At 46.7% G+C, this 71,338-nt stretch overlaps 1 protein-coding gene across 1 annotated transcript; it reads right to left on the bottom strand.

Moving 5' to 3' along the window:
* Positions 1-11,251: 11,251 nt before the first annotated feature.
* cfap65 (cilia and flagella associated protein 65) lies at positions 11,252-52,946 on the bottom strand. The gene is made up of 35 exons (XM_056579296.1): positions 52,932-52,946; positions 51,112-51,308; positions 50,482-50,584; positions 49,908-50,074; positions 49,252-49,460; positions 47,426-47,559; positions 35,926-36,151; positions 34,994-35,262; positions 34,631-34,831; positions 33,426-33,655; positions 29,863-30,019; positions 28,421-28,558; positions 26,933-27,184; positions 26,422-26,561; positions 25,560-25,644; positions 25,057-25,203; positions 24,479-24,647; positions 23,920-24,048; positions 22,235-22,448; positions 21,887-22,015; positions 21,526-21,616; positions 21,178-21,263; positions 20,928-20,994; positions 20,694-20,804; positions 20,001-20,192; positions 18,298-18,444; positions 16,341-16,484; positions 15,708-15,824; positions 15,243-15,374; positions 14,559-14,609; positions 14,095-14,315; positions 13,691-13,777; positions 12,998-13,330; positions 11,791-11,930; positions 11,252-11,286 (listed from the first exon to the last, which is right to left on the bottom strand). Exons 1-35 carry the CDS (start codon positions 52,944-52,946, stop codon positions 11,252-11,254), a joined length of 5,265 nt encoding a protein of 1,754 aa, XP_056435271.1.
* Between the last annotated feature and the right edge of the window lie 18,392 nt (positions 52,947-71,338).

The following is a 71,338-nucleotide window of genomic DNA, read 5'->3' as shown; positions in this document are numbered from 1 at the left end:
TCCTTCCGCTGGACTGACGAAGCGCAAGGCGCCTTCAACACCCTCAAGACTCGCTTCTCCACTGCTCCCATCCTCCAGATCCCTGAACCTGAGCGTCAGTTCATTGTGGAGGTGGACGCATCCGGCGAGGGGGTGGGGGCAGTTTTGTCTCTGCGCTCCTCCGTCGACCAGAAGATCCACCCCTGCGCCTTTTTCTCTCGCCGCCTAACTCCAACGGAGAGGAACTACGATGTTGGTAACAGGGAGCTTCTGGCGGTGAAACTTGGAGGAGTGGCGCTGCTGGCTAGAGGGAGCCAAGGTGCCATTCATTGTGTGGACTGATCACAGCAACCTGGAATATATTCGATCTGCCAAGAGACTGAATTCCAGACAGGCCCGCTGGTCACTGTTCTTTGACAGGTTCAACTTCACACTATCGACCCGGGTCTCGTAACATTAAACCAGATGCACTTTCCTGGCATTTTCCTGAGTGTCCTGATGAAACGGTTGAGCTCTCCACCATCATCCCGGCCTCCTGTCTCGTTGCCTCTGTCACTTGGGAGATAGAGGAGAGGGTGCGGGCTGCCACTGAGGACCAGCCTGGTCCTAGTTCCTGTCCCCCTGACCGGTTGTTTGTTCCAGCTCACCTCCGCTCCAGTAGAGGCATGCTTCCCGGCTCATCTGCATTCAGCGGACCCGAGAATTCCTGCAGCAGCGCTTCTGGTGGTCATCACTCGTGGAGGATGTCCAAGGCTATGTTAACGGCTGTCCTGTGTGGAACCAGAACAAGACCTCTCGTCGTCCACCAGCCGGCTTTCTGCACCCATTGCCTGTTCCTCATCGCCCATGGTCTCACATCTCCCTGGACTTTGTAACTGCCCTACCTACATCCAAAGGCCACACTGCCATCCTCACAGTTGTCGACCGTTTAAGCAAGATGGTCCACTTCATTCCCCTTTCCAAGCTTCCCTCTGCCAAAGAGACAGCTGAACTGGTTCTCCAGAACATCTTTCGTCTCCATGGACTGCCCACTGACATTGTCTCTGACCGGGGGCCCCAGTTCACATCTATGTTCTGGAAGGAGTTTTGCAGCCTAGTTGGGGCCTCCGTCAGTCTGTCTTCTGGGTTCCACCCCCAGTCCAATGGGCAGACTGAGAGAATGAACCAGGACCTGGAGACCACTCTTCGCTGCTTGATGAACCACAACCCTGCTTCCTGGTATGAACAACTGATCTGGGTAGAATATGCCCACAACACCCTCACCTGCTCTTCCACTGGACTTTCTCCCTTCCAGTGCGCCTATGGGTATCGGCCCCCATTATTTGCCAACCAAGAGAGGGAGGCGGCCTGCCCATCGGCACAAGCCTTCGTTCACCGTTGCCGGCGTACCTGGGACCGGGCACGTACTGCTCTCCTCAAGTCGGTTGACCGGTATGCTGCCGCCGCCAACAAGCACTGCACGCCTGCTCCTGCCTACCAGGTGGGCCAGAGGGTCTGGCTCTCCACCCGTGACCTGTCCCGAAAGGTGGAGAACCACAAGCTGGCTCCCAGGTTTGTTGGACCCTTTCCCATCGCTCGCATCATCAACCCAGAGGCAGTACGTCTTCGGCTTCCCCGGTCCATGAGGATCCACTCGACGTTCCACGTCTCCAGGATCAAGCCAGTCCAAGAGAGTCCTCTGGTTCCTCCCATGCCGCCTCCTCCGCCTCCTCAGCTCGTTGATGGCGGTCCTGTGTACGGTGTCAGGCACCTTCCTCGCCCTCGCTGCCGTGGATATGAGATGCAGTATCTTGTGGATTGGGAGGGGTACGGTCTGGAGGAGCGCTCCTGGGTGCCGGCTCGGTTCATTATGGACCCTCGGCTCATTTCGGACTTTCCCCGTCTGCATCCTGGCCAGCCTGCCCCGTCCTCACTTCCGCCTTCTGCGGGTCCATCTGCTGATGGACCTTCTGATCCTCTGGTTAGGGGTGGCATCGATGTGGCTGACTCTTCCTCTTCATCTTCCTCTTCTGCTGCGGAGGACATGGACTCTGCTGGCTCTGAGGAATTTTAGCCCTCCTCCGGGCCCCCTCCACCCTCCCAGTTGGGCTGGGACGTCTGGGGCCGTCCATTGGCGGGGGGGTTGCTGTCATGATCTGCTCCTGGCTTTCCATCCTACTGCCAGCTCTGTACTGTCATGATCCACTCTTGGCTTTCCATCCCACTCCCAGCCCTGCCAGTACTTTTCCGGATCACCTGCCTGCCACTCCCACCTCATCAGTGCAACCATCTTTACCTGTGTTCCCTCACCTTATTTAAACCCACTCCTTCCACTCAGTCTCTGCCAGATTGTCTTAGCAGCATGCAAAGCTCTCTAGTACTATTTCCCGGATTGCTTCCTTGGCTTCGACCCTGCTTGTCCCTGAGCCATCCTCGTCGTTCCTGCCCTGGTAACCTGAACAGCCTTCAGCCTTCTCCCTGACCCCTCTGCCTGCTCGCCCCTTGTCTGTCTCCAGTAAGATTGGATTCCCGTTTTGGACAATAAAACAGTTGAACTGTTCCAACGCTGGTCTCGGTCTGGGCTGTTCTTGGGTCTAACCTCACACCCCATTACACCATTACATGACAATCAACTAGTTCAAATGGATTTAAAGTCCATTTCAATTGCGTATTTATTTTCTTCAATTGTTTTCTATAAACTATTGAGCTTATAGAATACCGTTTTTGTAAGGATTTTTTTGTTGATAACTTTGTCATCTTTCTAAGTTGATATGTGATTGTTCATAAGCATTGTCATTGTTTCGAGTTGATATTTTCCGAGAATAAACACCATTAATTAAAATTCAAATAAACTGAGCTAAATTGTAGACGACATGACGATATGTTGCTGACAAAGTCCTCCATGAGACAGTGGGTTCAAGTCTCAAACCTCTGGTCGTTCTGGAGGACATGTGCTTGCTCTTTGTGTGTGTGTGTGTGTGTGTGTGTGTGTGTGTGTGTGTGTGTGTGTGTGTGTGTGTGTGTGTGTGTGTGTGTGTGTGTGTGTGTGTGTGTGTGTGTGTGTGTGCGTGCGTGCGTGCGGGTGTGTGTGTGTGTGTGTGTGTGTGTGTGTGTGTGTGTGTGTGTGTGTGTGTGTGTGAGTGTGTGTGTGTGTGTGTGTGTGTGTGTGTGTGTGTGTGTGTGTGTGTGTGTGTGTGTGTGTGTACCCTACTATGGCCAAACAAACACACACACACACACACACGCCGAACCATGGGGGTGTTTCCAAAGGGTTATCCCAATGGATGGATGCTGGTTGAACTGGACGGCACGGCCTTACCTGCCGAACCAGAGCTGCTGAGTTGGGCCCAAGGGATCACTAGCTAGATCACATCACCAAACAAATGTTAACACATTTTCCGTTGGCCCGATGCCAGTGGTCCGGGATTCTCCCCAGCCCCCATCCTGCGGCCCACAGTCAAGGTGTCATCTTGCTCCTGGGGACGGACTGTGTTTCTGTAACTCTCCTCTCCTGTGGCTTGTGTTTCACCGTGTAGCTGGTGTCGGAGGTGGCGAGGCGCGGGTTTGAGGGATGTGACGCCTTATCGTCAGCTCAGGATCGGCTGAGCTGAGTAGGGGCAGCAACTGGACATTTTTTCCAGAGCAATTAGAATGCCGGAGTGAGGCTGTGTGTGTACAGTAGGGCAGCTGGGGCCTCACACACTTACAAAGTTATGAAAATGGAGTTCTCACTCCTCCCCTAAATATAGCCCAGGGTGTATTGGTGGTGCATAAACATATGCTAGGACAACAACACTTTAGCTCCATCTGAGCTGCTCGCCCCTCGATCCCTCGCTCTCCTCCCCTCCCGTGTCCCATCGTCTTCTCATCAATGCATATTTTTTAACTGTATTTTTATGCTCTTCTCACATTCTGTCGTATTTATATTCTTGCGCTCTCACACTTTCCCATTTGCTAGGATTGGTGAGTGATGTAGTGTGTGTGTGTGTGTGTGTGTGTGTGTGTGTGTGTGTGTGTGTGTGTGTGTGTGTGTGTGTGTGTGTGTGTGTGTGTGTGTGTGTGCGTGTGTGTGCGTGTGTGTGTGTGTTAAGAAGGGCTGATTCTTCATACTTGGCCCAGGCTTTATGGACAATAAAGATCTGATTTCAAAGTCCAGCAGGGTGTAGGGCCTGGGTTTGGCTCAGCTCGGGCTGCCTGCTGGGTGGCTGGGCCGCCATGCAGACCCTGCTCCAGATGCTATCGGCCTATCGGCACACAATGCACTCAATAAGTTACAGCAGCCGCCCACAGCCAATGGGCTGCAGCCACCGCCGTCTGACTGCAGCTTATCCAGCAATGCAGTACTATATAGATACACACACACACACACACACACACACACACACACACACACACACACACAAACACATTATCTCTCGCTCACACACACACACACATTATCTCTCTCACACACACACACAGAGATAGACACACACACACACACATTATCTCTCTCACATACTCACACACAAACACACGCACACAACTTATCTCACACACACACGCACACACACAATTTCTCTCTCTCTCACTCATACACATACATATTCTCTATCTCTCAAATACATTCTCTCTCTCCCTTACACATTTTCCCTCTCTCTCTCACTCTCACACACACACACACACACACGCACACACACACACACACACACACACACACACACACACACACACACACACACACACACACACAAACAACAAACACACACACACAAACACACAGGCACACACCACACACTCAATCCCCCTTGAGTTTAAAAGATCAAATCACTCAAGAGATACACGAAACAAAGTAAGGAAGGTGATGAAGATGGTGATGAAGATAGCGATGACGATGGTGATGGGTCCAGCCAGTTGTGTTCTTCTGGGAAGCTCTGCGCTGGCCTGTGTGTGACACTGAAGGAAGATGGATCTGCAGGCCGCTGTGTGGTAATGACTCCAGGCCTGGGCGCTGCCTGTGTGTGATCCGGTAAGTCGGACCATATGATGACCGATGAGAGTCAGACCTGAGTATGGCTCTTTAGAGGAGGGAAGTCGTACATACATTTTTATATTGAAACATCAATCGGACTTGAACGATTTAAGAGGGATTTTTTTCCCGATTTAAAAAGCTGATAAGTGTGGAATCCAACGTTGAAGCAGTCAACGCACTCACCCCTGTACTGCCACACCCATCACACACACACATTCTCTCTCTCTCACACACCCATCACACACATGTTACACACACTCTTGTTCTTTCTTTCGTTCTCTCTCTCTCTCTCTCTCTCTCTCTCTCTCTCTCTCTCTCTCTCTCTCTCTCTCTCTCTCTCTCTCTCTCTCTCTCTCTCTCTCTCTCTCCTCTCTCCTCTCTCTCTCTCTCTCTCTCTCTCTCTCTCTCTCTCTCTCTCTCTCTCTCTCTCTCTCTCTCTCTCTCTCTCTTCATCTGGGTGTGATAATGATTCTCACTCAGTCTGCCAGAATCTACCTCCGATCTCTGAATGTGACCCTGTCTCTCGCTCAACTCTGTTTCTCTCTCTCTCTGGCATACACAGACACACACACACACACACAAATGCGTGCACGGACACACAAGCACACCGCTGCTTATGCCCTTTTTGTTTTCACTAAAAAGCGTCTAAAAGCCGGGGAAGGGTCTTGCCATGAAATGCATTCCCGTGCGATTATCATCGCCGATGATTAGAAATCCCATCAGACGTAATATTTTATATGCCGAGCTGAATTAAGTCCAAATCAAAAACACATGACGACCTCAACCTTAAAAAAAAAGAAACAAACCACAGTCATCCTTGGAATCCCAGGAGAGAGGGAATGTTTATGGAATATCTCCCTAACTGGCACAACGCAGAGAGAGAGGGAGGGAGGGAGAGGAAGAGAAAGAAAAATGAGGGAGCGCCATCGTAGTATAAAATACCGATAGCAGAGGCAGCCTCAGCGCAGGATTTGACACGTCCAGATACATAAGGTCTGTGGCGGGGGTGCAACAGAGCCCAGTGATGTCAAACTGTCCTGTTACAGCAGGTAATGAGCACAGACCTGAGGAATAACATGTAAAGGAAAAACATGTTAACTATTATAATAATCTACTGCTTAGTAAGCAGACTCCCTTATAAATCATACTGCTGCTTAGTAACCAGACCTCCTAAGTAAACAAACTACTGCTTAGTAACCATACCTCCTTAGGAGCCAAACTACTGCTTAGTGACCTTACCTCCTTAGTAACCAAACTACTGCTTAGTGACCTGACCTCCTTGGTAACAAAACTACTGCTTAGTAACCAGACCTCCTAAGTAACCAAACTACTGCTTAGTAACCATACCTCCTTGGTAACCAAACTACTGCTTAGTGACCTGACCTCCTTAGTAACCAAACTACTGCTTAATAACCAGACCTCCTTAGTAACCAGACCGCCTTAGAAACCAAACGTCTGCTTAGTAGCCAGACCTCCTTAGTAACCAAACTACTGCTTAGTAACCAGACCTCCTTAGTAACCAAACTTCTGCTTAGTAACCAGACCTCCTTAGTAAACAAACTTCTTCAGGAACCAGACGTTCTTAGTAACCAGACTTCCTCAGGAACATCTCAACCAGACTGTGACTATGACTCTATTTATCACACCTATTCTACGTGGTAAATGACATGTTGCAAACAAAACCATTACTTAGACATCTCATCATATGTCTTTAAGGCAAGATTTAAATTAGTCATTATTGCATACATTAATGAGAACAATTGTATTTTAAGTGCAAAACATGTATTTGTTTAATCTATAAAATGAATGCACTCGCTCACACAGACATACACACATACACACACACACAAACACGCGCGCACACACACACACACACACACACAGACACACACACACACACACACACACACACACACACACACACACACACACACACACACACACACACACACACACACACACACACACACACACACACACACACAATCACACACACAGACAGACACTCACACACACACACTCCCACGGTGGCCTGACTACGCGACATGTCTTCCAGCATTGGAGCTGGTGGTTAGAAGTTGTGCTGCGGACCGGGGCAGAGGGCGGCAGTGGAAACAGACCTCTAACATAACGGTTACTGAGCTGGAGATGGCCCTTGATGAACCCGGTGTAGCTGTGGTGACCCCAATCACTGCAGCAAACCATCCACTCAGCCATGTTCCTTCCATTGAATGGGTTCAAATGAATATGCATCATCCTGAACACAGACGTTTGAAGATGAGGAGGGTTTTAGAAGTAAAACTTTGATTTGGGCCCGACTGCAACCGACGACTTCATCAAGTTCATCGGGTGTCTCATCCAATAGCGTGTAGCGATAACATCTCAGCTCAAGCTTTTGATTATTAGATTAGATTCAGCCAAACTGTGGTGTGAGGGTTAGATTGAATATGGCCGTGTGAACGGATATCGTGGTGTGTATTTGTGTGTGTGTGTGTGGGTGAGAGAGGGCAGTGTGAGTGTGAGTGTGTGTGTGTTGGAGGTTTGGTGGAGGAACACCTGAGGAGCCTTCTATTCGTCACGTGTGAACAGGTCTCCTCTGTAACCTAAGCCCACATCATTCCAGTGTGTGTAGAGTTGACATTAAGCTGTTGCATTTGTCATTCAAAACAAAATAGGCTTTGACACTGAATATGAAAACATGGACATGAACACAGTGCGAGATGCCACGTCCAGTTACTGCACAACATGGGACGACATTATTCTGTAGCTCCATCCCCACGCACGCACGCACGCACGCACGCACGCACGCACGCACGCACGCACGCACGCACGCACGCACGCACGCACGCACGCACGCACGCACGCACGCACGCACGCACGCACGCACGCACGCACGCACGCACGCACGCACGCACGCACGCACGCACGCACGCACGCACGCACGCACGCACGCACGCACGCACGCACGCACGCACGCACGCACGCACGCACGCACGCACGCACGCACGCACGCACGCACGCACGCACGCACGCACGCACGCACGCACGCACGCACGCACGCACGCACGCACGCACGCACGCACGCACGCACGCACGCACGCACGCACGCACGCACGCACGCACGCACGCACGCACGCACGCACGCACGCACGCACGCACGCACGCACGCACGCACGCACGCACGCACGCACGCACGCACGCACGCACGCACGCACGCACGCACGCACGCACGCACGCACGCACGCACGCACGCACGCACGCACGCACGCACGCACGCACGCACGCACGCACGCACGCACGCACGCACGCACGCACGCACGCACGCACGCACGCACGCACGCACGCACGCACGCACGCACACACACACACACACACACACACACACACACAAACTCACTTCTGTATGCAGACGGCTTCATCAGTTACGGCGTAACAGTAACTTCATTAGAACAGATCTTATCGGATCTGCTCTCCATGCAGACCGCTCTGGGTATGGTCGAGTCCAGAGGGCTGCGGTGGGGCTGGAAGCCCAGCCGCCTTGCAGCTAGCGCACACACACACACACACACACACACATACACACGCACACACACACACACAAACACTTACACTTACAAACACACACACACACACACGCACACACACACACATACAGACTCACACACAGACACACTTACACACACACTTACACAGAAGTATGTAGGCTAGAACATAGACACACACACACACACACACATGTATAGCATACACAAACACACACACACACACAATCACAAAGTGGCCTTCACACGCACTTACACACACATAAATAAATTAATATGTACACACACACACACAAACAGAGATCCATATGCCCACACACTTACATATATATGCACCTATAAACAAACACATGTGCATGCGTGCACACACACATTTTATAAACGTTTTATTTAGGTCCCGTCCCGTTTGGCGAAACCGTATAGGATTCGTGTGGACGCCTGAAATGCAAACAATGACGTCATTAGCCCCCCACTAGCTCGGTGACATCAGAGTTGCGATGAATTTTTCTTTTTGTAGCATTAAATAGAGCCCCTTGATAAATTGAATTACTAACTGTAGATTAACAATTATTTCTGCTCAATTGAAAAGGTTGAATCTTCTCGTGACTGAATGTTTTTTACAGTGCGCAGGCTGTATGCGCGCAGGCTGTATGCGCGCAGGCTGTATGCGCGCAGGCTGTATGCGCGCAGGCTGTATGCGCGCAAGCTTGATGCGCTCCATTTTTTTCTGGGGAGAACCAGTGCCTTGAATATTTACTACAGCGTTTCTACAGCTCGATGCGGTTTCTCAATGAATCCGTCTTTACGGAGATATTCTTGAACCGCCTAAAACAAAACCGGATCGATTTCGCCCGTTTCGGCTCCGTGTGGACGGGGCCTTAGTTTAGTTTTAAAGGTCCCATGGCATGCTACTTTATGGATGCTTTAATATAGATACTAGTGGGCCCCAAACACAGTATTTTAAGTTGTTCCCGAAATTCAGCCGTGGTGCAGAATTACAGCCACTACGATCCAGTCGCACATTGAGCTTTCCCCAAATGCGCCGTTTCGGTGTCTGTAGCTTTTATGCAAATGAGGAGGAGAGAGGTGGGTCAAGGGGGTGTGGCCTTGAGCAGCTTGCAGCCACGGTACCATGCGCTCTGTTTACTGTGGTGGCGAGGCGCACACAGCCTTTAGCCGTGTTCTGTAAATATTCTAGAACAAACGGGAGTCCTGGAGCTCTATATCTAAATAATATCATATTATACATATATATATATATCATATAATATATATTATCACGGCCAAAAGCTGTGTGAGCCTCCAGACGATATTAGGAATCCCAAACGACCGCGTCAGGTTCTCCGACGTCTCTGATTCTTCCACATCCACATCAATCTGAAGTAGACTGAACCACGACATTGAAAGGGATTGTTGCCCGCGGTTGTCTCCCGCCGGAGCCTCGCTGCCGAGGGACCATCTAATCGGCAGTGGTCAGCGCTTAGGCACCACCGCCTCCTGCAGCGCCGAGTTGGTGGTCCCTTGGCAGCTGGAAGCGGGGCTCAAGAGGGAGACATTCGCGGCCAACAATCCATGTCGTGGTCCATGTTCTTCAGGGAGTCAAAGCCAAAGTTCCTATCCCCCAATTCATTCTTAACCATGGCTGAGATTACCCCCACTACGAGTCTCGTTGTGGAAATACCAGAGACGAGAGTCCGACGTGTTATGCGCCATAACACCAACAGCAGAACGGTTATCCAAATAACAAGTGTACACTTGCGTTACAGTCCTGGAGCTCTATATCTAAATAATATCATATAGATGACGACATATGGGACCATATTCCAAATCAGCGCGCTTGAGCCTCCGTTTTTACAAAGGCGAGCAGAACACCTAGTGCTCGATTTACACCGAACGTAAGTTTTAACCACTGGGGGACCATAGGCAAGCTAGGGGAACTCATATTTATGTTAGAAAACCTCATAAAGTGAGATTTTCATGCCATGGGACCTTTAAATAAATGTTCATGCCAAGCGATGGGAATTTGTATCTGTTTTTCAATCCTTAATTCATACATTCTCTGCATGGGTGCTCCCCGTTGGAATCAAACCAATAACTCAGCGTCTACTGCCGTGCCAGTTGGCCAGACGGGACCAATTAGATAGCTTGAAAGTGGTTGATTTAAAATAATGTTTAACCTTTAACTTCCCACCATCTAAAACATTGGATGCGTTTGAAAACAAACAGACATTGGTAACGAGTGGTTAAGAAGGGGTCACCATTTCTGAAATAAGTTTACATTTGAATAAACTCATTGACAATTGATTATATGTCATGAATACATTTCGAATGTTTATGTATAATTTGTGCCGATATAGCATAGTTTTGTGAGAACATCACTATCTTGCGAGTTCACATTCTGCTTAACTCTGCAGATCAATATGGCTTCACGAGGCTTCAGCTAACAGCATAAAGATCAATCAAATCAGCCCCGTTCCGTTTGTTGGCATACAGCGCCATCTAGTTTAAATATATGTAAATTACATGCCGGGATTTTATGAGCTCAAACGATTAAAATAATACACCTCCAGACAGATATCCATCTACTTAACCAACACAAAAAAACACTTTGTCAAAATCGTCTTATTTATTTGGAAGAACTACGAAATAATATAAAATGCAGCAGGTGAGGTGGGGAGATGTAAAGCCCCTACTGGTTTGTGCTGCTTTTCCTCGGTTGCTCTCTCTCCAATTGGCCCGTTCATTGTTGGCCTTGGCCCTCATGAACCATCTCCCCTGTAAGACACAACCACAAACACATGCACTATAATCATCATCAGTAGAATCTGTCCTACCGCTGACTAGTCTACTGGCTCAAAACCTTATGGAGATAAAATCATGCTTACAATGCATAAAGATATCGTACCGTTGCAATGAACATATAATGTACTAGAAAGCATGTATTGGAACATGTATTAAGACAAAATACCAGGATAAAATATGATAAACAAGTCAGTGTGATATCAAAGAAATACTAAAAAGAATAAATCGTGCATACGTGCATTCGTGCGTGCGTGCATGCGTGCGTGCGTATGTGTGTGTGTGTGAGTGTGCACATTAACAGGGACTCTCTTAACCCCAGCACTGTACTCTATTACCTGGCTACGTACTTGGCCACATACTGGGAGTTAGCAACAAAGGCAAAACACAATCCCAATGGCATTCCACCCCACTGTGGATATCATGGGATGTGCTGTGAGCCAGTGACCATGTAACGTATTGGGGGGAGGGGAGCCACACCTCCTGGAGACACTGATGTCATCGCTGCTGGGGGGGGGGGAGGGGCAGTCAGGTCCAGCTCTCTGTGGAACGCCTCCATCATGAGATTCTGCAGTGTGTTCAACAGCACGTCCTCACACACGTCGCTGAACTCAGCACACCTGGACAAACACACACACACACACACACACCCCCACACACACACACACACACACACACACACACACGTTCAAACAGGCATCTTAAAGCCAAGGAAAAAAAAGTAAATGTAAAACTGAAGCAGTCTTGATAGATATTAGTAGTCCACACATCGCCAATCCCAGCGGATGTCCTTCCCCACCTAAAGCCGAGTCGTGCTGTAAGAGGAGTTGCTGTTTATTTGTGACTTTGAGCATTAGTGCTTGGCTTAGCATTATTTTAATTTACGCTTTCGTCATTTTAGGAGCCTTTCACAGACAGTTTCAAGGCCTTGGTTCATTCTCAAGTGGTGTTGAGTACTGATAAAAAAATCCAGATGGACATGATGATTCAAGGCGCAAAGATATTCATCAAGTTAAATGATGTCTATACAGCAGAATGTTCCGCCAACAGGGGCTGATTATAGTGCTCCCTATAGGCCAAACCATACCAAATATAGGGGAGAGGTATATTTCAGATATACAAACTTTTGCACGATCAGGCGCTTACCTTTAGGTCTCTCCAAGGAAAAATTATAACAGGTAATAATAATCCCTAGAACTTCAGTGTCATTGTGAATTTCTATCAGGCAACAGTATCAGGGACCAATTTACAATTACATTGTTTTTTTTGGATCAAATGAAATGTTAATTTTTTGAGGAAAACTTGGAACACCTGAACCTACCCCCAATTTTAGCAATGAAAATTGCTTCCTACTATTGCGACAACACTGTGGACATGCTAGTGGCTCATAACCCACGAGCAGTGAATTACCTGGAACAATGGGATCTTTACTGTGTGGCGCTCCACCTTAGTACAACAGAAACACACGTTTCACCATGAGGTTCAGGGGCCAGACTCCTCATAGAGGGACCTGCGTATGGAGGGGCCCGAGCTGACATGGGGCCCAAGCTGACCCCTGTATGGAGGGCCCGAACTGACCCGGGGCCCGAGCTGACCTGTGTATGGAGGGCCCGAGCTAACCTGTGTATGGAGGGACCGAGCTAACCTAGGGGCCGAGCTGACCTGCGTGTTGAGGGCCCGAGCTGACCTGCGTATAATGCGGCGCACGTGGCCCCGGTCCGGGTCTCGCTGGGTCTGGAGGTCTGCATGTCTGGAGTCCAGCGAGGGCCGTGGGTGGTTCTCCGCAGCACCCACCGTGTGGGGCCGCTCCTTCAGAGCGACCCCCGCGCCGGCCGGGCGGAGGCCCCGGGGCAGGGAGGGGCCCGGGGGGGCAGAGTACGGTCGGGGTACGGGTGGAAGGGGGGCACTGGGGGAGGGGTAGCCGGGGGGGTCCGGAGCCCGGAGCTGGCTGAAGTACGGGACGCGCTCCGACGGGAGGCGGGCCAGGCGGCGCTGGAACTCCTGGTCGTCAATCAGGCTCCTGGGAACAAACAGATGTCCTCATCGCACACGCTACAGCAAATATATTATATATGAGATCAGAATGGTTCCTGGTTGAATAGATTACAAAGAAAAGGTGACTCAGAAGATCAGCTCTATATGGGATTGGCATTCATGCAATTGGTTCATCACATCTTCTTAGATTGTGTCAGAGCAGGTGAATGAACACGAAAAACTACAACGTAACTGCAGCGACATAGATCCAAAGAACTGAAGGACTCACCCTTTCAGTGAGAGGAGTGTGAGGGTGAGGATATCTCAACCTATCAGTGAGAGGAGTGTGTGGATGAGGATGTCTCACCGTATCAGTGAGAGGAGTGTGAGGGTGAGGACTTCTCACCGTATCAGTGATAGGAGTGTGTGGGTGAGGATGTCTCTCTCCTGGCCGGGGACCAAATGAGGGAGGGCAGCAGTAGGGGGCGCTGTGCTGGAGACCGCCCAATGGGAACCTTGGGTTTCGACTCTGGGACTCCTGGAGGAAACAGCATGGTCGATCGCCATTTTGGATCCAGGTTGAGGCAAAGGAACCGAGCAAGGAAGATGATGGATGATGGATGAGGTCGCCAAGATGTGGGGAGAGAAGGGATTTTAGACATCCTGCGAGGGGAGTCATGCATCTAATGTGTGTGTGTGTGTGTGTGTGTGTGTGTGTGTGTGTGTGTGTGTGTGTGTGTGTGTGTGTGTGTGTGTGTGTGTGTGTGTGTGTGTGTGTGTGTGTGTGTGTGTGTGTGTGTGTGTGTGGACCTGTAGACATGGTGCTGGCTGAGGTTGTCGGGGAACAGGGCCTGGTACTCCAGCAGGCCGTGGGAGCGCGCCGTCACCCCGAGGTGCAGCAGGGTGGGGGTCGGCATCCTTCCCCCCGCGGGCCCCTCCCTCCGGGAGTGCCGCTCGGCCCGCGGGCCCCTGGAGGAGTACAGGCCCCCAGCCATGGTGCTGCTGCTGATGGAGCGGAGAGGAGGGAGGGTCTGGGGCCATCGGGGGGGAGGGGGCAGAATGATGAATATTTGAATGACCTGTATAATGACCTTAATCTTTGAACGACATTCTCTGGTCCCCATAACGGCCTTTTACAGCTCATGCAAGCCTTCGTTTAACCCCTAGAGGGCAAACTGAGCCACATTTACAGCCTTCCTCTGTTTTTTAAAACAATGTGCATTTGAGTCCAGAGTTGGACCAGGATCAAGGGAGAGTAGAACAGGATCAGTCACCTGGTATCTCCTGAGCGGGAGCGGGACCTGGACCGGAGCGGAGCGGGGCCCCTAGAGGACACGGGACACTGAGACTAGGGAGTGGCAAAGGGCCCCAATGAAGGGAAACATCAGGGGGAGCATTACAACTAAAGAGTGGGGATGGATCGGGGGAGGGGGAATCTTTAAGTATTGCTTAAATTTTCGTTAATTAGGTATTGACAGGAGAACACATGTGTGGCATTCTTAGAAACCATTCATCGGGGCTTTAATGAAACATCCATTCGGTCTATCTCACTTTGTTGTGCAGATTCTGCCTCTGAGCATCTTGCCTCAATGCTCCTGCCACAAATGTAGACAATATAGCCCTTGTAATTAGACAGTTTGTGAAGTTGTAACAGCGATTGGCTGTTATGTGGTCCACAAAGTCCTAACTGACTTGCGCACATTGATTCCTACACAAGTGCAAGTGCTCTGTTGCCATGGTTACCAGTCTTGGCCGGCTGTCGGCCAGAATCGCCACTAGGAATAGGTTTTGACCCACGATGATGACGGTGAAGTGTGTTTAAGTGAAGCCAAGAGACACCATCATGATGGTTTGATCACACAGACCGCTATTGTCCTTTAAGCATTTGGGGCTGGACCAATCGAATACTATGACTCAATCTGAGGACCCGCTCCATGTACATGTAGCCTCTAAAGCACCTGTGTAGCCTGGCCTCCTCCTGCTCCGAGGTCCCTCTCCGTGATGGTGAACTCCTGCTGCTGCCGCTCCCTCTCCTCCTCCACACGACGCACCGACTCCCGGTACTCTGCCAGCTCCGTCTCCATGGTGATCTTAGGGGATGGAGATAAAATAAAACACATTCACATGATTCAGGTCTGATGATTGACATCACGAGTTATCAGCAACTTCAGAGACATGTGAGTGTTAAAATCCCTAATTCAATGTGACTATTTGATAATCATAGCTAGTGTTTGTGCTTTTTATAATTGATATATGTCAGGGAAGGGAATATTGGTGTGTGTCTGTGTGTGTGTGTGTGTGTGTGTGTGTGTGTGTGTGTGTGTGTGTGTGTGTGTGTGTGTGTGTGTGTGTGTGTGTGTGTGTGTGTGTCTGCATGTGCATGTGCGTGTGCATGTGTGTGAGTGTTTGTGTGTGTGTCTAACCTGACAGATGAGGTCCAGCTGGTAGAGGACAGTCCAGCCAGGTGTGTTCAAGGTGAGCACACACAGGATGCTCTCACCTGCACCCAGTCTGCCTTTACTGGGATGCATCTGCACAACCTGACACACAAACACACACAATTAACATTTGTTATATGATATTTATTTTAATTAAAATTGTTATTTCCATTCATTTTCTTCACTCTAAAAATTGATCTGGACGCATACAATACGACTTATTCCACATGGAATAGAGGGACCTACCCACTTCACACCTATCAAAGATCTTAACGGTCAATTCATGTACATCTCGAGGTCAGTTAATGACCTGTGTGGCCTGAATCCCCCCCTTTCTGTTTGGTGCAGTTTGGACTCCCTCAAAGTTATGTTCCCAATGGATTTAATGGAACCTCATTAGCTGATGCCTAATGCAATCTTTGAAATTGGGAAGAAAATCACAGACTTGTGTCACCAATCAAATTGACATGAAAAGGTGAATGAATGAATCACACACACACACACACACACACACACACACACACACACACACACACACACACACACACACACACACACACACACACACACACACACACACACACACACACACACACACACACACACACACAGGTGCACCTGTGGGCCGTCCTGCTGAGGTAACTCCCAGCCGTACTGGACGGCCTCAGTGTGGGAGACGTTAGTCAGGGAGAGCAGCCTCGTAGACCGGGAGTGTACAGGTACGTTTCCCAGGGAAACACTCTCTTCAGACAGGAACACCACCTGCACACACAAACATCTCCTCACAGCCTTGGACAGCCTACATCTCCCATGCCGCTTGTAGACTGACAACAACCACTTCAACTCAGTGAATCAGGCCCTGTGCCTTGTTTGACCTGCATTGACCAGAGGCCCCTCAGTATCTGTGTTCATTCTAGGAAAGAGCTGCTCAGCAATACAAAGAGAATGTATTATCCTTTTTTGTGTGGAGCTGTGTCTTCTATTGGTTTGTTTACTATCCTCCTCTCCTCTGTGGACTAAATGACAATGTGCATAATCTCCTGCTCATTCATCTTCCTCTCCATGTCTCAGCGCTGTAGCTGAGGTCCCTCTCACCTGTTCAGGTAGGGCTATAGCTGAGGTCCCTCTCACCAGTTCAGGTAGGACTATAGCTGAGGTCCCTCTCACCTGTTCAGGTAGGGCTATAGCCAGTGACGTGCGGTGAAGTCAGTAAGTGGGTAGGCACTGAGTTATGAAAGCCAGATTACCTCATTTATTGTTTAGGCTACGTGACAACAGTAGGCTATGCACAAGCGCGGCGCACAATCCGTTTGAAACGAGCGAACAATTTTACACTTGAGTGCATCAAGTGTAGGCATAGGCCTCCCTTTTGCCAGTAGCTCATTTTTGCTAGTAAAGTTGAGTTTAGAGAAATTTCTTAGCTCTAAAATATCGGTAGATGTTGCTGCTGTCATTTTAACTTTTTGAGTTTCGTGGGGATTACGTGTAGCCGGTGTAATGACGTCAGCTGCGCAAATGTCCAGTAATATCTCGATTTCGATTGGTCCATGTTTGATACGTAGCGTAGATGATTACTGGCATAACATATTTACGTACAAAGGCACAGCAGAGTTGTGCCTTTCGGCGTAGATGTTAAAGAATACAGGATCGAAGTGCGCATGCGCCACATTCGTTTTTCGTTGCCGTTCACAATGAATGGACAGTAAAGGCACTGCTTATTCTACCGGTTTTTGTATTTGATGTTGCGTAACTGATACAATTGTCATCGTAACGTCTAAACAATTGGAATAACGTATATATTGCATATATAAAACACAAGAATACTCGGTACAAATACAAATACAAGTTTATTAAATAAAATTATTTAATAAACATTTTTACGTTTGAATTTTGTCAGGGTAGGCAGTGCCTACCTTGCCTACCCTGACTGCACGTCACTGGCTATAGCTGAGGACCCTCTTACCTGTTCAGGTAGGACTATAGCTGATGACCATCTCACCTGTTCAGGTAGGACTATAGCTTAGGTCCCTCTCACCTGTTCAGGTAGGACTATAGCTGAGGACCATCTCAACTGTTCAGGTAGGACTATAGCTGAGGTCCCTCTCACCTGTTCAGGTAGGGCTATAGCTGAGGACCCTCTTACCTGTTCAGGTAGGACTATAGCTGATGACCATCTCACCTGTTCAGGTAGGACTATAGCTTAAGTCCCTCTCACCTGTTCAGGTAGGACTATAGCTGAGGACCATCTCAACTGTTCAGGTAGGACTATAGCTTAGGTCCCTCTCACCTGTTCAAGTAGGACTTTAGCTGAGGACCCTCTTACCTGTTCAGGTAGGACTATAGCTGAGGTCCCTCTCACCTGTTCAGGTAGGACTATAGCTGAGGACCCTCTCAGCTGTTCAGGTAGGACTATAGCTGAGGACCATCTCACCTGTTCAGGTAGGACTATAGCTGAGGACCATCTCACCTGTTCAGGTAGGACTATAGCTGAGGACCATCTCACCTGTTCAGGTAGGACTATAGCTGAGGACCCTCTCACCTGTTCAGGTAGGACTATAGCTGAGGACCATCTCACCTGTTCAGGTAGGGCTGCTTTCTGCATACAGGGCACGGACGGCAGGCAGACATGATCCGAGGGGCCCAGCGCCCTGGGATCGAACCCCCGACCCTCAAAGCTCACCACGGTGGAGTCGCCCCCTCGTGTGTGTATCACGATGTCCACCTGGAGACACGATGCACAACGTCCCTTGAGCCTGAATTTCAGGAGAGGGGACCACAACAAATATGGCACACTAGGGCAGTCCAAGGCCCTGTTTACCTCAGGGAGAAGGTATGAATGAATTGGGCGCACAACACATTCTGCATTTACATGGTATGTGTGTTTATGTGAGTGTTTGGGGGGGGGGGGGGGTATGACACCTCATCCACTACCAGTGTGTAGCACCACTTGAGTGTTGCACGGCTGCCAGTATACACCAGAAAGCTCAGCACACACTGGCCTTCAGAGGGAGAGGAGGAATGATGAAACTATCCAATTAGCGACCGGGGGATGATTAGGGGGCCATGTTGTTGTTATCCTGCGGTGTTGTGCCCGGACGGGTATTGTGCCCGGACACCGGGGTTAGAAGACCTACTCTGTGATGAGTGGCTTGGGAACTGGGAACTTAAGTGACCACAGGGAGTCAGGACTTTGGCTTAACGTCTCATCCCAGAGATGGTGATCGTTGAGAGGACAGAGTCTCTGTCCTGGGGTATTGGGTATATTGCAGGTCAAGGGGATGAGCCCCCCCTACTGGCCCTCAAACACCTCCACCAGCACCAGCTGATCTCCAGGACCAACCCTGATTGGCCTCCAGAGAGGATTGATATGCGGAGAGCCCTGTATTGCTATGCAGATAGGCAGTACTGCTATTCAGGTTGGCAGTATTGCTATGCAGGTAGGCAATACTTCTATGCAGGTAGCCAGTATTCCTATGTGGTTAGCCAGTACTGCTATGCATGTAGCCAGTATTGCTATGCAGGTAGGCAGTACTTCTATGCAGGTAGCCAGTATTGCTATGCAGCTAGCCAGTATTGCTGGCTATATGCAGGTGCTATCTACTGCAAAAATTCACCTTAAAACTCACCTGTTCAGAGTTCACCTAGACTCTGCATAGACATCCAGTCCCCCCCGCCCACTATTGTATGTTGTACGTCCTGGCACTTAATGTACGCACTTGATGTACGCACTTAATGTACGTTGTATTTATTCATAGTACTTAATTGTGTAGCATCTGCATTAGCTAGCTTTCACCACTGTATACGGGGAATGAGTTAACCTAGAGATCGTTAGTGCTTGGCACTCGGTTCTATGAACATCTTTACTGTACCGACAGCGATATAGTGTTTCACTTCTTATGACAAATGTACTTATTGTAAGTCGATTTGGATAAAAGCGTCTGCTAAATTCCCTCAATGTATATGTAAATGTAAATGCTATCTACCTGCCATGAAAAACCTATCGTTGACGATTACTCCGGGCAATTATTTTTTAACAAATAATAGTTTTATTAATAATTAATATTTTTTAACAAATAATTGTTTTGAACTAGCAACCAGAAGGTTGCTAGTTCAATCACCGGATCCTCGACAAGCTGGCTGTCACCCTGTATGGTTGACTCTGCCATCGGTGGGTTGATGTGTGAACGAATGTATACAAGTCGCTTTGGGAAAATACGTTTGCTAAATGCCTTAAATGTAAATTATGTAACATTTATATTGTAAACCTAAGGAGCTTACATTGTACACTTTAGCCTCCAGAGGTGAGAAGAGCCACTCTAGCTGGGCCGTCCTCCCAGGACGGACCTCTCCCCGGGGGGTGAGACAGCACAGCACCGGGTGGTGGAAGTTCTGCTCCTGAAGCTGCTGCAGAGGATATGCATCCACCTCATAGTGCACCACCACCGTACTGCTGTTATACAGGTCATACACCTGGGAGGGGGAGGGAGGGGAGAGAGAGGGGGGGGGGGGGGGGGGGTGGACCACCACCGCACTGCTGTTATACAGGTCATACACCTGGGAGGGGGAGGGAGGGAGAGAGAGGGGGGTTGGGTGGACCACCACTGCACTGCTGTTATACAGGTCATACACCTGGGAGGGGGGGGAGGGAGGGGAGAGAGGTGGGGGGGTTGACCACCACCGCACTGCTGTTATACAGGTCATACACCTGGGAGGGGGAGGGAGGGGCGAGATAGGCATAGAGAGAGAGATGGGGGAGGGATGGATACAGAGAGAACGAGATGGAGGGAGAGAGTGATAGATAGTGAGAGAGAGATGTGAAGGACGGAGAGAGAGACGGAGAGAGCGGGGATTTGAAAGCCAGTTAGAAGTAGTATGAGAGTGTTCCTGTGCTACTGAAGCTGCTACCGCTAGGACTTCCCCCTGAACAGGGCTATGTCATGGAGTACGGCATGAAGATGTGACCCAACCCACCTGTCTGGGAGGTATCAAGACCCCAACAGCCACGGGGGAGAAGACATGTTGAAGACGGCTGAAGTGAAGATACGGTCTGTCTCTCTCCACTGTCACACCCTGGAAGTTAAGCTGCGCCCAAATATGGCCATGGACCTGTTGATTACCCTTCAGCCTACAGTTTGCTGATAACAAATGATGCCAATGTATTTGTGATGGGGTAAAGCTCAGTGTGCAGGTTCGAGTGAGGCCTACCAGGATCTCTCGGCCATGTGAGAGTTTGAAGACCACGGGCAGCCGGTGGGCTCCGGCAAAGTCGTGTCTGAGACGACAAAATATATCATCGGTTCACGTTAGTTTATTGAGACATGGTAAGCATGACGTTATGAGGATGAGTAGGGTTTCATGATAATAGAGTTGCACTGTGAATGATGCTCTAAAAAGTCAGGCCAACACCTGTAGGTGAGTTGCACTCTGAAAGAAGCTCTAAAAGTCAGGCCAACACCTGTAGGTGAGCTGCAGCGCCCTCTGCTGGCCAGGAGGCAGTGTTCCAGAGCGGGGAGAGACGCTGAAGAGGCGGTTATCCTGGACCTGCCACATGGGAGTAGAAAAACTGAACCAAGAGAGACAGAAGGAGAGGCAAATACAGAGACAGGGAGGGAGAGAACGTAGGGAGAGAGGGAGAGGCATATACAGAGACAGGGAGGGGGAGGGACAGAACATGGGGGAGAGAGGGGGAGAGGCATATACAGAGACAGGGAGGGGGAGAACATAGGGAGACAGAGTGGGAAGGATAGGGTTTAGAGGGGGAGGGGTGTGAAGGCTGGCAAGAGTGGCATCAGGGAGCTGGTACCTTCATCTGGTGGAGCTCAGTGCTACTGAACTCTCCAGACTCTGCCCAGTGATTCACCTCCATCCTCTGGTTCTCTGGGAACAGCAAGGCCCTAGAATGGAGAGGAGAGGAGAGGAGAGGAGAGGAGAGGAGAGGAGAGGAGAGGAGAGGAGAGGAGAGGAGAGGAGAGGAGAGGAGAGGAGAGGAGAGGAGAGGAGAGGAGAGGAGAGGAGAGAGGAGAGGAGAGAAGCAGAGAGGAGACGAGAGGAGAGAGGAGAGAAGAGGAGAGGGGGGAGGAGAGAGACAACAGTAACAATTATTTAATAAAACATTGCTTTGCATTGTAATATATCATATTCCCTTCTCTATGTACAGGTCGTACCACTCTGCAGGGATGGGACCTATGTTGTCCAGCAGCATTAGAACAGTAGAGGGCTCTGAAGCCACCGGAGCTGAGCAGAAGTTGAAATCCAATATGGCAGCCCTAAAGATGCTAGGGCAGCGATGCAGACTGAACAAGGGTAGAGAGATGATGAGAGCATGAATTTACACTTGCTTATAATAATATATAAAGTTGATCAGATTACACATTATTCCTTTTATTACTGAAATGTAGTTATATTGATGCATCATACAAATGTATATATAGCCTATAGTACACAGTACAATATGAATACATAGTAGAACATATTATTATCTAGTAAATCACATGATGAGGCAGATATGTCACCTGTGCTGTGTGGTCTTCCTATAGGTCAGCTCCTGAGGGGAGGGGCATGACAGCAGGTGTAAGTTCAAGCTGTCCAATGAGAAGAGGCTCCAGAGCTGCCTTTTGCTGAGCCCGCCCACACTGCCTCCGCAGCGGGCGTCGGCCACCCGCAGGGTGGGGAACACACCCTCCGCCCTGAGCTCACACAGCAGCACGGAGGCCCCCAGCTCACAGCCTGCATGTGGGGACACATCCATTTACACCTCTTGCTTCTGTGTGCGTGTGTTGGTGGGAGTGTGTGTCAATCTGTCTTTACGGCCTTGTTTACCCAGATGTTTTGAATCTCCTTTGAAAATAGAGATGCCGATGCAGTATGGGGTCAGAACAGTCTCATTAATAATGAATGCACAGAGTGTATTCATTATAGAGAGTTTGTGTGTGCATTGAAATGGATTTGTGAGAGGAGAGTAATTTATATATAAATCACAAAATACATTTGTCAATCCTTCTCTGTGCATTCATTATTAATGAGACTGTTCTGACCCCATAATGCAGATGGGGTTTGTATCTCTCTCAACAGGTCTGAACAGTTGTACAAGAGATGAACAAGAGATGCTTCATCTAATGTAGACCGGATGTAGCATACACCACATTGAATCTATCTTGGATCTCTTCTGTTGGTTGGTCACGTGTTCATACGTCTTCAGTCAACCGAGTGAAGGCAGGAAGGCATTGCGTTGCAAATGTATTTGAAACATTTCCATGCTGTGGCTGCTTTTCTTTTTCTTTTCTTTTATTACAATTCTACGAGTCCTAGACCTTGCATTTCTATCATTCAACATGATAAGTGGCATTCTCTAAAGCCATACAAACAGGTATGCACCACGGTCGCTGTGTCTCCAACCATTGTCAGATTGGGAAAACCATGGATGTCATACCAACATGAAACCTGTGTCCAACGCCCCTACTATATACATGTAAACAGGCTGAGACAGTTGTCAGTGCATTATGCCCTTCAAATAAAAATATGTTTTTCTGATTATGCATACAATTGAGATAAAAAATGTTTGCAGAATCCTACGTAGCCCCTCTGGGGTCACATGATAAAAAAAAACGTGTAAATCCATGCGCACAGATTTGTAAACCATGCCTCATCTTGAATATTACTTATATTGCCTTTGTAGGACCAGAAATAGTCGGTCTTAATCGGATATGCGTTCAACGTCACAATGCCTGATGGGGACTCCCGGCTGTGCAGAATAAACAAAATCAGAGGGAACGGATTTACACAACAAGGTTTATATTCTGCTGAATCTTGATAATAATTTGTCTGTTTTCATATGCATGTGCATCCACCCCCGCGTATGTGTACTTTTATGTGTGCATTTGTATATGTGTCTGTGTGTGTGTACCTGTGTGTGTGTGTGTGTGTGTGTGTGTGTGTGTGTGTGTGTGTGTGTGTGTGTGTGTGTGTGTGTGTGTGTGTGTGTGTGTGTGTGTGTGTGTGTGTGTGTGTGTACGTGTGTTTGTTTTGTACCAGTAGCAGACAGTGGCCGGTAGCTGAGGGTCCATTTGTAGCGGGCCTGTGTGTGTGTGTGTGTGTGTGTGTGTGTGTGTGTGTGTGTGTGTGTGTGTGTGTGTGTGTGTGTGTGTGTGTGTGTGTGTGTGTGTGTGTGTGTGTGTGTGTGTGTGTGTGTGGTGTGTACCAGTAGCAGACAGTGGCTTGTAGCTGAGGGTCCACTGGTAGCGGGCCCGTCTGTGGGGTGTGACGGTAACCGTGAGCAGCAGCCTGGAGCAGGAGGGGACGGTTCTCCTGCTGGACTCCAGATGCAGGGCTGGGGGGCCGAGGAGGTACAGGTTGGAACACAGCAGCCCTTACATCACCATCAGCCCAAGACACACGCTAGAAAACTAGTGTTAGCTGACGGTTGTTTCTTGTTGAATGAGTCCAGTTATGTGTCTAATTTAAAGTCTGATAGCAGACGAGCACAAATCTGGTCATCACTTTCTTTGACTTTCAAAATCAGCCAGCGCTAATAACTTTTCCAGTGGTTCCACGGCTCCGAACACCAAAGTTTCTGTAAAAGTTCAAAGTCAATGCTGTGGAACTTGGCCAGCATGACAATAACTAATAACCTTCTGAAAGCTTCATTCACTCGCACAAATACATTTTTCTTCACTTCCTCCCTCCAGAATCTCGCTCCAGCTCGATCTGGACCCCAGATTACATCCACATCCACAGTCACACACAGAGCCATGCAGTACCTAGCGGCTCAGTGCAGCGGGGGTCGGAGGTCAGCTCCTGGTCCAGCAGTGTCTGCTGCACCTCCAGGCCCAGGGAGAGGGGACAGAGGCTGCTGTTCACCAGAGGAACCTCCACTGCCCTGCTGCCGCCAACCAGCATCTCCCCCAGCTCCACCACCGGGCTCTCAGCCTTCAGTGCATGCACACACACACACACACACACACAAGCGCAGGCATGCACACACACGCATACAAGCACACAGACACACACACGTACACGCACAAGCATACACACACACACACACACACACACACACACACACACACACACACACACACACACACACACACACACACACACACACACACACACACACACACACACACACACACACACACACAAGCAGGCACGTTTGTATACACCACAAGGATGTCCTAAGTATTTCAGTTGTTGATTCAAAAGTATTTTGCATTTGGTGACTTATGTTTGTGAATGGTTAGTATTATTCAACTTTCACCACACACACACACACCACACACACACACACACACACACACACACACACACACATACACACACACGTATATGGTTGCATTACCCGTATGGTCCCCTGACAGCCCATGGCCGTCACTTCAAGACCAAGTCGTGATGTTCGACCTCCAGGAGTCTGGATTGGCCAGAAGCTGAGGAAAGGTGTCATGTTGTACGTTGTCTCCTCCAATGGGCTGAACATCCATGTCTGGACCTGTGGTATTTCAACAGATACACTGAGAACGCTACCTTCTTCACTAGAAAGCCTCATGGTTTATCTGTGGTTCAGTGCATTGTAGGGAGGGGAAATGTGTGCGTATGTCTATACGTGTGTGTGTGTGTGTGTGTGTGTGTGTGTGTGTGTGTGTGTGTGTGTGTGTGTGTGTGTGTGTGTGTGTGTGTGTGTGTGTGTGTGTGTTTGTACGGGAGGTGTATGCGTGTGTGTCTAGCGCGCGCGCGCGTGTGTGTGTGTGGGTGTGGTTGTGGGTGTCTGTGTGTGTGGGAGGTGTATTCGTGTGTGCGTGTGCGTGTGTGTGTGTGTGTGTGTGTGTGCGTGCGTGCGTTATTCACCACACTGTCGTTGGGCTGCATTTCTCCTGATTCTGGGTCCACACAGATGACTCTGCTGTCCTCTCCAGGAATCCTCCACTGGTAACTGGCATGTTTCAACAACAAATACCAACCGAGGAAATGGACTTTAGGGCCTCTATGGATCAATACTTTATTAAAAGATACATTTAAAGAGTTCCTGGGAAGCTATTTACCATTGAGTAATTTAGGAGAAGGGTTTATCCAATGCGACTTTCAGATACATTTGATAAAGGTGCCATAACATTATTAATGATGTCTACTGAGTTTGCGGACAATGGGGATTGAAGCCAGTAGCTTTGGGCTGGGACTGGGACTCAAACAACCCTAGCCCATTGCACATACATCCATTTAAAGAAAACTTAAAAAGTAAAAAGGCACTTCAACATGCATGCAGAACTTATTTTGTTCATTTGAGATGAAACCATTGAGATGTTTGACCCTCACTTTTGGATGTATGTATTCATTTGAGTGTGTTTCCCTCTTCTATTAGCTGTGCCCGTTGGTTTGTCTGTAATGTTGAATTATCACGCCAGCCTTCCACTGCTCCCCGTGTCATTGTTCAGCTCCTGGTGTCTTTCATTTGGTCTTAATGTTTCGTCCCATAGTTCTTTACTTAAATTTTTTTTTTTGGGGGGGGGAATGCATGTATTTATGTTCTGTATTATTTGAAATTACAGTACAGGATGGTGTTGCAGTTGATAGTATGAAGTGTGATGTATGAACAGCGGGCCCCTGGGGTGTGCGGTGGACAGCGGGCCCCTGGGGGGTGCAGTGGGCCCCTAGGGGGTGCGGTGGGCCCCTGGGGGTAGCAGTGGGCCCCTGGGGTGTGCAGTGGACCCACCCCAGGGGCACGCGGCTGGTGTTCCTGATGCAGTGGCTGCGCTGCGAGCTAGACCCCACCGCCGTAGGCTGGAGGTGGAGGCAGCCCTCCGCTTCCATGGCAACGCTCGGCTCTTCCACCCAGCTGAACACTGTAATTTCCTGGAAGACACACACACACACACACACACACACACACACACACACACACACACACACACACACACACACACACACACACACACACACACACACACACACACACACACACACACACACATATATACACACAAGCAACCACCAGTCAAATTATATAATTTACAATGATCACTATTTTAAGTGAGTTTTCTTTATTATGCATTCTACCTTTGATCTTTTATTACATTTTCAAGTGTTTGCATGTGTTGGGAAAGCGTGGACTCAACATTTCATCTCCATCAGCGACTGCTGCTCGGTGTTCAATGTGTAAGCATCATATGACTAGAACAGGGTTAGTATGAGGCCCCTGTGGGTGGGCTCATAATCGTTGGTACCTGCGTGTTCATGGCACCGTTGAGCTGCAGGTTGAGGCTGAAGCCGTGTCGGGGACAGTCCTCGGTGGGGGTGGTTCTGAGGTGGAGGATCTGGTGGTGCCTGGGCAGAACCAGGCCACAGCCCGGCACCACAGACACCGAGCCCGCTAAGGGGGAGGACTGGTCGGGGTGGAGGTTGAAGGAGAGGGGCAGGTCTCCGGAGTTCTGGAGAAGAACCGTCCGGTAGGAGAGGAGGCTCAGTGCTGGGAAGACCTGAGGAGAGGAAATAGTCGACGGCCCATTGGTCAATCCCAACGAATGATGAGAGGAGCGCTCTGGTCAGGGGAATACATTTTCAGAAGGTCTAGTAAAAATACTAGATATATTTACGCTCAAACAAAAATAATAATATATATATATATATATATATATATATATATATATATATATATATATATATATATATATATTTACGCTCAAACAAAAATAAAAATGTGGATATAATCTATAAACCTAGGCGGTTATATAATGACTTTCTTAGAGAATGAAAAATGATAAGACAACCACCAAAGAAATGTAATAATTATGTGTTATAGGCGGATTATTTGTTTATCAACACGGCGGATGCGCAAGCGGAAAGATGGCAAAAAGAAAAAATGGACTGGTTGCCATGGTTATCTCCGTGTGGAGAATTTGCAGTTGAGGTGTTAATTAGCGATTTTGTCAGCTTACTGTTACATTAAACTGTAATCAGACAACGCGGTTATATGCTATAGACCCTATGTATCTGTGGTATAAAGGCTGGGACGAATTTCGAATAATAAATATGGACACTTTATGTTGAAAGTATAGACCGTCGCGATTCCCATTGAAGCGCGCTGATTATTCTTCAAAGAGAGAGCTGGTAAATTGTGAAAAATGAATTAAACTGTAATCGGACAACGCGGTTATATGCTAGACCCTAGAGTATCTGTAGTATAAGGGCTGGGACGAATTTCGAATTATAACTATGTACAATCCACAACGTTAGCTCTCTGGCTCATAGCTCAGCGGACTAGAATTCCTCCCGTTGCCAAGTCGTAGCTACGGTCTGTCCTATTTATGTGAAAAACTTTATATTTGGATTGTAAAACTCACGAAAATTTAAATGAATGATCTTGTTTTCTTTTCTTTGGCAAGTGACCATGGTATAAGCGGGATAATGCCCTTCGAGGTGTCAAAAACTTGTTTGATCGATCGTAATTAAAGGAGACTACTATTTTAGGGAGATAAACTCAAACAGAGTTTACATTTAATAAGCATGCAATACGAATAAGAAAAAGCATAATTATTAAAGTATTTGAATTGTTTTATTATGGTGGCAAGCATGAAGTAGATTGAGTCTTATTGACAAGGCTAATATTTACTTATTTTGGCTAATGCTCTCTAGAAAGGCCAGTTGTGGCTTGTATTAACTAGTATTTGCTATTACAGTATTAATATAGGCTTTCTCTTTGGCTAGTATCTCACCACAGTGGGGGGCTGTAGAGTGCAGCGTGGCACAAAGTGCTCCCGGCCCAGCTGAAAGGAGTGACCTATGACCCGGACGGTCACACACCAGGACGGGAACAGGAGCCCCTCCTCCACCTGGCCCGGCTCTCGCAGCACCTGGTGGGGTAGTGAATATTGATAGGAGTTTAGCATCAAATATGTGTGACGTAGTTCAAAGGATCAGGAGAATCAAGTTTTCTTTCCTTTCACTAAACAATCTCTGAACCAATGTTTAAGTTTCCTATAGCTACACTTATAAAGCTGTGAGAAACTAGGTTTAATGTGATTTCTTAAAAGAATATTGTATAAGATAATATTCGATTCTTCCATTTGGGAATATATACTGTATGGAACCCTTTTAACAAAAACAAAAAGTTTGAACGGGAACAGGGATGATGACTTAGTATTGGGGTAACACTTTGTATTAAGGTGCACATATTTGCCATTAACTAGGTGCTTATCAATATGCCTATTAGTAACATACTGGCACTTTATTAGTAATTATTAGGTACATATTAATACCTTATTCTGTATAACTTTATTTTACCCTAACTACTCCATTAATGAATGGAGTTTAACGAAGTCTCTGTTAAATAATTTGGTTAGGGTTAGGGTTAAATGTTGTTAAATGTTCATCTTTTTTTGTTTGCTGATTTAATGCATTGTAAGCATCTCTGTGTTGTAACTGGCATTGATGCACAAGACTATACTTATGTAATGCTTAAAATGAAATAATTGACCTGGGGACTTGGTTTTTTCATTGTACTCAGTTTTGGTTCAGTGCAGTAACCTGAATGCCATTTTGAGCCTTTTCTGTATAGCTTGACTGATTGCTATTCAAAATAAATAAACCTGCATCTGTGATAACTTGGCTATCTTCTAACTACTATGTATGCTGTTATGACTTATAATTAATAAATGTGAAAAGGTTGCAACTTTAGAATAGGGAACATGTTTGGGTTAATAAGGGTCAAAGCGCTTGTGAGTTAAATATGAACAAGACCCCACTTTAGAATAGGAAACATATTTTGATTTAATGAGACTTAAATAATAGTTAATACAGGTAATATTACCATTTGTAGTTTTGCTTTGTATTCCATAAGAATAGACTATACTAATACAGAGTAATAAAAAGGGAATGACTCTTCTTGTGCTATTGCCCCTTTACCATGCCCCGATGATGCCTTGGTTATTAGCATCGTATCAAATCCAATAACGGCTTTATTTACAGTAATTAAGTAAGCGTAAAATAAGGTTATACAGAATAATGTATTAATATGTGTCTAATAATTACTAATAAAGGGCCAATATTTTACTAATAGGCATATTAATAAGCACCTAGTTAATGGCGAATATGTGTATCTTAATATAAAGTGTTACCAGTATTTGCTTTGAATACAGATGGTCTGATACATTCTTACTTTATAAATGGCAAAACACTCCAGCTGAGCTCCATGCAGTGCATTGAGCTGTTTGGGGTCGTAGCTCACACCAAACGAAGTGGACTTTAGTGGACTCAGGTCACATGACACAGGAGATACAGCGAATGGGGAGTCAGGGTCAGTGGTCCAAACCAGACTACAGCACAGAATCAAAGACAAAACAAAATAATCACTCCATTCTTACAGTGCAGAAGGAAGATTGAACAAACTGTGTATTTCTATATAGGACACTTTTGTCCATAGCCACCTATTTTAAACAGATGTCTTTAGATGCACAGCGGAGATAAAGATTCAACCTAGGAATTTTCAGTTGGGAGTCCAAAATCCTAACCCTCTAGAGCAGGAGTCGGCAACTGGTGGCCCGCGGGCCATAACTGGCCCGCAAGACATAATATCTGGCCCGCCAGATTAGTTATATTATATTTTTTTTAGAATATCGAATATCTATATCTGTTAGCTGAAATGTAAAGGGCCGGATATATTGAATTTTTATTTCTTTCACAACCGTTTTTGAATTTAAAACTATCAAATCCTGCTACTACCCCTGGAAGGTTAGAGACACACTCGTCACGGTCACGCGTAAGCTGCGAGGGGCTGAGCGGGAGTTATTGGAAACTATGCAATATTAAATGAAACGGAACCCCCCTTTATAGGCCTATATACAATAACCAAGGCAACCCAACATAACGTATTTTTGTGTGATACTGAACGCAGATAAAGGAAAGAGCTTTCGAAAAAAGTCCACAAAAGATTTAAGATGCCAAGCTATGAGACTTCGCCTACAGCTCTACTAACGGTGTGTAGGCTAAGAATGGAGGTTTGTGTGTGTGCGCAGTCAATCAGCACCCACCGTGGTTAGTGTGCGTGGTTAGTGTGCGTGCGTGCGTGCGTGCGTGCGTGCGTGCGTGCGTGCGTGCGTGCGTGCGTGCGTGCGTGCGTGCGTGCGTGCGTGTGTGTGCAGTCATGCTGTGTTTCCACTGCAGGGTGCGGTACGGTTCGGTTCGCCTCAGTCCGGGATGGAGGGGGCGGTATAGCCCAGCTCAGTTCCGAGGTCGCGTATCCACCGCCGACAGTACCCTTTATGGTAGGCCGGATGTCGATCGCCGCGGCAGCTACGTAAACATCGTAAACAACGTCTTCCTCCCCAAGAATGCAGAGGAACGTCTCCACCTCCTTGTACGCCCAAGTTCTAAGCGACATGTTCATTGTAAAGAATAATACCTCAAGGCTACTGTTTGTTTGTTTTTATCCCCACGTCGCCCGGAAGTGACGGTGCTGTCGACCAATCAACGGAGGGGGTGTGTAGCTCGAATTTTCCAGTACCCTTTCAGGCGTCTCGTCTCGTTTTCAGAACCCCAACGGGGGAGTACTGAAAACGAGGGCAAAACGAATACGGCTCAGTCCGGGTCACGCCCACTTTGGGCGGTGGAAACGCAATCCGTACCGCACCATTGCGAACCGAACCATACCTCACCCTGCAGGGGAAACGCGGCATCAGTCAGCACTAGTGGTGCAACGGTTCACGGGTTTCCCGTGATCCGTACGGATCAACCCTCACGTTCTCCGTATCAAGAGTAGGGCTAGAACCGAGCGAAAAGACTACAACCAACGTCCCTTGCAATGAGCAATGAGTCTTCCAACCGAAATCAATGGATTTACAAAATGCCAAATAAAACACGACAGAAACTGTATTTCGCTACCATACTTGATGAAAAAAAAAAAAGAGGATGTCTGCATTGCCTTGGGAGAGTGTAGACTCTCAACTCTCCCCAGGCAATGCAGACATCCTGAAATGTAAATCAAGGGTTAGGGATTATTTTCTATCCATGTTAAAAAGAAGGAATAATGCCTCAGATTGCAATTTACTATGCTTTGACTATTGACTATGCTTAAAGGAAGCAGGATAATTACCTAATTTTTCACTTTATTTAGTTTTTACACATTTGAAGATTTTATTTAAAGTCACATTTGTCTTGTTATCTTTATAATTGTTGTTGATCCGAAAATGATCCATCCCGTGACTCAAAAACCGTGACACGATCCGAACCGTGAGTTTTGTGATCCGTTGCACCCCTAGTCAGCACCCACGTGGTGTGTGTGTGTGTGTGTGTGTTGTGTTGTGTGAAGTGTTTCAAGAATGGTTGGCTGCTTTTTTAGGTGCGCACTACTGCCCTCTCTCCAGCAAAAGACCTTTCTACACTGTCAAGCCGGTTCGGTCGAGGCTTGCCACGCCCGGCGATTTCACTGTCTTATCTCAAGTTTCCTGTGTAAAACCGAGGGGGGGCTTTCTTGGTTCACTGGAGAAGGCGGGGCTGCGCATGGACTCTCGACCTCTTTAGAATAATTGGCATATTCCCGAATGATTTTAGTTATTTATGAATGAAGACACACGCATGCAAGAATGATTTCATACCTGAGAGTAGGCTAGAAACGCGATTAACTATTTACAATTGCAAAAACACCAACGTATTCTTTATTTTGCAGACCACTTGTTTTTTTACTGACAAAAGCCTCGTAAGGACAGTTCTTCTGCGTCTCTCTCGTAGATCGCACCATCTTTCAACGTCTTTGTTTAATACGACTGCATCACCTTCTCTCACATGAACAGCAGCTCGCGGATTTCACTTTCTCTCCAGTTAGAACTGCTCATGATGATATCGCTGCGTTGTCTATGGAGACAGTGCAGCAACACCTCTACCCAAGCCCCCTCCCCCCCTCGGAACCGCAAAGCCATCGCATTTATATCAGAATGTAACCCAATAAACCGCCAATGTGTGTAGGGTCCGGGAGGGCAAATTGGGGTGCTAGCTCAAGCAGCCAATTTACCTCAGGCAGTGTAAACGCGCAGGACCGTGCAGCGAAAAAGGCGTGCATAAGACGGCATATACACTGCCAAATATGCAGACAGGAAAGGAGGAGCGGCTTTACGTGTGGCCTTTGCATTTAATGAGACCCTTTCTACGGACACATTTACCTGGCAGACTCCGGTGGAGAACCAGGCTGACAAATGCACACGTTTTTCACTTCATCTTCATATTTAGGGTTAAATTACGAGATCAGCAAATAAATCATTCAAATACCAACGGGATGTTCCCCGCTCGGCTACATAATGAAATAACTTATTTTTCTTTTTTAATGCAATAATCACAATCACGTTTGCTGTTTATAACGTGATCAGGCATGACGTTTAGGGCATAGACTTGTTTATATGTACGTCTTTTAAGAGTCATCTAGTGCTTGGTAGCCATATGACTAGCCAGCTGACGGGCCTGCACTTTCATTAAGTCCAGATGCACTTTAATTTACCAATTCCTTGAACTAGCCTTTGATAATGTTCTGGCCCGCCACCTACTGCCAGGAAACAATTTTGTCCCGAGGCAAAACTTAGTTGCCGACCCCTGCTCTAGAGTCTAGACTAGCAAATCCTGCACCCAGCCTACTCAGGCTGGGTGTCATCCTTCCATTCTTGTACCCCTCTTGAATGGAAGGATGACTTGATAAACAATAGGTACGCAAAAAGCCCTGGATGTGTTAGTAGGCACCTGACCATCCCCTTTGTACGGTTTGTGACGCAGACAGACTGCGAGGAAGAGCGCGAGGGAGCGGATGGAGCACAGTGGAAGACCAGCTCGGCGGGCTCCACGCTGATGTGGGAGGAAGATGATGAGGAAGAGAGGGGGGAAAGGCCTCCTGAAGAGGCTTGGTAATACTCCTCCGTGAGGGAGTTCTCAGAGAGGATGTCTGGGCTCTCCGCACTGCACTCGCTCGACTCCTGGAGAGAACAGAGAACCCCCAATGTCAGAATGGGAACCTCTCAACAAAGACACAAACACACAAACCCGGAACTCTTCCTCTAAACAAACAACAGCTAGTTTCGTTCATTAGCTGCACCTAGGGGATTGGCGATAACACATTGTGGACTCAAATATTGGGAGGCCTTTTTCTCTCTGAACCTGGAAGATCCACCACTCCAAAGAAAACATCACGAGAGCTGCACATTTGAATCCATAAATGAGGCTGAGTATGTGTGCCATTCCGCAGCTGTGATGGCAACAGCTAGCCTAGAAATCTAGACGCCCCTAGCGGCAGCAAATTTAATTTGCAGCCAGGGAGGTCTAGCCTTCTGTCGTTGTTTTTCGCTTTTGGAAACAGAAAAAGGGACAGGCCAATCAGATCGTGAGGGGTGGAATCGAGCCGAATGACGACAGAGCTGCGACGGTTGCGTGTTAGAGGTAAACAATAATGGCTGCTCTTTCGACTCGGCTTTGGCCACGATTCTTCAAGACTTGAAGTTATCATTTTCTTTTAGAAATGAACAAAGAACTGCACTGCAGTCTTTCCTTGAAAGAAAGATGTATTCTGAGTTTTTCCGACCGGATACGGTAAAAGTTTGATTTTAAAGCGATGGAAATTTCCGGCACTCTGACTACGTCACCTTCTTCGTTGCTCTGATTGGTTGTAGCGCTATCCTATTGCGTGCAGAGGGAACTTGAAAGACAACCGTTTATCCCGCCCACACTGCCACCGTACGAGACCAGATCCAATATCTTTCCGATATGGGTCTGGATTGCCAGGCTAGGCAACAGCAGTAGACAAACTTGTCAATCTTTCGCATGTGAGTCATTCCTCTCTCAAAGCACTGTTATTTATTTATTCATGTCCATTATTTCAAGCCTCAAGAAATTAAAAGATTAGCCACATTAAGCTCCTCATGTCCCACCCCCATCCCCACCCATCCCTGTGGTACCTCGTCTAGCAGACACAGCGCCCCCTGGTGGTCCAGGCGCAGGCTGCGGTTCTGCAGCATGGCACTGAGCTGGTCCGGAGGGTACAGCGTGAGCCCGCGGCGCCGATGGAGCCGGTACGTGGTCAGGTGTTTGGGTCGGAGGACGGCTGGCTTCTGGAGCTCAGAGTGGCAGGTACCGATGACATCAAGGAACACGGGGCCCTAGAGCCAATACAAAAAAATAGGTCACAGGTCATCACTGGGTAGTGTCTAGATAGCTTGTGATTGCAATCATTGCAGAGTCAGGGTATTTGGTCTGTAATAGAGACTGTATAAAGAGGTCTGAATGTACACATTTTAAATCCTGTGTTAAGGCCGACCTACCCTATGCAGTATAAGACAAGCAACCCTCCGGTGGTGTATCATGGGGGATTGGGGCCTGTACGCCACCTTTAGTGTGATATGGCTGTTTGGCTGCAGAGTGCCCCCTGTTGGCTGGACGCTGAACACGCTGTGACCACAGCCGTCCAAATCCCATTGGTACACGGCCTCACAGGGGGAGGAGTTCACCAGATCCAAGTTTCTCATGGCCGCCTGTCCTTGGTCAAGATGGCCAAAGTCCAGAATGGAGCAGGATAAGGTCACGATGGGGCCTGAACGACAACATGAGTCCATTGGTTAAAGGAAAACCTTGTGAGCTTTCATCCTGAACTCTATTTTCTAATCCTTTTGGGTCAAAGGTATTTATGCAAATGACTTGTGTGAAGTTGGTCCAGTATTGAGCGAGAACATTGCAGCCGTGATCCACGAAAACAGGCTTCAGGGGAATCCTTTGCGGCAATAGCACCCCGTCAATATGTGTCCCCCAAAGTGATGTATTTTACCAACGACTCAGATTATATTCTAACATTATGGAAAGGATCCTGCAGAGAAATACTTGTTTTCTCTTTACCTTTGGCTTTTTCTGGCCTGGTCGTTTTTTTTTGTATAACCGTGTCTCGCTCAAAGAGAAGTCTCACTCTGAAATCTCGTTGTTTCCTTATTGCAGGAGGAATTACTATTGTCATTAAAATCTTAATTCTCCGTCACCCAAATATTTTAGATAACAGTAAATAACTAGTCCAACACAACAAACTCTCCTCTCTCCAGCTCTCACTCATGTTTCAAAATCTCTCCCTGCAAAAACTGTGCTCATCTCATTGAGCGAGCCCCAACTAAATGGATGGTCCTAGAATGGTTATGAATAATTAATTCATAAGAAAGGCTATGATTGACTGCCAACAACTTATATCTACAAATTGCCTTCATCCACATACCTATACAGGTCCCGGTGAGTTTGAGCTGGGTTTTGTTTAACGCCCCTGGACACACAAGAGTCAAGTAGTCGACTGCAACAGTGTCCACAACAACTGGGCTGTAGTGGACTGTAGCTCTGAGCGATGACCCAGGCGCAACCTCCCCAGAGCTGACATCACAGCTAAACTCGGACCCCAGCTGGGGTGTCCCCCCTTGCAGGCATGAGAAGGCAAACGATGCAGTCACCTGGAGGAAAGGCGAGAGGAGAACTCAGAGACATGGAGTATAGAAACAGAAAATAACATTATGTTTTACTATTTACACACTGATCAGAAGCTCTCATCCAAACAAACTAACGTACACAACAGGCCAATAGATACAGGTCATAAGCAGGTGTTAGGGGTGAGGGTGTGGACATTGGGGATCAAACCTTTGGCTGGGAGTCAATACCCTAACCACTATTAGACCATCCGGTTCTTGCTATTTTAAATTCCCTAGTCTTACAACTCTGACTTTAGATAATATCTTAAGCCCAGAGTAGATTTTCGAGGACCAGCTCAAATCAGGCTGAACAGGGCGTGTCACTTTTCATATTCAAGCAATAATGTGGCCGAAAGTGGGAAACTGTAACTGCGTCATTAGCAAACTCAAACTGAGCCAGCAGTCGTAAACTGTAATAAAGTGTAGAATATCTAAGTAGCAAATCAGGAAATAAACTGTTACTCCTTGTTACTGCAGTCCTGGTTTCCGGCTCTGGGCGCCACCCTGAAGATTTTATTCCCTTACAGGGACTTGAATAATCTATGTCTAAAAGGTTGAGGGATGAATTAGACCAGAGCCACCTGTGCTACAGAGGATACTGCAAGTGGTACATGGGATTTTAATCTAGACCCATTTACAAAGAAATAATGTTGATAATTGAAAATAAATATATTATAAATATTGTTTAGTGAATGTAGTATTATGGCATGTTATAATTCCAAAAATGCTCCACATTCTCCCACTAGGTCTGATTATGCAAAATACCAACCTTGCCATTACCGTTGTTATGCGGTAATAACACACTTATAGCCCTATCACCAGCTCACTATTGTCCTGCAGATCTGGTGCGCCAGAGCATTAGCATTATCGTTGGCATTGACTAAACTAAACTAAATAATGACAAAACGAGATGATGGTTTTCACTATGGAGTGAGTGTGTCTGAAGACCAAACAAGACCAAGAGGACTCATGTCCAAATTTAGAAAAAGTTGTCCATGCTTTTAGATTATTGTAACAGCCTCTTTGCAGGCCTTTCAAAACAAGCTCTTAGCAGCTACAGCTGTTTCAGAATGCAGCAGCTAGAGTTCTAACAAAGACCGAAAGACGTGAAAACATTACACCAATCCTCCAATCCCTGCATTGGCTCCCTGTATGGCAGTGTTGATTTTCAAAATACTGCTGCTCAGCCATAACTCACTTAACGGTTTAGGGCCAAGTATTTCACTGAATTGTTCAGCTAAATTAACCTCTAGACCAGGGATGCCAGGGTTACGGCCCGCGGGCCGGATACGGCCCGACTGTATGTCACATCCGGCCCGCGGGTGTTTTTTGTTTTTTTTGGAATCCATCAGTTGGTCTGTTACTGCTGCTGGTCTGTTACGTTTCAATAACTGTTCATCCCCCATTCTCCATTCCATTTCGAAACGTGTTTAGAAAACACGCTTGTTTCATTAAAATGTATTCATCAATTAAGGCCGCCACCAGGGGGCGCCCCCAACACTTTTGCCGCCCCCAACGCATTTGCGCACTCCCGGAGCTCTATATATAATAGTATATAATATACTATAATTGTATATATAATATCACAACCAAAAGCTCTGTGCGCCTCCGGATGGCCGTAGCGCGGGGAGCTCTCATAGGGATTGGGCTTCTCGGGGTTTGTTTACCGGCGTTGCTATGTTTCCGGTCTTGTGTGTTCAAACGGTTTATTAGGTAGGCTTATCTAATAAATCTCTGTCTATTCAATACTTCATTCACTGCCTCTTCCGTGGTCATTACAATATTATGAATATACTGCGTCGGGTCCTCCGACGTCTCTCCCTCTTCCACAAAAGGTAAAGACATGCAATGGTGGTTACCTTGTTGTGGCGCGACAAATTCAACAAAACTTGCAGTGACAGATTATGATTTGTGGCGCGACAAAACTTTGGTGACAACGCGAACGGGCGAAAGATTTCGCGTTTGGTGTGAACACACAGTTAGAGGGGAGCTGTCTCCTGCTTTAGGCTATGTAATTGTAGGCCTCATTGTGAGGCTATTTTGGGGCCAATGCAATTTATTTTTGATGTCTAGGCGTTCAAGCATAATTTAAAATAGCCTACCTATCCAAGTGTTGAGGCAGCGTTTGGCCTTTTCAGGCCTTTTCAGTCCGAAAGTGTAATCCGGCCCCCTGAGGTCTCTCTTGAAAAAATTCTGGCCCCCTGACCAATTTCACCCTGGCATCCCTGCTCTAGACCTTGGAAAGCTGCATTAAGCTACTATGCAGCACATAGCTGGAATAACTTCCTAAAGATCTGATACTTGCTCCACCCCTGACTACATTTCAATCAAGGTATTATTATTTTATTCAAATGTCTCATATGTATTTATCTATTTTCTTTGATAAATTACATGTTTGTATGTGCAGCACATGGAGTCTAGCCTGGGTATGCGAATGCTGCCTTCCGCGCGATTTCATTTCGCGCTGCTAGGCACCCTGGATTCCATGGATCCAATTTTCGCCTGAGATAGGGAACCAATCATAGAACGGGGAGGGACGGCAAGACGATGACGATGTCTATGCGACACATCGAAGCTTGTAGTTTACGGATCCAAAATGGCAGCAGACGCGTTACCTTTCGATGCAGCCATAGATAGTGTTCTGAGTAGTTTAAAACGCGAGTTTATTTTGAAAAAATAGCAACTTTCGGCGTTAAACTCTTTCATTACCAAGTAGGATGTCTTTGTCCTGCTGCCAACAGGCTTTGATTGGATATGAGCTACGTACAGACTCATATGATAGACATTCGTAGCGCCCAATAAACGGCTGCGGGCAATCGTAAACCCCGCCTCAAATACGAGAAAATGAATGGGTTCCCAGACCTCATCTCAATGTAGAATGAGATGAGGTCTGGCGTTAGCCAGGCTACATGGAGTCTGTCTTGGGTATGAAATTTGCTGCATAAATAAAGTTGACTTGACTGAATAAACACACTTATGCAGGCCTCAAACCTATTCTTTAGTCTGCTTTCCACTGGCCTTGTAGCCTAGAAATCTAGACGCCCCTAGCGGCAGCAAATTGAATTTGCAGCCAGGGAGGTCTAGCCTTCTGTCGTCGTTTTTCACTGCTGGAAACAGAAAATGTGAAAGGCCAATCAGATCGTGAGGGGCGGAATCGAGCCGAATGACGACAGAGCTGGGACTGTTCCGTGTTAGAGGTAAACAATAATGGCTGCTGCTGCTGGCGAACAGCTGTCTTTGTACTCGGCTTTGGCCGTGACTCTTCAAGACTTGAAGTTATCATTTTTTTTGAGAAATGAATGAAGAACTGCACTGAAGTCTTTCCTGGAAAAGAAAGATGGATTCAGAGTTTTGCCGACCGGATACGGTAAAAGTTTGATTTTAGAGCGACGGAAATTTCCGTCGCTCTGACTACGTCACCTTCTTCATTGCTCTGATTGGTTTAAGCGCTATCCTATTGCGTGCAGAGGGAACTTGAAATATAACCGTTTATCCCGCCCACACTGCCACCGTACGAGACCAGACCCAATATCTTTCCGATATGGGTCTGGCTTGCCAGGCTACTGGCCTTGAACTTTTTGCAGTACTACTTATATAAAGAGGGCGCTGTCACTCTTTGCTGAGCCACTGCATGTATTTATCTATTTGTGGCCTGTGGGATTAGATCTTCTCTCTCTGTCTCGTGCTGATGTTCTCTGCTACACGTTCTCTTTCCCCGTACCGCTGACGTCACCTAATAGGGGTGGGACAGGTGGGCGGTTGCGATCAGGCAGGTGTAAAGGCACCCGGGGTCCTCATGCCGGTAAGCCACACGGGGTCCTCATGCCGGTAGCAGCAGTGTCTAGAGGTGTGGGTCGCAGCGCAAGTGGTCGTTGAGTGCTCGCCGACGGTGACACTGTCCGTGCGAGTGACGAGCCTGGGTCTGCGTTCAGCGATCCCGATGGGAGAAGGAACAAGACGCTACCGGCAATCCGAGTGTCGGCTGCTGTTCTCGTGATTGGGGTGAATGAGATGCGTGCAGGTGCTGCTTTTAGGACGCGTTTTGTATTTCTGTTCGTTCGGTTGTTTGCTTTGTTACGTATTTTAAGAATCTAAGCTACCCACACATAGACTCAATGAAGACCAAACATATTAGCCGTAAATACCATACATAGCCACAAGGGGAGCCTTACTGAAGGCTGCAATAGATACTTTATCCACAGAGGGCAGCACCACAGACCAAGCGAGGAAAACCGAGGATTACGTCCCACCGGTTTTCTCCAAGTCTTCCGGTCCTCCGAGTCCATAAGAAAGCCTCCACATCTTGGAGACAGGTAGAACTCTCCAGGCTAAGCTAGGACATCGGTGGGTTAGTGTCTTGGACTAGCTAGGAGAACACTCTCGCACGTGCTAAGGCACATCTTCAATCTCTCTTAACTTCAGAGCATCAGTTTACCATACCGAAAATACTTTATACAAATAAAGTATCTTTAAAGCTATTCCTTTGGATTCGACCCCTCTTTCCTTGAAGAACATAATAATTGGTTGACCCCGACGTTCGTGGAAAGTCCGGACTGAGACCGGCGGCCGCGAGGCCGTTCGGAAAGCAGTACAAGCTACTTACAGGCGCCACAACAAAGGTAAACAGAACCTGTTGTCAATGACTAAACTCTGTATAGTTAGATTAGTAACATTAGGTGAATAGCTTGTACTGCATCCGTCAGGCTGCGGGGACGTGTAATCTCGGACTGGTTTAAATTCATACAGCCGGTTACAAACGGCCTAGAATAAACTAACAGATTGAAATTAAATAACGAGCTCACGAAGTATAAGGGCTAGGAGTGTGTTTTATATGGGTTTGTAGATAGACAAATGCAATCCTGATTAGATCTAAATGTTCGTACCAACGTGGGAGACGTATTACCTGTGGTTAAGTGTTATTTATTTGGTGAAGCGCCGAAGTTAAACCGGGCCACCATAAGGTATATTTATTACCGACCATAAACTTCTGAACTCTTACGGCGGGGTGAGGAAAGGTCAGGTTTTTAACGTTAACCTAGCTTAGTTGCATATTAAACCGGAAGCTTGGCCGTAGTTAGCCAAGGAATTCAAATCGAATTGATTCCTCACAGCCCGGTTCATGTAACATCTCATGTGCAATTTTGGTTAGTATAGAACGCAGCCGTAGAGGTGGACTTACGCAGGAATAACCCATCTGCTATCAAGCGCCTCGCTAACCCGCCGTGGGGACAAACTTGCAGGAATCTCTTACTTCTTATAGAGATCCAATTACATGCTTTTGACTAGAGCTACCTGGTCAAAAACTATTTGGTCTCTAAGCCTTGGGTACCACGTGGTGTACGATTAAGGGAACACGCGTCTTGGGAACACGGTGCGGTTCCTTTGTTCATACCCATCAGTCGTTATCGCGAACTCCTTTTTTGACAATAGACGCCATTTCTCTAAAAGCAACGGGGGGGCTCAACTTAAGTGTTACATCCATCCTCTTCCCCCCCCCTCTCCCTTCCCCCCTCACTCCCTCTCTCTCTCTCTCTCTCTCTCTCTCTCTCTCTCTCTCTCTCTCTCTCTCTACTCTTCTCTTTATCTCTCCCTCTCTCTCTCTCTCTCTATCTCTCTCTCTCTCTTCTCTCTCGCTCTCTTCTCTCTCCTCTCTCTCTCTCTCTCCCTCTCTCTCTCTCTCTCTCTCTCTCTCTCTCTCCTCTCTCTCTCCTCTCTCTCTCCTCTCTCTCTCCTCTCTCTCTCTCTCGTCTCTCTCTCTCTCTCTCTCCTCTCTCCTCTCTCCTCTTCTCTCTCCTCCCTTCTCTCTCTCTCTCTCTCTCGCAAGTCGGTAGGAGATGAATGGTCATCTTTTGTTAAGACTGCATACCTCTGACCTAGCAAAAGATCTCTATCTCTCGGTGCCGGTGCTATCTGTGGCCTGGTTGCGCATCCGGTAGGACTGGACAACTCGATAGTTGTTGTACTTTTTTCCCTCCCATACCTAGAAACCCCTTTGATAACCCCAAACCCTTCTGTCCCTGTCTCTAAAGATCCGGTCGTCAGACCACCCTCCCCTCCCCATCCTTTTATCCCAATATCCCATATCCTATCGTAAACTCACCCCCTCTCCCCATCCCTTTGTCTTAATATCCCTATCCTATCGTAAACTCACCCCCCCCCCACCCTTCTGTCCTTGTCCCCACATCCTATTGTAACCCCCTTCACACCCCTTTCATCTCTCCCGCAGGTCCTGGAGTAAAAGCCCCCCACCCCCTTTATTTTTTCACTTCTCCACCTTCTCTCCACCCTCTCCGCAGGTCCTGTTGCAGATCCCTGTCCCCATCCCATTGAATACTGTTTATTGACGGGTACACTCACAGCACGACGTGCGAATAGTGTGTGCTTGGTCATTTAAGTGTTGGATATAGTAATAGGTTATCACAGCCTTTTGTCGTTCAGATAGAAATCAAGAAAAGTTTCTTTATCGATAAATAAGTTGTGAATTCCGAAAAACCCAAACACTCTTAGTACTTCGCAGCCCCTGTGCCGTGACCCCCACCCCCACCTAACCTCCCCCTCTCTCTCTCTCCCACTGTCTCTCTCGCTCTCTCTCCCCCGCTCCCTCTTCCTCTTCCCCTCTCTCTCTCTCTCTCTCACTCACTCACTCACTTTGATACTCACTCACTCACTCTCTCTCCACTTTGTTTGTACAGACATATTGCTTTTGGGCAACCAGGAAGGTTGTTCCACAGATTCAATACGGAATATTGAAGAGTAATTAACGTTGTACAATCTTGTAACTCCCAACTCCTCGCTCTTTCTCTCTGTCTGCCTGCCTGTCTAAAGGTAGCCCTCCCTCACCCCTTTAAATTCCTTCCCCATCCTTTAGTCCCTATCTCCCACCCCCCTCATAAAGACACCCCCCCCCCCCCCCCGAATAGCTTTGTCTTTAATGCCCCACTGGCGTCGTTTTGAGTACTTGTAGTTAACGATTGTTCATGGTTATGGGTGCGAGGTAAGGTCCTCCACTATCGGTCTCTGTGAAGATCGAGCCACGAAACATTAACGAGAGTTCCAATCTCCTCCTCCACTGTCTTAATGAACCCCATCCCCCACCACCAATCTTCCTCCCTCTAAACCCTCATCATAAAGACCACCCCCCCAGCCTCTCCCACGACACATCTCTCTCTGTGTCGCTATTTTAACAACGATAACTTTTATATATACATGTACACACAGCGCGGAGAAAGTGTACTGAGAGCGCAAAATGCGGTTAAGTGGTAGCCTTATGCCATAAGGTACCACAGTGTTCAGCCGGACAGATAGAACTCAGAAGTTTCTGTAGTCGGCTGATACGTATGTAGTATGCACCGCAGCCATATTTGTAGTTCTTGGTAGTGCCGCCTACTCGTTAACACGAGATTATTCCCAATTACATTCAACATCTCCAAATGTACCACAAGTATATAACTATTATTAGTCCCAACTAGACGTCCCCCCAACTTTCCAAGTAGCCGATCTCTTGCATTTGTAATAAATTTGTTCTCTTTCTCGTCAGGCCTTGGCAACCCGAGCAGTAATGGATGCCCGACATTCATCATTTTAATCGTTAACATTACTACAAATATTCTCTTTTCTAATCAGGAAGTGGCAACACAACGATCAGTTGCCCATCATCATCATTTTACTTCTGTGCATAAAATATTAATTCTCTTTTCTCTTTAGGAGGTGGCAACACAAGCATTATAGTTGCCATCATCTTTTTACTTCTCTGCATTGATCTTAATTCTTTCTCTCTCCAGGAAATGGCAGTATAAGAACGAATGCCAAACACTGACAGTAATTATTTTTTCAGGTTGCTGAGCCCTTCTGTCTATTCAACATGCGTTTTGTGTAGCAAGACAGGTAGAGAACCAGGCTGGTTCAAATAGACACGGGGTTCAACTGCTAGAATAATATGTTTAATTAATAAATGGTGCACATGGTTTTAAACGGTGCCCAAGGAGGGAGTTAGCTCAACTGCGGTAGACACAATTACAATACGTTTTTTGCGCATATTAAATCTACATGGCTTAAATTCTGCTATAATCAGCTACTACATACGAATAAACACTGCGTGAAATGTTCAAAGGTGCAATAGATATAATATCGTACCACAATATGAATGCATTATCTTGTATTCGACAATTAGGAAAGCCGGATTCCAGAAACTAGAAGCCTACAAAAGGGCACCAACCCAGAGGTCTTGTATCAACCAGATCCCTGTACGGCAGTTACACAGTGATCTTAAAATAGCTAGACTCCACATCATGAACGGTTAGCCTTTAAAGTTGTCCATAGCGTGCATACCGCTCGTCCACAGAATCCGGGGTTATCCAGGCCTGGGGATTCTTATTAGAAGAGTTCTGGGATAACCTCCAATAGAGGAGTCCCCCCCAATAGAGGATCCTGAGGACAAGCGGTAGAAATGCATAGTTCAACAGACCTGACGAGGTCCAAAATACCAAAATAAGAAATGGTTAGGATTGGTTAATTTGAATGCGCATGGCTGAAGCAATGCGCAAGGAGGGATGTAGTGACAATATTAATTCAAGGATTGAAAGTTGTGTAGCAAGACAGACCAGAAGCCGTCCGATCCAGAGGATCCTACACCAACGTCGGTGACACCTGGCGAGTGGATCTGGGTTAAAAAAAAAAAAAAAAAAAACACACCATCGAAAGACCTAGAAGACCGGTGGAAGGGGCCATACAAGGTACTCTTGGCCACACCCTTTTCTGTTTCTGTAGAGGACCGACGCGGAGCCCAGTGGCACCACCTGAGCCGGTGCCGCAAAGCAGATACTCCTGGCAGATCGTGGACTGAGACCCTGACCGACCTAGCTGCACTCCAAGCCAAGGACAAACACACCTCATCCCAAGACGATGGGCCACAGCGTGCCCTTGGTAAAGTACCTGGTAGGATTCCTTCTGGTAGTCCTGTTCCAAGAAGGAGCGGGAGACAACATCGCCAGGTACCCCGTCAAAACCAGATATAGAATAAAATGCCACCATTTGTAGCACCTGTGCTAAGATAATCAATATCCTGGATTTACTTGAATAATTAATTATTGAACCACCAAGACGAATTGTGCTTGTTATTATATAGTATTGTTTGGTTGTGAGTACAACTCGTTATTTCTGAATCGCTGCATTAATAAAGGTACAGTTGATCTTCCTTGAGGCGATTGTTTTACAGGCCACCTGTTACTGACACGACGACGACGGAGAACCTGTTTGAAGGCTCCCATGTTGTAGGAGTAACCTCTCTGAGTTGAGCCCTTGACAAGGAGGGACGAGTCTTGGGTTCATGAATTACAGGCCAGACGGCGACAGAAAAAACAATGACTGCAATAATAACAAGCCCAAAACCACCCACATGAACCGGCGCACCAAAACACGAAGATCACCTGAACCCCCCAAATCTATGCCCAACACCACCCACATGAACCGGCGCACCAATACACGAAGATCACCTGAACCCCCCAAATCCATGATAGCTTGTCAATTATTTTGAAATTTTAAAATTGTATTATGTCTACCAATTTTTACTTTACTTTTACACATGATGAAAATTGTATGGCCTTGTAGCACATAACCAAAAGTATTAGCTCAGGATTTCTATAAATAGTTTTGTTTGTGTGATATTTGGCCATGTGATTGTATGATAACAAGATTTATGTTCATTGTTGTATTGTTAAATAATGACCTGTATTTCCAATGAGACCCACAAGGTGGATGCCATTTCAGTATTATGAGCCCGTTGTGGTTTTTCCCCTCTATTCAAGAGTTTTCCACAACGGTAGATGGTGTTGATCCTAATTTGACTGTTTTCGGTGTGGTAAATGGTGTTTATGATTTAAAATATTATTGTATGGTCATCTGAGATGACCAAGGAGGGACTGTTACGTTTTAAGAATCTAAGCTACCCACACATAGACTCAATGAAGACCAAACATATAGCCGTAAATACCATACATAGCCACAAGGGGAGCCTTACTGAAGGCTGCAATAGATACTTTATCCACAGAGGGCAGCACCACAGACCAAGCGAGGAAAACCGAGGATTACGTCCCACGGTTTTCTCCAAGTCTTCCGGTCCTCCGAGTCCATAAGAAAGCCTCCACATCTTGGAGACAGGTAGAACTCTCCAGGCTAAGCTAGGACATCGGTGGGTTAGTGTCTTGGACTAGCTAGGAGAACACTCTCGCACGTGCTAAGGCACATCTTCAATCTCTCTTAACTTCAGAGCATCAGTTTACCATACCGAAAATACTTTATACAAATAAAGTATCTTTAAAGCTATTCCTTTGGATTCGACCCCTCTTTCCTTGAAGAACATAATAGCTTCATGTGTTTCTTTTGTTTATTTATTTTCCCCTAGTCGGTGGACTTTGAGATTTGTGCTGGTAGACTAATTGTGACCACCGGCTAGCGGGGCCCCTCTTTTTGTTAACTTACATTTTCTTTCTTCTGGGTTGTCGTCCCCTCCTGCCCCTAACAGCCTAGGTTTAGGTTGGGCCCATAGGCTAGACTCCCGGTGTCTCAGTTTGGTTTTGTTTTATTTATCACCCCTGGTAGGGAATGTGTGAAGTGTGCCGTGTTCAATATTGCCTGTGTGGATTGTAGTGGGTTGTAGTGTTGACTAAGCTTGGTGTGTCTCACGCGTGATATTGAAACTGAGGCCCGGGCAGGCTGCTTTTCATTTGCCCACCTACCAAGGCTTATTCCTTGTTTTTGTTTTGTTATGTTTAATGTATTAATGGGCGTCCTATTTTATTGACGACCTACAGCGACTAACTTTTAATTAAATGAGAATAAAGAATATATTTTTATACCTGTAAGTCAAGCCTGTGCGTGCGTTTCTTGAGTAAAATAGAGTGCCCCTGCTCTTGTCCTAGGGGTGGCGTTGTCAGCATTACTCAGTCGTAACCCCCCGCCACATATTGTTTACCATTTGAATATGAGGTGGTTCACGAAAGGTCTTTGGTAGTAGGCCCTACACCTAAAGTCAATGGTTAGGAACGCATGAATAAGACAGTGTGAGGAACGTCAGCCAGGAGCTATAGCTGTAATTTAGTTTAAATGAATGAGGTATAAAGTAAGTGTGTATCTAGACACCATTCAGGCTGGAACACAATGAGACTGAATGGATTAAATAACTTCACGTTCACATGTTTCTGTTATAATGCATGGCACCATCGATGTGCAATGCAATGTAATGTACCGGGATCTAGTACTCACAGGTGACATGTTGCAGATGGTGAAGGGTTTCTTGCGGTGGCAGCCTATTGCTACTGAGCCAAAGAGCAACTCTGGAGCGGCTTCAGGATCCTCCTCTCCCTCTGTGCACCTCAGCTGGAGAGAGGGGTACTTGGCTGAAAGTGAGGGCATTATGTGTCAAATCCCAAATCGTTAAAGTTCATCCATTCATTACATGTTCATGTTCTTCCCCAATCTATTTTTTTCCTGATGGTTTTTCTCAAATTCACATGAAAGGGTTATTCATTGGTGATCCCATACGTATAGGCTCTTGCTGAAAGCCGTTAGACCGCTAGTATCTCCTTAGGTTCAGGGGGCCACCCTGATGTCAGAGTTCACGTTCTGTTTCAGGCCCCGTCCACACGAAGCCGAAACGGGCGAAACCGTTCCGGTTTCGATCTATCCAGTTTCGGAGTATCTCCGTAAAGACGGAGTCAAGCGAAACCGGGTAGATCTGTAGAAACGCTGTAGTACACATGCCAGGCCCATAAGGGGCGCTGCTTCTGCTACAGAAATCCAGAAGAAAAATAAATAATAAGAAGAGGCGAGTATGCGCATAAAGGCTGCCCCCCGAACCACTTACAACACAAACAGTCAGTCAACAGTCTCAATAAATAATGGCTTAGCAACCCAACAAGGGACATGATTTGCTGCAGAACGATTACAAGGCTGTAGTCCGCCATCATCTTTGTTGTGAGTTCTGAGACTCCGCGGGCTTAACAGTCATTGGCTAGAGGGTCGAGGCGATGACGTCATGGTTTACGGTTTCAGTCGGTTTCAGGCGTCCACACAAATCCAAAACGGAACCGGGTAGATTTGAAACCACCTCCGAGGGTGGTTTCAAAAGTTTACGGTTTCGGTCAGCGGATTCGCCGGCTTCGTGTGGACGGAAGGCCGAACCGTACAAGACCTTTGCGGTTTCACCATGAAATCGGCTTCGTGTGGACGGGGCCTAATGGTGCGTTTTAATATCCAACCGTCTTGGAGGTCCGAGGACGTTGCCTAGCGACACGCACAAACACGCCCCTTTTCCTCGGACGGCGATCTCGCCATCTCGGTTGAACTCAGTGGTGACCGAGCGAAATTCCGAGACAGAATTCAAGATGGCTGCGCCCATTGTGACTTGAAGTATGAACTGTTTTCATTGTGCTTGGACCACTTTGGTGGTTTAAATGGTCATTTCAATCACTCGTATTACTGCAATACCTTACTGCGTCCGTATCTCTGCCTATGTACACAAATATATTGTATTTGTGTACAGCACTTTGGTCAACTACAGTTGTTTTAAATGTGCTATATAAATAAACTTGACTTGACTTGACTATGGCCTATAGCCTACTTATATTGGATCGCCTGGTCCTCTGCCAATGCTACCGCGACAACAGCTTTCCGGGTGGCGTCCATGTTTTCCTCCAACGACCAAGCGAAATAATAAAACGCTTGAAGTGTGGGCGTGGCGTCAGATCCGAGATCCGAGTCGGTTCGCAGAGAATACTCGAACGCAGCATTAGTCTGCGGATCAGTCTAGTCTCGAGAATGTGGAAAGCCTCTCCCACAAAGGTTAAGATGAAAGGTCCAATCAGTGCAAGGTCCAATCGGTCCATTTTTCCAAAATGGACCGAATAACGATGTTAAAAGATCATTAGAAATCGGCAATTAAGGCAGAGCAGGAGGAGAAGGGAGTTTTCAGATGCCATCTTCTCAGAGGACAAGATGTTTTTAACATTCAGACATAAACCCAACCCAACTCCAAGTGCTTCTGCAGCTGTGAAATTCTACATGGACCTGCATTGGGCCAGACCACTCACCTTGTCCTCGAAGGAGCACAGTGCATCGGCCTAGCAGCTCTTCTCCTGTGTCGCCAAACCTGCAGAAAGCCTCCCGCTGGTGCACCAGCGCCTCGTGTGGCTGGAAGACCACAGTGATGAGACCTTCCTGGCTGGGCTCCAGCAGGCCTTGGTCTGGGCTCACATGGAACGGTGGTGGACACTCCCACTGGAACCATGTATGGAGTTTACTGGGAGGGAGCACACAGCAGGGGGTTGAGAGTGCCACAGCAGTGGAGGGGGTTAGAGAGAGAGAAAGAGAGAGAGAGAGAGAGAGAGAGAGAGAGAGAGAGAGAGAGAGAGAGAGAGAGAGAGAGAGAGAGAGAGAGACTTAAAAGGTGGGAGAGAGGGGATTAATAAAAAGAAGAGACAGTAAAAGATTGAGAAAGAGAGACATCAAAGAGTGAGAGAGGAAAAGATTGAAAGGGACATTTTGGAGAGACAGAGATAGTGAAAGAGTGAGAGGGGGAAAGACAGCCTTGCTTTTGTTTGTTTATTATGCTGTATATCCAGACGTAAAGTGACACAACAAGACTCAAAAACAAAAGCAAAAACTGAAATTCCCAAACTACGTAAAGATTCTGCAGCAGTTCAAACATACATGCAAACTCAGACACATGTTACTTATCCAGGCGTACCTTTGGTTCTTTAACACCAGCGTGGTTTGTGTGGAGTGCTTCAGGGCACAGATTGGCAGCAGGACAGAGTCTGGAGCCACCAGGGCGTGGCGGGGGAGTGTGGCCCGAAGAGACACCACAAAGCTGCCGTCCCTCCCTTCAAAAGCTACGCTGTCCTCGTACTCACACTGAACAGGAGGAACAGAGGCTTATGGTACGGCCACACTGAACGTGTTACGTGCGTTAGAGGCGTTGAAAATCGGCATAGTTGCATAGGGAACCATTGGTTTAGGCGCGTAGATGCGTTACACGCGCTAAAGTAGCGCGTTAGGCACGTTGGACGCGTTTTAAGCACCTAAATAACATCCCCAACGCACCAATGCGCCCACCGCACCAACGCGCAGAGTTCAAAAAGTTTAACTTTTGACGTGCCAACGCGTGAAGTTTAGATTCTCTGGCCGAGCCGAGCCGTCCCGCGGGCCGGGTCGGGGCCGATATTTCCCACCACTATCCTCGGGCCGGGTTGAGAACCGATTTAAACCCTTTTTTTAAATAAATTAGCTATGGTATTTATGGTATGCATGCCTTAAGTTACCCTCTCGTGTGGGCTGAAGGTGAGCGGGAGAGGGTAGGAGGTGCCTGGGCTGATGAGGATCTGCTGTGTCAGCACACTCCTGAAGTACTTGGACACTGGAGCCCTGGGAGGACACACACAACGGGTTAACTTTTTTCATGGCTTAAGAGAGAAGTATACTTTGAATTCAGCATTAGATTTGTGTGTGTGTGTGTGTGTGTGTTTGTGTCTGTGTGCCCGCCTGTGTGTGTGTGTGTGTGTATATGTGCATGTGTAAGCGTGTTTTTTATGTGTGTGTGTGTGTGTCTTTGTGCCAGCCTGGGTGTGCGTGTGTGTGTGTTTGTGTGTGTGTGTGTGTGTTTGTGTGTGCGTGTGTGTGAGTGTGTATTTGTGTGTGTGTGTGTGTGTGTGTGTGTGTGTGTGTGTGTGTGTGTGTGTGTGTGTGTGTGTGTGTGTGTGTGTGTCCGCCTGGGTGTGTGTGGGAAGTGTGTATGTGTGTGTGTGTGTGTGTGTGTGTGTGTGTGTGTGTGTGTGTGTGTGTGTGTGTGTGTGTGTGTGTATGTGTGTGTGAGAGTGTATGTGTGTCCGTGTGTTTGAGTTTGTCTATCATGTGTATGCGCGCATGTAAGGGTATCCCCATTGTTTCACAACCTGAGCCGTAGTTTCTGCAGCTTGCTGTGGACATTCTTTAATACTAAGGTCTTGGTGAAGTTCTTCCCCAACTCCCAGTCTTCCCACAGCAGCTCTGGGGAGGTCTCCACACCCAGAAAGCAGCACCTTTGGCTGGGTGGCCGTAGATGGGGCTCCCTTGGTCGTTGGGGCTCCCCTGATGGCTGCGAGCTGTGGCACTGTTAACACGTGAAGCAAGCAGCTCAAGGAAGGATACACAAGGTCAAAGCATTGAGAAGACAACTAGTATATTGCACCACAATGTCACTAGGAAGAGGACACTCCTGAACTTCCACAAAGCCTGGTACCATTGACCTTTGGTCAGGGTTAAATACCTAGTTTCTATTACTTAAAGATGTTCACAGGACGAAAGAGGAAAAGAAGGAAATTATACCTATATTATATGATAGGTTATAATATACCACCACCGCATATTTTCACTTTTATCGGGATGAAGTGTTCGATATTCTTTAAACAGACCAACCATGAGAAAACAGAGATGGTTGTGAAAGATGTAGAAAAGACCAGCCCATACATACACCTCTGTAGTAAAACAGGCAGCACTGGAACAGAAAGCCATTCCCACACACATGGGCTCTTTAATGGATACATTTTGCACATTCATGAAATGATGCTTATGCTGTAAAAACTATAGTGTGTGTGTGTGTGTGTGTGTGTGTGTGTGTGTGTGTGTGTGTGTGTGTGTGTGTGTGTGTGTGTGTGTGTGTGTGTGTGTGTGTGTGTGTGTGTGTGTGTGTGTGTGTGTGTGTGAGGAAATCCTTATTTTTACGATAAAAGCACGCCTCCAGGTGCTGCCAACAAAACTGAATCTGTCCATCTGGTATCCAAATAATCATGACTCTCACTGTCTACACCATGGACAGCGTCAGACCATAGAGTCTATGTCCCACATTTTAAACGGTTGTAATGTTTACCAAGGACTATACATAGCTAGGCATGACAGGATTGTTGACATCATCACCAAAGATGTGTCACCCATGTTTTATTCCTCTGTGTTGTTCTACAAACATTCACGTGTAAAACCAGAAATGTTTCAATGCAATGACCCCCATGTATTTAAAGGTATAACAGCAAATACACCGGATGTCATTGTGATTGATGAGAATAGCAGAGAGGTTTTCCTATGGGAAATTGGTTGCACTTTTGACTCAAGTTTGGAGGAAGCTTTCCTTACCAAACAGGTTAAATATCAACCATTAGTGCAAGCTATTATACATTTAGGCTATAAATGCCAGCTTATCGTTTTTATTTTCGGCAGCCTAGGTCATGTCCACAGGCTGGTGGTCAGAGGCTTGAGAATTATGAGGTTGTCCAAATGTAAAGCCAAGCAGCTTGCAACATATTGCTCAATCTCCTCCATTATAGGCAGCCAAGCTATTTGGAGGAGGAGGTGTTTTCTGTACCATAGATTTTCTCTGTCTGTTAACAGACTGTGCTCAACCAACGTTGATTGAATAAGCCCATGTGTAGGTATTGTCTATTCTGTGCATGTTTGACTTAAGTACTTTAACATGTTGTTTCGAGGATGTAGGGCATCAAAAGCAACTGAAAATATTTGTGCCCTTGCAATGTATTTTATAAATGCGGACACAAATAAAGATATTGAAATGTGTGTGTGTGTGTGTGTGTGTGTGTGTGTGTGTGTGTGTGTGTGTGTGTGTGTGTGTGTGTGTGTGTGGGTGTGTGTGTGTGTGTGTGTGTGTGTGTGCCTGCGTGTGTGTGTGTGTGTGTGTGTGTGCCTGCGTGTGTGCCTGCATGTGTGGGGTGGCTTTTTTACTTACTCTAACATCATCCATGTTGCTTTTGGGGGTCCACCCTGATGATGACTCCAGGTGGAGGGGATTCTGAGGGGGTCAGAACGACTGAAGAGAAGAGGAAGTGGTTTCCCGGAGTGCAAAGGTCAGACTCAGTTCAGCAACGGTATTTGCAAGATATTCTGGTGTGACCCCCGACCGAAAGGTTACGGTTTTTGAACCCCGATGTCTGCAGTCTGCATCCCTTTCATCTGGCTTCTCATCCACAACATTTACCTCAAAACGGATTGTTCTTGGAAACTGCTGTTTCGATTAACTTTTTAACTAAAAAATGTATACAGAATAAATGACAGATTAGTTCTAAAATAAAAGACGTTTGACGTGTAGGCCTGTGTACCACATGGACTGAGTTCAGTCTTCAGCATTCAGCTCAGTGTTTAACCTCCATGTAAAACAGGCTGCTACAGGCAGTGTTGCCAGATTGGGCCCCCCTCCTCTCTCGGAAATCTGGCCCATTCTGGCAACACTGGCTACAGGTTCAGTCATGTACGGCGAAAAAGACCTCCAAACTCCATTAAAACTAGTCAAAATGCAAAGTTATGATCCTCAAACGGTGAAGTCGCTTCCCGTCAAATAATTCAAGTTTGAAAAATGAAAATGTAATAAAATAAAACCCCACCACGGTGAGCTGAAGAGACGCTTCTTTTTCCTTGACTTGACGTCTCCAACGGCAGCGGAGAGAGACGCCTGATCGTTGACATGGCAACGAAAGCAGCTCCGGGTGCCCATATTTGGCAGGTTCCGCTTCCGCATAGGTGACTGCCCACCGCTCCCACGCAGGAAAATGCATGAAAAATACCTGTTCATGTTTTCATATTTTTTGCCCAAATGTATATATGATGTACAAAGTATGCTCTGATATAATAACCTATCTGAATAAGAATAATTACAACAACACAAAAGATTGGTTTGGGCGCTTTTAATCCCAAATCCGTTAGGTAATATGCATAGGACATAAACAGCAAAGATTTACAAAATAATTACTATATTATTCTATTATTATTGCGTAAAAATAATGTTTTTTACAATCCAAAACCAGTTCAATAGCTATTAAGCCGATGTCATACAGTAGTCGTCAAAAACAAACACGGAAAAAACCGTCCCAGGCTCTTGCAATAGCCCACCATTGGTTTAAAGGTGAGGGAGGAAAATAAATGAAGTCTTCTGAAGATCCATAATAATGCTTTATGTTTCACGTTTGTTTGCTGATGAGGTTTTTCCACGCAGCTTATATTTCTATTCAATCCCCAGAGAGAGCGACATGCCAACCAGGGCAAGCCCCGCCTTGGTAAAATACTTGAACATTACTCTATTGACACCAAAGTGGTATTGCAATAATAAAGCAGTTATTTTGGATAAAGATAAAGCAGTATCTTGGTCTGAACTGTACAAAAGTTGGACAGCCTTAGTTTCTTCAGGGTTGTCATTTCGTTTCTAACCATAATTACAAATGTTTTGCCCTCTCTTACCTAAAGGCTAGAATATTTGAATTGACCTCCAATTCAAATACCACGATGGAGAACTAGGCAGTCTTGGGACTTCTTGGCGGCGGGGGCATAGGCCAAGTCGTCAAATGCAAATGCATTTCTTCTGGACACATTAACGCCATTAAGAGATTCAACCCAATGGATGACATGCAGTACATCGTTCAGAGGGAACTCACGCCGCTGTGAGTAAGGATCTCTAGCCCCAGGGGCCTCAACTACAGATCGCAGAGGGGGCCCCACCTAGTGTTAGGGGCCTCAACTACATCCCCAAAGGGGTGGGTTAGACTTTAGAAAGCAACCCTAAATTATATTTCACATAAAACATATAGTGTGGTGGGATTTCTAAAAACGACTTATCTAATTCACTTCAACTAGCTATAGGCAAGAGGAATCGGAGAGTCCAGGTCAAGATGGAGAGTTTATTGCCACCCGCAAACAAGAGACAACAAAGCCGAATGGATTTCGCGAATACACACTGCTGAATGACACCCGTACAGCTCCTTATATCCCCAATCCTACCCCAATACACAGTTGGACTTTCATCAACTATTGATGGCAATAGAATGTTTTTCTGGGTCATACTGTGTGAATGTCAGCATATTCTCATGTCTTCTGGATCCCAATGTGACCTTAGAACATATATTATCCTTATGCAAACAGAGATGATGCACACGTGTGAATGTAAGCATTGTCTTCAGAGAGTACATTCACACGTGTGCATCATCTCTGCCATCTCTGCCCATCTGATGTGCCACATGGCAAATCAGATGGGAATAGACTGGACCCACTCACTGGTGCCACATGGCACATAACATCTAGGCTAAAGGTGATCAGCTCCTTTTCCACAATTAAAGTATCTATATGATATGTAGGCCTAATAATAATCATAGTTTAAATAAATGTAAGGTTAATTTCTACCACATATCCCCCCTTTGAGGCTTGCCCAAGCCTAAATAAAAGAAAACAATTAGATTAAATTATCCCATGTCCCCTTTATCTATTAATTAGTCTATGAGATTATGTGCCGGCGATTGGATCAGAATAGTACAACATCTGGCTACTCGAAAAACACCGATTACTCTAAAGCAGGGGTTTCAACCTGAATCAGGGAATTGAAAATGGTGATGAAAAGATTGCCAATGTGGTGTATATGTCCAATATTTTGGACTCCCCCAAAGTATCATAAAAAGATCCAAAAAACCTTTCTAAAACATAACACACAATGTTCCCACTTTCAGAATACAACCAAATCAAATTGGTACCTTAAAATACCTCATAACAAATCATAACAATATGTTTCAGCATGCTTGAAAATCATCCTTTTCCCGAAATGGAAATACTAATAAATTGAAAATAATCATTTTAAAAATATGCGTCATGATAATGTACCCAAACATGGACATTTCAGCATTTGAAATCTTGAGATTGTCTGCAGGTTTGCACGGGTCTGAATGGCTCAGGTGATCTTCATGTATTGATGCGCAGGATACAGGTGGGGGGTTTTGGTCATAGATCATTTTGCTGATGTTGCTCCAGTTGTTGCTCCAGATGTTGCTCCAGTTGGCTGAAAGCAAGCCTTGTAGATCACGAGGCCGGCTCACATATTCTACCACAATAGCAGTTCATGTTTGATTTATTTTGTAATGGATTCATTGATCTTATACATTATTTTCTCTCTCGGTGTCTGCTGGCCATCTTCGAGCTGCTGGAACGCAGCCTCAGATGAGCTGGACCAGGAGGCCCATGCCTTAGAAGGCTTGGTTAGACAGGAAGTATACTTTCCAGATGCTGAGGGCCCTGGAGTTTTTTCAGTCACCACGTTAATATGGATTTCTAATCAACTTGAAGCAAGAGGCCCAAAATGCAATCAACTTTTTGGAACCTCGACTTCTAAACGTTCTGTTCGTGTTTCAACCAGATGATCGACCGAGACATCAAGCCCGACAACGTGCTGGTGTCGCGTTTGGGAGTGGTGACCTTGGCAGACTTTGGCTGTGCTCGATTGTGGGGCAGTGCTTCCTGCCGTGGGCCTAAATGGAAGGCACGCTGTGGTATGGCTCAAGAGGTCCTCGTCAGGGACCCAGTACGTGAGCATCTTCAACCGGAGGGCGCTGACTACAGCTGGATGGCCCTCTCTGGTATGAGCTGTGTTTAGCACTGCTACTACATCATGGTTTGTTCTGCTTTCTAGTAGACCTGTTTATGTGTGGGCCCTTGGATGCACCATCACATTCATGGCCTCTGGGAAGCCCCTCCTCATTGGCAGCACAGTTAGGGGTCAGATTGAGGAGGTGATCATGAAAGTGGGGAAGTACTCCTCCACACTTTATCATTGTCATCATGTACTGTTACAGCCCTCTTTAGCTTCACTCAAACATTACCAACACAGGCAGTTGGCCTACATTTGCAATGTTTGTTATGTGGGGAGTGGTTCCGAATGCAGCACCCAATTCATCCTCCAGAGTGGCTTGCATGTCGGGTGGTCTTCTTCGCTTCAGCCATCCATTTCGTCTGCCTGGGATCTCCTGCTCCTTCCCGGTCAAGTGTCCAGTATCCAAGCGTCCTTCCCGGTCCAGCCCCCGGTACTTTCATTTTCTGTGGTGTTTGTTCTCCCCTTGTCCACCGGATGTCCCGAGATGTTTTCCCTAACCTTACATCTCCAGCCTGCAATCCCCTCATTCTCCTTTAATCTTCAGGATCAAAATGAACACCTACCATCAGCCAATGGTGGATCGACTTGAGACATTTACAGGTAATCACCAGTACCCATGCATCTACATCCGGCTGGAGTTTGGACGGAGCTGGGAGTCATCCACGTGCCAGCTCCTCGATATCAATCAAAGGCTCATAATTATCTTTATACCATGTACTAATAAAATGTAAGTTTTCTCTTTTCAAAACGCCACCTCAAGCGTATTATTTTTTGCAGGGGAAGGAGGGGTGGGCAGCTGAAAGGAGTTGTAGTGAAACAAATGTTTCGGCCCGGCATCCGAGAGGGCTAAGTGCACGGCTCCGTTAACTTCTCGTGTCCAAGGTTTTTCCTCTTACTTCATTAATGAAGTGATGGTTTTTAGGCACTGTGTGATTTTTATCACTTAAAGGTCCAGGGGACATTGAAAATCTCCTTTGTGAGGTTCTAAATAAAATATGAGTTCCCCTAGCCTGCCTATGGTCCCCCAGTTGCTAAACTTGCGTTGGTGTAAAAACTAGCACTAGCGGTCTGCTGCCTTTGAAAAACGGCATGGCTCAAGCGCGCTGATGTGGAATGTCTGGTATTTCATGACGGTCATCAGAATCTCAGCTCCTCCCACTTTACTCTACCTGGCACCGCCCTGAGACGTTGGCCCGACCAATGAGACCAGACCCGTGACCGAGCGCCACATGTGTGTGTGGAAGGACTCATACCAGAGACGTAGAAGAACCCGACAAAAGTCGTTTGGTGATTCATAAATATCGTCTGGTAGCGCAACAATATGTATAATGTATAGATATCTATGTATTATATGAGATTATTTAGTATGAGCTCCAGGACTGTAACGCAAGCTGTTGGAAACTTCCCTTGTTATTTGGATAACGCTCTGCTTGTTGGTGTGATGGCGCAATTTAACACCGTCGGACTCTCGTCTTGGTATTTCTACAACGGACTCGTATTGGGGGTTCATCTCAGCCCAAGTTTGAGAATGAATTGGGGGTAAGGAACTTTGGCTTGACTCCCCGTCAAGCAACATGAACCCACGGACAGGAGGAGAAAGGGATCTTTGCCGGGCGAGCGGCTTATGCACCTCCGCCTCCGGCGGTCGGTCCCTCAGCTGGGGCTTCAAGCCGGGAGGACATCCGCCGCCAACAATCCCTTTCTCCTCCATGTCTGTGGTTCATGTTCTTGCGGGAGTCCAAAGCCACAGTTCCTTCCCACCCCAATTCATTCTCAACCACCTTGGCCTGAGAAACCTCCCACTAACTAGGTCTCGTTTGTAGAAATACCAGAGACGAGAGTCCGAACGTGATTATGCGCCCTCACACCAACAGCAGAACGGTTTATCCAAATAACAAGGAAGTGTAGCAAAACTGCGTTACAGTCCTGGAGCCTCTATCTAACTAATATCATATAATACATAGATATCTATACTCATATAACATATTGGTGTGCGCCCTCCAGACGATATTATGAATCACAAACGCCTTTGTCGGGTTCTGTGAGTCTCTGGTTCTCTCACTTCCCCATCAACCTGAAGTTCGACTGAACCGCGCGCTACCTGCTGCCGGACTTGCCCGCTGACGGGCGATGGTGCCCGCGGCAACGGCGGCATGTCGCAGTTCACTGTAATTCAGTGAGTCATACCAAAGTTCTTTTTCCACCCAATTCCTTCTCACACATGGCTCAGATAACCACCACGACAGTCTCGTTGTGAAATACAAGACCGTCAAAGAACCGACTAAGAAACACTTGCGTTACAGGTGTGTCTTCACATTGATGTGGACGTTGAAGAACGGAACGTCGGAGAACCCAACGCGGTCGTTTGGATCATAATATCGGCTCAAACGATTTTGGCCCGTTGACTAATATATATTATATGATATAGATATCTGTGTAGGCTATATCTGCTATACTTTAGATATAGAGCTCCAGGACTCCTGTGTGTTCTAGATTATTTACAGAACACGGCTAAAGGCTGTGTGCGGCCATTGCATACATCCACTGTAAACAGAGCGCATCGGTACCGTGGCTGCAAGCTGCCTCTATGGGCCACACCCCCACCCTCCTCCTTGACACGCCCACCGAAACAGCGCCTTTTGGGGGAAGCTCAATGTGCGGACTGGCTCGGAGTGGCTGTAACTCTGCAACACGGCATGAATTTCCGGGAACGTCTTTGAATACTGTGTTAGTTACCCACTAATACCTATATTAAAGAATACATAAAATAGCATGTCATGGGACCTTTAAAGTCGCCGAGGGATTTGTAGACTGGTTCAGCTGTTGGATGCGTGCATTCAATAACTCTCAGGTTCCTCTGCTTGCGATCATTGCGATTCACCATTTAGTGATCTATTTATTCCAAAGATCCAAAGACAAAGAACGGGCGCATTACGGTACCATGGTCAAAAACTGTTCCATCCAGCCTCACAATCGTGAAGTATTTTATGCTGTTGTTGTTTTTATTGCTTTGTATTTATCTTTGCTCTGTTTTGATGTTGTGCAAGTGTTTTAAATCTTTTATTAATTATATATGTAAGGTGTCCTTAAGTGGCCGGAAAGGTGCCCATAAATAAAATGCATTTTATTTGGGGTCCTAGCAGCGAAGCTGCTTGGTCCCCTATTGTTTCTGTACCGTTTATTTTTTCCCTCAAATTCTGTAAAAGTCATACTGCAGCCTATACCGTAAGACGAAAACTCTTGAAATGTTCAGGTATGGTTACCAATAACCCCCATTAGCCATAAACCCAAATTTGTGGTACTGCACCCAAAGGCGGCGCTATTGTAAAAGATCATGAATTAGGCTTATTTCTCCTCACCAGATTGAGCTGGACTCAAAATTCTTCATAATATATAATCTCTAGAATCAGATGCATCTATAAAACTGCAAGTCTTATGCCCTAAAATGTTTACTTTTCCCACAATTTCAAATTAAAGCCAAACATGATAAAAAACATTCACAGGCCACAAAAATGATAAAGAATTCACCAAAATCACCACATAAAATCTTTAGACCAAGCCTCACAACCAATCATCAACACTCATTTGTTTTATTTTAGTTCCATTTGAGAAATATTGGCCAATAAAGTTGGAGCAGTTTGCCCATTTTTCTTATGTGACAATTTTGTTATTGTATAAAAATCCTACAAATGTTAAGCTTGCTGGTAGTTCTACCAGGAGGACTCAAAGCACACGCGGCTGGCCGCCAATCACCTATCACCAAAATACCAATCACTGCCCGCACCTGCTCTATAAAGAGTAGTATAACATATGTTCTTTGCTGCTCAGGTCTTCGTTCGATGCACAGCTTTACTGTGCTTTCGATTTCGATTCTCGTATCTCTCGTCGCTCAGTTACAATGTCGGTTAATACCCACCCAGAGGTCGTAATGTCGGGTTCTGATGAGGACGCTATCCCTCCATCTCCTGCCATCTCGCGTAGGAGTTCTCGAATACAACTGAAATCGGCTTCTTGGGCGTCTTGGCCAACAAAAAAACGACTGGAACTCCTGGAACAAGAAGGCGTCCCAGTGGAAGTCTGCTAGTCGACGGGCGGATGCCCTGCAGCTTGCCGACACAGCGCTGGGGGAACATCTCCACGCTCCCCTCTCTCCAACGTTCGCTCCGGATGCTGCTGCGACATAAACTAAACCCGGCAAAAAGCGCGCTGGTCGGCCTACTACTTCTGGCCCAGGCAAGCAAGCTTGGAAAGCCGTTGATTTCGGTCCCCGGGATCCTCAACAACACCCCCAACAAGTCCCCGACGCGGACCTCCGCCAGGTTCTACAAACCCTCGCCGAGTCGGTGCAAAGCCTTGGCGCCAGGATGGACGCCGTCGAAACACCAGGCGGTACTCCCGGACGGGTCCAGGCCCCCAACCCGCCGTCGTCAGTCGCCACAGCGCCTTTCTTTCTCCAGCAACCATCCGGCTCAGTTCCCTCCGCCTTCACAGGCTACACACCTGGCACGTGCCTTGCTACCACGACTACTGCAGCCCCCGCATTAGCCCCCGTAGCGTATTTTCTCTCTACAGCTCTACCAGCCCAGCTTCAGGGTAGGAGTTTTATTACGCCCGCCGCGGCAATGGTTTCCCAGACCACAAAAAATAACATTCTCCAGGGAATCTCGCGGGTTTACTGTTACGCTCCCCCAGTGGCGGTTCTACATTGACTTACACCCCGGGCGGGACCCCCTCCGAGCGCCCCCCCCCCAAAGAAGAATTACAAAATATTTCTTACAAATAGAAATCCTTCAATAGACCATTTTGATAACACACTTCAGAAAAACAGTAACAACAAAATAGTTAACAGAACTTAAGTGTGTGTGTGTGTGTGTGTGTGTGTGTGTGTGTGTGTGTGTGTGTGTGTGTGTGTGTGTGTGTGTGTGTGTGTGTGTGTGTGTGTGCTAAAACCTATCCTTTCTGGCCTTCCTTGCTGCAAAATCAATAATGTCATCGTATGAAATCTGCTCCCCTGTTGAGTGATTGATACTGATGACAGCAAGGCCAGTGAGCCGTTCCTGAGACATGGTTGACCTAAGGTATGTCTTGATCAGCTTGAGTTTCGAAAAGCTCCTCTCTGCTTGAGCAACAGTGGCAAAGTAAGAGCAATCGTCAGAGCAGTCCAAAAGTTGGGGCAGATCTCTGATAGATCGTTATCAAACATGAAAGTGATTAGCTCAAGGAGGCTCAATGCTTTTTGATGGCAGGACAGGGAAGTTCTTGATTTCCTGCAAAAGGTCTCTACTGTCCAGATCAGAGTGCCCTTCAAAGTGAAGTGTGGTGCCAAGTGCCTCGCATTGCTCTGCCAGCTCCTCATCTGCAAGACTTGTGAAATTGGTCAAAACCCCAAATTTGTTTCCCACATTTTCCAATGTGGAAAACCTCTCCTTGATGGCTGACGTGGCTGCATCAACGACAAGATTGAAGAATCCAACCTCCAACTTCCTCAGTGCATCAGTGATAGGCTCATCATGAGATTCATATGAGAAGTGGCGCTTTGTGGACCTCAGCCTTTTTTGCTTCAAAACACCCTCCACATTCATCTCTTCACAAAGGTCTTTGGCCGCCATCTGTCCAGTCACAAAGCCACTTTCCCTATAGCTCAGGAGACCTCGTTCAGTCTTCTTCAAAAGACTCACAGCTAGGTCCACATGCATATTAGGAGACTGCATGAGTTTGCTGACATGCTGTATTGCAGATAGCATGTCATACCAAACAACCGTGCAGATGCTGAAGCGGTATGACCCCACCTCCTCAGACAAAGACTGGGCCTCATGCTTTATAGCAGGGTCTTTGGTGTTGTCTCTCACCTCGATTAAAGCCTCTCTCACGGCAGCTCCCTGGTACCTCATGGGCTCGACGCTCTTGATCTTGCTTTCCCACCTTGTTTCTGACCACATCTTTAAGGTGAGGCTCACATGTTTTTTTAGAATCGCCCATCTTTGGGTGGAGGCTGAGAATAAGGTGTAAAGCTTTTGCAGGACACCAAAGTAACTCATAGCATCCACAGATCCCTTTGCAGCATCACACATAACTAAGTTCAATGTATGCACAAACATGGCAACATGGCACAAACAGAGCTCGGGGATTCTTTTCTAAGAGCCTGGCTTGAACACCCTTATTTTTGCCTTTCATGTTTGCCCCGTTGTCATATGACTGTCCTCTGCAGTCTTCAAAAGGAATTCCCAACTCCTCAAGTCTCGTCAGGATCATGGATGCCAAGTGCTGGCCTGTGGACTCCTCTGCCTCCAAAAATCCCATAAAATGTTCTGTGATATGGGGCTTCTCAGTGACACCACTCTAATGACCACTGACAACTGTTCTGTGTGGCTTATATCTGGGGTGCAGTCCAGAATTATCGAAAAAAACTTTGCCTGCTTGATATCATCCACTATGGCAGATATGATTTTGCTGCTCAACAAATCAATTACCTCATTCTGCACATGATGGCCAAGGTAGCTGTTGTGACTTGATGTTCCTCTTTCGACACGGTTAAGGTGATCTTTCATAGTTGGATCAAACCTGGCCATAAGTTCGATCTCTTTGAGAAAATTCCCATTTGATGGTGTGAACAGTGTTTCTGTGTGTCCCCTTAGAGCCAAACATCGAACTGCCAGTGACTGCACAATAGCAACAAGACGTGTCAGCACTGCTCTCCATCTCACCCTCTCAGCCTCCAGAAGTGCCATCTCCTTCTTATCAATAGTTTCCCCACTTTTTAACCTCACTGCCAGTTCCTTCCATGCTTTCATGCACTTGAGGTGTTCTGGACTGTTTTCATGTGATGTAAGGTAAGTGCTCGCATGTTTCCAATTTGCCATACCTGAACTTGTAAAATGAATCATCCTCCCGGAAAACCATTTGCAGCAGAAGCAAAAGAGGCTGTTGTTCTCCATGGAATACATCAGCCAACTTCTTGGCATCTTTTTCACCACTAACTAATGTCTTCTTAAAATATTGGTGATGGCAACTTCTCCCATCACTCTCATTTCTACGGAAAACAAGGTCAGGTGGCACACTTCTTGGTCCTCTGCGAACCAGCTCAGTCCGAATCCTGTCAGTCAGAGGTGAGGGCCAGCTAGTGGGGTCGGTTGACAGAGGCTCATTCTCAGCAGTAGGGCTCAGTGGGGGTTCAACTCCAGGCATTTCTATCAGACAGCATATCAGCGTATTACTCAAAGCACATAGTAGTGGACCATAACACAAAGTCAGAAATTAGCAGAAATATAAATAATAGATTAAATTGCATTGTCCAGTTGGCATACCCCCTCCACACACACACACACACACACACACACACACACACACACACACACACACACACACACACACACACACACACACACACACACACATGCAAAAACCCACTTGAAGGCTCATGCTGGGGAGAAGTAGAGGCAAATAGGTGTCCATCCTCAATATCACAAATGTGTGGAGACATATGAGTAGCTGAGGACGTATATGGTTGCTCATCCTGAAGGGTCGAGACCATTCTAGAAGAGGCCTGTGTGGCTGATAAGGTAGATGGCAGCTCCTCATCCTGAAGGACAGAGTCCTGTCGAGTGGGAGAGGTGGGTGACTCATCTTGACCAGTGGCAGAGGATGCCCCAAAATATTTTAGAAGTGCCCCTGAAATTGAAATTGGGTTAAAAGATTGGGTTATACAAAACATCCATGAATTGCAAATTTAAATAAACATGTCCTTGCTACATTTCTGTCATTAGTATATGCCTGGCATAATTTTAGTCATGACTTGTTAACTATACTTTGTCATCAAATAGAGTTGTAGCAAATGGCAAATGTTTGTCTTTGAAACTACCTACACCAGGGATGGGCAACTGGCGGGCCGCATGCTCACTCAGGCCCGCACATAATAAAAAAAAAAAATAAAAAAAAGAATAATAATAATTGATCGAGTTACGGAAAACTCGGTCAAGAAAGATGAGAAGAATTCATAGAATTAGAAGGCAAACCCATGCGTCTAGTTAGCTTAGAAGCGATATCAGTCATTAAAGATATCCACTTAAGTCGCCACTACAACTACTCCAACTGCTTGTTGGGTTTGAGTTCATTGAGTTGTGGCACTTAATGTTGGGCCACTGTTTTTCAGTTTTTTGACTTCATTGAATGATGATGTATGTGAGCCCTTTGCACTGATAAAAATACTGACCATTCATGTGGCTGTTTGAGCATGGAAAACATGAAATGAATGTATGTTGGTTCAATTAACATACCGTACATAGGTTATGATTCTGGATGATTTTTTAAGTAGTGGCCATCCCCAAATGCACCAGAATACAGGAAATCATATCTACCAAATTCAAAATTGTGTAGCTTCTCTCAGCTCACGTTTAGTTGAAGTGTGCAGTCATGTGGCCCTCCGATGGTTATGATGAAAAATGTGGCCCTCTTTATCATGAAAGTTGCCCATCCCTGACCTACACATATAAAAAAAACGTTTTGTTTTTTTACAGGGCCCAACATTCACCCAAATGATTGAAATAAATAATAACGGAACTTAACAGTTTTGTTGCAAAGCACAATCTTATTAGATCTCGTGATTTTGAGTTAAGCCCAAATCATTGCTGTCTAAACATAGCAACTAGCAAGCCGTAATAATATAGAGAGAACATAGTTGCATTATACCTTTATCTTTTGCTCGTTTCTCCTCTTCTTCTTTTCTTTTTTTCCTGATTTGGGCACCTGATGGCTTTGACCTTTTCCTTTCCATTTCTGTTTATTTGGCACTCGACAATCGAAGGATTTGAACATTGAATTTGAAATTGTCTAGACCAAACCAATTCACCTTGGTGGCCACATCATCGTTTTGTATTAGTATTAATTATTTTCATTAGCCATTTCACACAATTCCGAAAAACAAAAACGTGCAGAAATTGTCAAAAATGAAAGACCAACGACGTGTGTATATTTTTTGCCTCTAATGACGTCTATGGTATCACCCCGCACGTAGTCCGGTAACTTGTCAATGTAATAGGCGGGATATGTATCAACCCTAGCGTCGTCGGTAGCGACGACATCCACGTCTTGGGCGGACTATTTCTCTGCTGATCAACACTACGAATGCTGGTAACAAATAAATTGTTTTGTCTTGGCAAGTAGCCGTGTAATAAGCGGGATAATGTATAGAACGTCGCCGGTCATTATTGAAAAATAAGCCCCTTCATGGCGGAGCAAGAAACCTCCGCTGCGCGTCGGTGTCCTGTTCGCCCTGTCGGGGCTTATTTTCTCGATAATGACCGGCGTTCTATACATTATCCCTTACATATTATGAAGGAAATGGGCGGTTTTTTTGTTGTTATTTTCGAGTATTGCTCTACAGTGGATCCCTCCCCCTTGTCGTTTACATTTTGGAGACCCACCCATACCAGAAGTGAACTCCTGTTGTGCCGAATTTCGACCCCCCCCGCATATTACGACCCCCCTTCGCGTGTACGCGCATTCTCTTATTGTCAACGCCCCATACTTTCATTTAGTTCGAGGCGCTCTTCCTTATGAAAATATTAGTCTAAATTAGTGTTTATATTCTATCACAACATCACAAGTTGAGCAACTTATCACAGAAAGCAATGGCATATTTTAGATTGTAAGTTTGAAGACGAACACATCGTAATGGAACCTCCGACGACCCATGTACGCTACAACATTGACGATAATGAACTACGAGAGCACTTAAATACGTAATAGTTAAAAGTAATACATTTATGCATTATGTTATTTACTCATGTTCATTTTGACAACCTCTTGCCTACCCTGGAAAGCACATTTAACTGTGACTGATCCAAAACTACGGAAATCCTTTACTATGTACAGACTCAGTGACCACAGCCTCGCCTTCGAGAGAGTGAAGGATATTGGATATATTGGATATATATTGAATCTATCCAATATATATTTTCGATATATTGAATATATACTGTATATATTCAATATCCAGCCAATTTAGCCTGCCATATTCATCACCCCACTCCTATTTCTTGTTTGCAAAGTCTGAGAAACGTATTGACGGTTGAGTGTTGAGTGTTACTGAAAAGACAACATTTTCTTCATTATGAAGCCTTCGGCTTTGAACTTCAGGTGACCTTTCTCCTATTATCATGAGCGTTTAGGTGAGTGACAGCTCACAGGCCTGTGGTGGCCTGTGAAGGATATTGGATATATTCAATATATATTCAATATATATTCAATATATCCAATATATATTTTGGATATATTGAATATATATTGAATATATATATATATACTGGATATATTCAATATCCAGCCAATTTAGCCTGCCAAATTCATCACCCCCCTCCTATTTCTTGTTTGCAAAGTCTGAGACACTTACATTTTTTTGGGGTTACATCGTTAGGCCACTGGATGTGAATGTAGAAATTTCAGACGTGTAGTCATAACAGGGGACATTTGGCAGGTGGGGGGGGGGGGGGGGGGGGGGGGGGCTGGGGGGGCTGGGGGGGGGGGGGGGGTTACAGTTTACGGCATGTCGTTGTCGAGATAAATTTACTGAATTAACAGTTACTCTATTAATATTTTATTATGGCTATGGATTTCGTTATATTTCAAAACAAAGTTGGTCAGGGAAGCCGTCCGATTGAAGAAGAAGGCCTTCCGGGATATGATATCCTGGAGGACTCCTGACTCAGTTGCAGGGTACCGACAGGCCCGAAGGGCTGCAGCTGCTGCCGTGTCGGAGGCTAAGCAGCGGGTGTGGGAGAAGTTCGGAGAGGCCATGGAGAAGGACTTTCGGTCGGGACCAAAGTGTTTCTGGAAGACTATCCGGCACCTCAGGAGGGGGAAACGGGGAACCATCCAAGCTGTGTACAGTAAGGATGGGACTCTGTTGACCTCAACTGAGGAGGTTGTCGGACGTTGGAAGGAACACTTTGAGGAACTCCTGAATCCGAATAACACGCCCTCTATGTTGGAGGCAGAGCTCGAGGTTGATGGTGTTTCGTCGTCAATTTCCCTGGTGGAGGTCACTGAGGTAGTCAAACATCTCCCCAGTGGCAAAGCCCCAGGGATTGATGAGATCCAGCCAGAAATGCTAAAGGCTCTGGGTGTTGAGGGGCTGTCATGGTTGACACGCCTATTCAACATCGCGTGGGAGTCGGGTACAGTGCCAAAGGAGTGGCAAACCGGGGTGGTGGTTCCCCTGTTCAAAAAGGGGGACCAGAGAGTGTGTGCCAATTACCGGGGTATCACACTTCTCAGCCTCCCTGGTAAAGTCTACTCCAAGGTGCTGGAAAGGAGGGTTCGGCCCGATCGTCGAACCTCAGATTGAAGAGGAACAATGCGGTTTTCGCCCCGGACGTGGAACTACGGACCAGCTCTTTACTCTCGCAAGGATCCTGGAGGGGGCCTGGGAGTATGCCCATCCGGTCTACATGTGTTTTGTGGATCTGGAGAAGGCGTATGACCGGGTCCCCCGGGAGAAACTGTGGGAGGTGCTGCGGGAGTATGGGGTAAGGGGGTCTATCCTCAGGGCCATCCAATCCATGTACTCCCAAAGCGAGAGCTGTGTTCGCGTCCTCGGCAGCCAGTCAGTTTCGTTCTCAGTGGGTGCTGGTCTCCGCCAGGGCTGCGCCTTGTCACCAATCCTGTTTGTGATATACATGGACAGGATATCGAGGCGTAGTCGTGGTGGGGAGGGGTTGCAGTTCGGTGGTCTGAGGATCTCGTCACTGCTTTTTGCAGATGATGTGGTCCTCATTGGATTATCAGCCTGTGACCTTCAGCACTCACTGGATCGGCTGGCGGCCGAGTGTGAAGCGGCTGGGATGAGGATCAGCACCGCTAAATCTGAGGCCATGACTCTTAGCAGGAAACCGATGGATTGCTTACTCCGGGTAAGAAATGAGTCCTTAGCCCAAGTGAAGGAGTTCAAGTACCTCGGGGTCTTGTTCGCGAGTGAGGGTACTATGGAGCGTGAGATTGGCCGGAGAATCGGAGCAGCGGGGGCGGTATTGCGTTCGCTTTACCACACCGTTGTAACGAAAAGAGAGCTGAGCCGCAAGGCAAAGCTCTTGATCTACCGGTCGATCTTCGTTCCTATCCTCACCTATGGTCATGAGGGCTGGGTGATGACCGAAAGGACAAGATCGCGGGTACAAGCGGCCGAGATGAGTTTTCTCAGAAGGGTGGCTGGCGTCTCCCTTAGGGATTGGGTGAGAAGCTCAGCCATCCGTGAGGAACTCGGATTAGAGCCGCTGCTCCTCTACTTAGAAAGGAGTCAGCTGAGGTGGTTCGGGCATCTGGTAAGGATGCCCACTGGGCGCCTTTCTTGGGAGGTGTTTCAGGCACGTCCAGTGGGGAGGAGACCTCGGGGAAGACCCAGGACTAGGTGGAGAGATTATATCTCAACACTGGCCTGGGAACGCCTCGGGATCCCCCCGTCAGAGTTGGTCAATGTGGCCCGGGAAAGGGAGGTCTGGGGCCCCCTGCTTGAGCTGCTCCCCCCCGCGACCCGACCCCGGATAAGCGGACGAAAATGAGATGAGATGAGATGAGGATCGGCAGGCAGGATAGTCAGACGGGCAGGGATCAGGGACCGGCAGAATAGTCAGACAGGCGGGGATCAGGGACCGGCAGAATAGTCAGACAGGCGGGGATCAGGAAGCGGCAGAATGGTCAGACAGGCGGGGATCAGGAACCGGCAGAAGAGTCAGACAGGCAGGGATCAGGAACCGGGAGAATAGTCAGACAGGCGGGGATCAGGAACCGGCAGAAGAGTCAGACAGGCAGGGATCAGGAACCGGCAGAAGAGTCAGACAGGCAGGGATCAGAGAACAGGCAGGATCGGTGGTAGGTCAGGATCTGAATCGCGGGAAAGCACTGTGAAACACAAGAGACAATCTGGCAGGGAATGTTTGGGAGGAAAGGACTGATATAGGGGAAACACAGGTGAAGGTGGTTGGGTTAATTGGGAGTGATCAGGAAGGCAGGCAGGTGAATGAGAAAACCAGAGGCGGATCATGACACCCTATTTAACTGGCATTTGGTATTTTATTTAATCACACTAGGGCAATGCCCGTAGGAAGCAGCTATTAGCTCAAGCAGGTAATCATGCTTGAATGTAACCTGTTTATGAAATTTGGACACAGTACACGTAGGCAGTGTCACACAGTAGAGAGTGACACCGGAGTGGATTTTAACTACCGTCCCGGAAAAAAGAGACGCAGCTACTGTAAACTGTACAATATCAGAGTTTATATACTAAGCACTACTTCTTTACTGGGACAATTTTCTGGGATACAGGACTTTCCAGAATCAGTTCTGGTTTCCAGGAAACATAAGTAATTACAAAAAGCTTTTCATTAGGCTGGTCCCTGACATAGCAGTTCAGAGATTTACTGTTAGAAAATTCAGCTTTAACAAGTTAAGGTCAGAGAGTGATTTTTACACCATGAAGATGAATAATGATTATTTTTTCATTTCAGGCTCCAAGCAATCGAAGCATCCGCGTGACAAGAGATGTTGTCATTCGATGTTTGATGGTGTACCTTGGGGAATCAACAGATCAACTCTTAAAAGAGTATGATGTAGGTAAAAGTACATGTTGACATGTAAATACACTTTGGCAATTTTAAATAACTACTGCAGACATAGGAGGTTTTACTTAAAACTCCCCATCTCTTTCTTTTCTTCTTGAGAGCTCACAAAACAGTTGAGAGACATTTTTACAGAGAGACTGAAGTAACCTCTGAAATAAGTTGCTTAGGATGACTTTAAGCTTCAAGAATGAGCTCACAGTACTATATCATTTGTTAATAAGCTGGTTGGATCCTTCTTTAACTAATCTTGGATAACAATGTGACAAATGGCGAAATAGTCTTGCCTTTATTTGTCAAAGGGTTTGAAGCATTTTAGGAGATGTTCAATTTGGTCAGTAACATTTTGCTGTAATGTATTTGCTATTTCAGGATGCTGATGAAGACCTTGGGCCCTATTTTAACGGTCTGAAACGCAAGTGGGAAGCGCAAAGCGCAAGTAGCTTTGTGGGCGGTTCTACGGCGCTATCGCTATTTTACAGGCGGATAAATGACACATGCGCCGCGGCGCAAGTGTCAAAAGGGTTGGTCTGAAGCAGCCTAATTACCCGTAGGTGTGGTTTGGGCGTACCGTGCAATGAACCAATCAGAGCGTTTTCTCGCATCCCCTTTAAGAGCGATCAGCGCTTGTTCCATGGCGGATTGCTATTATGATGGCGGATTTGCCAGGCGCACGCCAAGAAAGGTTCCGAGGAGTGAGAAAATTATTTATTTTTCGGCTAAATCTCCTTCAAATCTTTGCAACTTTTCATTTTTCGTTTTGTATTTTTTTTTTCATTTACGCCTACGAACATTTGGACAAGTCAAATAAAAAATGTTTCAAGGACATTCCGATGTTTTGGGCTCACTTTCTCTGAATCACAAGGTTATGAATGCATAGTAATAATTGTACAATGTAGCTAAACAATAGAGCGGAGATGTCATTAGTTTGTGCACCTCACTATATACGATGCAGCTCCTTTGACAGATGAGCTCTCCTCTCCCGTGCTGCTGCTGGGGCATTTGGACGTAATGGCATCGGCACATGCAGTTCAGCATCACGTCTCCTTAAGTCCTCTAATCTATCCTCATTAATGTCATCGACACATCCATTATGGCAATGTTGTGTAAAACACAACATGCCACAAA

This window comes from Gadus chalcogrammus, chromosome 20 (assembly GCF_026213295.1).
Source record: "Gadus chalcogrammus isolate NIFS_2021 chromosome 20, NIFS_Gcha_1.0, whole genome shotgun sequence".
NCBI classification, from domain to species: Eukaryota; Metazoa; Chordata; class Actinopteri; order Gadiformes; family Gadidae; genus Gadus; species Gadus chalcogrammus.
This window is presented reverse-complemented; position numbering and strand designations above follow the sequence as displayed.

What these genes read in the sequence shown, in the direction of transcription:
- cfap65 (XM_056579296.1), bottom strand. An exon ending in CTGCAGAAACTACGGCTCAG is followed by an intron (nt 50,585 to 51,111) that starts GTTGTGAAACAA and finishes GTGTCCTCCCAG; the next exon opens with GGCTCCAGTGTCCAAGTACT. An exon ending in GCTGTCAGGGGACCATACGG is followed by an intron (nt 24,648 to 25,056) that starts GTAATGCAACCA and finishes CATGCACTGAAG; the next exon opens with GCTGAGAGCCCGGTGGTGGA.